General features: G+C 42.4%; 3 protein-coding genes across 5 annotated transcripts; 2 read left to right on the top strand and 1 right to left on the bottom strand.

Annotated features, from left to right (window-relative positions):
* Positions 1-8,006: 8,006 nt before the first annotated feature.
* Positions 8,007-24,428, top strand: KLHL22 (kelch like family member 22). 3 transcript variants are annotated; one of them, XM_072145300.1, is made up of 9 exons: positions 8,007-8,177; positions 12,040-12,150; positions 12,290-12,611; positions 14,303-14,468; positions 15,762-15,986; positions 18,248-18,741; positions 20,262-20,454; positions 21,896-22,129; positions 23,306-24,428. In XM_072145300.1, the coding sequence occupies exons 3-9, from the start codon at positions 12,391-12,393 to the stop codon at positions 23,690-23,692; spliced, it is 1,920 nt and encodes a 639-aa protein (XP_072001401.1). In that variant the 5' UTR covers positions 8,007-8,177; positions 12,040-12,150; positions 12,290-12,390; the 3' UTR covers positions 23,693-24,428. The 3 variants fall into 3 exon arrangements, with proteins under 3 accessions (XP_072001401.1, XP_072001393.1, XP_072001403.1); XM_072145292.1 differs by lacking the exon at positions 8,007-8,177 and adding an exon at positions 8,212-8,449; XM_072145302.1 differs by lacking the exon at positions 8,007-8,177 and adding an exon at positions 8,242-8,348.
* An 8,840-nt stretch (positions 24,429-33,268) lies between these two features.
* Positions 33,269-40,747, top strand: CRKL (CRK like proto-oncogene, adaptor protein). Its single transcript, XM_072145277.1, has 3 exons — positions 33,269-33,892; positions 35,382-35,847; positions 38,865-40,747. Exons 1-3 carry the CDS (start codon positions 33,582-33,584, stop codon positions 38,997-38,999), a joined length of 912 nt encoding a protein of 303 aa, XP_072001378.1. The 5' UTR covers positions 33,269-33,581; the 3' UTR covers positions 39,000-40,747.
* A 15,319-nt stretch (positions 40,748-56,066) lies between these two features.
* On the bottom strand, positions 56,067-71,278 carry LOC140076710 (T-box protein VegT-like). Its single transcript, XM_072123404.1, has 9 exons — positions 71,146-71,278; positions 60,290-60,437; positions 59,778-59,880; positions 59,445-59,609; positions 59,196-59,342; positions 59,030-59,100; positions 58,665-58,756; positions 58,392-58,569; positions 56,067-57,466 (listed from the first exon to the last, which is right to left on the bottom strand). Exons 2-9 carry the CDS (start codon positions 60,415-60,417, stop codon positions 57,085-57,087), a joined length of 1,266 nt encoding a protein of 421 aa, XP_071979505.1. The 5' UTR covers positions 60,418-60,437; positions 71,146-71,278; the 3' UTR covers positions 56,067-57,084.
* Between the last annotated feature and the right edge of the window lie 811 nt (positions 71,279-72,089).

The raw sequence follows: 72,089 nt of genomic DNA, 5'->3' as shown, positions 1-72,089 counted from the left end.
TGGAGAGGAGGAGGTGGGGAGCAGGGAGATGAGGAGGTGGGGAGCAGGGAGAGGAGGAGGTGGGGAGCAAGGAGAGGAGGAGGTGTAGGGCAGGGAGAGGAGAAGGTGGGGAGCAGGGAGAGGAGAAGATGGGGTGCAGGGAGAGGAGGAGGTGGGGAGCAGGGAGAGGAGAAGGTGGGGAGCAGGGAGAGGAGAAGGTGGGGAGCAGGGAGAGGAGAAGGTGGGGAGCAGGGAGAGGAGAAGATGGGGTGCAGGGAGAGGAGGAGGTGGGTTGTCACCCTGCACCCCACATTACATACATGTCACGCTGCTCCCCACCTTCTCCTCTCCCTGCCCTACACCTCCTCCTCTCCCTGCACCCCCACCTCCTCCTCTCCCTGCACCCCCACCTCCTCCTCTCCCTGCACCCCCACCTCCTCCTCCTCTCCCTGCAACCCACCTCCTCCTCCTCTCCCTGCAACCCACCTCCTCCTCCTCTCCCTGCACCCCACCTCCTCCTCCTCTCCCTGCACCCCACCTCCTCCTCTCCCTGCACCCCATCTTCTCCTCTCCCTGCTCCCCACCTTCTCCTCTCCCTGATCCCCACCTTCTCCTCTCCCTGCTCCCCACCTTCTCCTCTCCCTGCTCCCCACCTCCTCCTCTCCCTGCTCCCCACCTCCTCCTCTCCCTGCTCCCCATCTTCTCCTCTCCCTGCCCTACACCTCCTCCTCTCCTTGCTCCCCACCTCCTCCTCTCCCTGCTCCCCACCTCCTCCTCTCCATCTTCTCCTCTCCCTGCCCTACACCTCCTCCTCTCCTTGCTCCCCACCTTCTCCTCTCCCTGCTCCCCACCTCCTCCTCTCCCTGCACCCCCACCTCCTCCTCTCCCTGCACCCCCACCTCCTCCTCCTCCTCTCCCTGGAACCCACCTCCTCCTCCTCTCCCTGCAACCCACCTCCTCCTCCTCTCCCTGCAACCCATCTTCTCCTCTCCCTGCTCCCCACCTTCTCCTCTCCCTGCTCCCCACCTTCTCCTCTCCCTGCTCCCCACCTCCTCCTCTCCCTGCACCCCATCTTCTCCTCTCCCTGCTCCCCACCTTCTCCTCTCCCTGCTCCCCATCTTCTCCTCTCCCTGCTCCCCACCTCCTCCTCTCCATCTTCTCCTCTCCCTGCCCTACACCTCCTCCTCTCCTTGCTCCCCACCTTCTCCTCTCCCTGCTCCCCACCTCCTCCTCTCCCTGCACCCCCACCTCCTCCTCTCCCTGCACCCCCACCTCCTCCTCTCCCTGGAACCCACCTCCTCCTCCTCTCCCTGCAACCCACCTCCTCCTCTCCCTGCAACCCATCTTCTCCTCTCCCTGCTCCCCACCTTCTCCTCTCCCTGCTCCCCACCTTCTCCTCTCCCTGCTCCCCACCTTCTCCTCTCCCTGCTCCCCATCTTCTCCTCTCCCTGCCCTACACCTCCTCCTCTCCTTGCTCCCCACCTCCTCCTCTCCTTGCTCCCCACCTCCTCCTCTCCCTGCTCCCCACCTCCTCCTCTCCCTGCTCCCCACCTCCTCCTCTCCCTGCTCCCCACCTCCTCCTCTCCCTGCCCTACACCTCCTCCTCTCCTTGCTCCCCACCTCCTCCTCTCCCTGCTCCTCACCTCCTCCTCTCCCTGCTCCCCACCTCCTCCTCTCCCTGCTCCCCACCTCCTCCTCTCCCTGCTCCCCACCTCCTCCTCTCCCTCAATTACTCTCCTCTATCCCTCAGGGCTGCAGCTTCTATCAGGGATCTCCATGGTTTCTGTGTAACTCTAGAGTTGCTCCTCCCACACAAGTCACATGGCGATGACGTCATCAAAGGTCCTTTACACCAGAGGAAAGGACTCTACTGTAACTTCTCAGAGCAGACACTTTCCTGTCTATATACAGTACATTGTGCAGGAGATCATTACAGTCCCTGCCCTATCTATAGGCCACAACCAGGGCACACCAGGGAGACCTGACAACCTCCAGCCTAACAGCAGAGCTGGAGCTTCACTGCTGTCTCCAGGACCTGGGAATAAAGGAAGCATTTGATTGGTTGGCTAGTTTGTTTGACAGATATTTCTCACAGAATAGGAATTTTGTCGGACAGAATGGTATTGTATAGTACAGAAGTAAAATTCTGTCGCACAGAATGGTATTTTGTAGTACAGAAGTGGAATTCTGTCGCACAGAATGGTATTTTGTAGTACAGAAGTAGAATTCTATTGCACAGAATGGTATTTTGTAGTACAAAAGTAGAATTCTGTCGCACAGAATAGTATTTTGTAGTACCGAAGTAGAATTCCATCACACAGAATGGCATTTTGTCAAACAGAATGGTATTTTGTCTCACAGAAATAGATTTTGTTGTACAGAATAAGAGTTTTGTCTCACAGAATGGCATTTTGTAGTACAGAAATGTAATTTTGAAAAGACTCTAATACAAATGTCATATTGTTAAAAAAAATTATTCTGTGCCACAAAATAAAAAATCTGTCACAGCACAAGTTTTGTGTCTACAAAATTTAATTCTGTGTCACAAAAAATGATTCTGTAAACACAAGATTGTTTTTTTGTTCACATAATCTATTATGTAAGCACAAAATAAATTTGGTGTTCACTAAAAGTAGATGTGTAGTTTTGTGCAAGTGTAATGTATTTTGTCTTCAAGCTGAATATTTTGTGCTTACAAAATGGATTCCTTGTCACAAAATGTACTGTGAACAAACGGCACCCCATAGCACCCCCAGTGACAGGGGGATCACTACACCTCCTCTATACACAGCAGTGACAGGGGGAGCGCTGCACCTCCTCTATACACAGCAGTGACAGGGAGATCACTGCACCTCCTCTATACACAGCAGTGACAGGGGGAGCACTACACCTCCTCTATACACAGCAGTGACAAGGGGATCACTACACCTCCTCTATACACAGCAGTGACAGGGGGATCACTACACCTCCTCTATACACAGCAGTGACAGGGGGATCACTACACCTCCTCTATACACAGCAGTGACAGGGGGATCACTACACCTCCTCTATACACAGCAGTGACAGGGGGATCACTACACCTCCTCTATACACAGCAGTGACAGGGGGGTCACTACACCTCCTCTATACACAGCAGTGACAGGGGGATCACTACACCTCCTCTATACACAGCAGTGACAGGGGGAGCACTACACCTCCTCTATACACAGCAGTGACAGGGGGATCACTACACCTCCTCTATACACAGCAGTGACAGGGGGATCACTACACCTCCTCTATACACAGCATTGACAGGGGAAGCACTACACCTCCTCTATACACAGCAGTGACAGGGGGATCACTACACCTCCTCTATACACAGCAGTGACAGGGGATCACTACACCTCCTCTATACACAGCAGTGACAGGGGGATCACTACACCTCCTCTATACACAGCAGTGACAGGGGGATCACTACACCTCCTCTATACACAGCAGTGACAGGGGGATCACTACACCTCCTCTATACACAGCAGTGACAGGGGGAGCACTACACCTCCTCTATACACAGCAGTGACAGGGGGAGCACTACACCTCCTCTATACACAGCAGTGACAGGGGGAGCACTACACCTCCTCTATACACAGCAGTGACAGGGGGAGCACTACACCTTCTCTATACACAGCATTGTCGGGGGGAGCACTACACCTCCTCTATACACAACAGTGACAGGGGGAGCACTACACCTCCTCTATACACAGCAGTGACGGGGGATCACTACACCTCCTCTATACACGGCAGTGACGGGGGATCACTACACCTCCTCTATACACAGCAGTGACAGGGGGATCACTACACCTCCTCTATACACAGCAGTGACAGGGGGATCGCTACACCTCCTCTATACACAGCAGTGACAGGGGGAGCGCTACACCACCTCTATACACAGCAGTGACAGGGGGATCACTACACCTCCTCTATACACAGCAGTGACAGGGGGATCACTACACCTCCTCTATACACAGCAGTGACAGGGGGAGCACTGCATCTCCTCTATACACAGCAGTGACAGGGGGAGCACTACACCTCCTCTATACACAGCAGTGACAGGGGGAGCACTACACCTCCTCTATACACAGCAGTGACAGGGGGATCACTACACCTCCTCTATACACAGCAGTGACAGGGGGATCACTACACCTCCTCTATACACAGCAGTGACAGGGTGATCACTACACCTCCTCTATACACAGCAGTGACAGGGGGAGCGCTGCACCTCCTCTATACACAGCAGTGACAGGGGGGGTCACTACACCTCCTCTATACACAGCAGTGACAGGGGGAGCACTACACCTCCTCTATACACAGCAGTGACAGGGAGATCACTACACCTCCTCTATACACAGCAGTGACAGGGGGAGCACTACACCTCCTCTATACACAGCAGTGACAGGGGGAGCACTACACCTCCTCTATACACAGCAGTGACAGGGGATCACTACACCTGCTCTATACACAGCAGTGACAGGGGGAGCACTACACCTCCTCTATACACAGCAGTGACAGGGGGATCACTACACCTCCTCTATACACAGCAGTGACAGGGGGAGCACTACACCTCCTCTATACAAGGCAGTGACAGGGGGAGCACTACACCTCCTCTATACACAGCAGTGACAGGGAGATCACTACACCTCCTCTATACACAGCAGTGACAGGGGGAGCACTACACCTCCTCTATACACAGCAGTGACAGGGGGAGCACTACACCTCCTCTATACACAGCAGTGACAGTGGGAGCACTACACCTCCTCTATACACAGCAGTGACAGGGGGAGCACTACACCTCCTCTATACACAGCAGTGACGGGGGGATCACTACACTTCCTCTATACACAGCAGTGACGGGGGGATCACTACACCTCCTCTATACACAGCAGTGACAGGGGGAGCACTACACCTCCTCTATACACAGCAGTGACAGGGGGATCACTACACCTCCTCTATACACAGCAGTGACAGGGGGATCACTACACCTCCTCTATACACAGCAGTGACAGGGGGATCACTACACCTCCTCTATACACAGCAGTGACAGGGGGATCACTACACCTCCTCTATACACAGCAGTGACAGGGGGATCACTACACCTCCTCTATACACAGCAGTGACAGGGGGATCACTACACCTCCTCTATACACAGCAGTGACAGGGGGATCACTACACCTCCTCTATACACAGCAGTGACAGGGGGGTCACTACACCTCCTCTATACACAGCAGTGACAGGGGGATCACTACACCTCCTCTATACACAGCAGTGACAGGGGGATCACTACACCTCCTCTATACTCAGCAGTGACAGGGGGAGCACTACACCTCCTCTATACTCAGCAGTGACAGGGGGAGCACTACACCTCCTCTATACACAGCAGTGACAGGGGGATCACTACACCTCCTCTATACACAGCAGTGACAGGGGGAACACTACACCTCCTCTATACACAGCAGTGACAGGGGAAGCACTACACCTCCTCTATACACAGCAGTGACAGGGGGAGCACTACACCTCCTCTATACACAGCAGTGACAGGGGGATCACTACACCTCCTCTATACACAGCAGTGACAGGGGGATCACTACACCTCCTCTATACACAGCAGTGACAGGGGGATCACTACACCTCCTCTATACACAGCAGTGACAGGGGGATCACTACACCTCCTCTATACACAGCAGTGACAGGGGGATCACTACACCTCCTCTATACACAGCAGTGACAGGGGGATCACTACACCTCCTCTATACACAGCAGTGACAGGGGGATCACTACACCTCCTCTATACACAGCAGTGACAGGGGGATCACTACACCTCCTCTATACACAGCAGTGACAGGGGGGTCACTACACCTCCTCTATACACAGCAGTGACAGGGGGATCACTACACCTCCTCTATACACAGCAGTGACAGGGGGATCACTACACCTCCTCTATACTCAGCAGTGACAGGGGGAGCACTACACCTCCTCTATACTCAGCAGTGACAGGGGGAGCACTACACCTCCTCTATACACAGCAGTGACAGGGGGAGCACTACACCTCCTCTATACACAGCAGTGACAGGGGGATCACTACACCTCCTCTATACACAGCAGTGACAGGGGGGTCACTACACCTCCTCTATACACAGCAGTGACAGGGGGGTCACTACACCTCCTCTATACTCAGCAGTGACAGGGGGAGCACTACACCTCCTCTATACACAGCAGTGACAGGGGGAGCACTACACCTCCTCTATACAAGGCAGTGACAGGGGGAGCACTACACCTCCTCTATACACAGCAGTGACAGGGAGATCACTACACCTCCTCTATACACAGCAGTGACAGGGGGAGCACTACACCTCCTCTATACACAGCAGTGACAGGGGGAGCACTACACCTCCTCTATACACAGCAGTGACAGTGGGAGCACTACACCTCCTCTATACACAGCAGTGACAGGGGGAGCACTACACCTCCTCTATACACAGCAGTGACGGGGGGATCACTACACTTCCTCTATACACAGCAGTGACGGGGGGATCACTACACCTCCTCTATACACAGCAGTGACGGGGGGAGCACTACACCTCCTCTATACACAGCAGTGACAGGGGGATCACTACACCTCCTCTATACACAGCAGTGACAGGGGGATCACTACACCTCCTCTATACACAGCAGTGACAGGGGGATCACTACACCTCCTCTATACACAGCAGTGACAGGGGGATCACTACACCTCCTCTATACACAGCAGTGACAGGGGGATCACTACACCTCCTCTATACACAGCAGTGACAGGGGGATCACTACACCTCCTCTATACACAGCAGTGACAGGGGGATCACTACACCTCCTCTATACACAGCAGTGACAGGGGGGTCACTACACCTCCTCTATACACAGCAGTGACAGGGGGATCACTACACCTCCTCTATACACAGCAGTGACAGGGGGATCACTACACCTCCTCTATACTCAGCAGTGACAGGGGGAGCACTACACCTCCTCTATACTCAGCAGTGACAGGGGGAGCACTACACCTCCTCTATACACAGCAGTGACAGGGGGATCACTACACCTCCTCTATACACAGCAGTGACAGGGGGAACACTACACCTCCTCTATACACAGCAGTGACAGGGGAAGCACTACACCTCCTCTATACACAGCAGTGACAGGGGGAGCACTACACCTCCTCTATACACAGCAGTGACAGGGGGATCACTACACCTCCTCTATACACAGCAGTGACAGGGGGATCACTACACCTCCTCTATACACAGCAGTGACAGGGGGATCACTACACCTCCTCTATACACAGCAGTGACAGGGGGATCACTACACCTCCTCTATACACAGCAGTGACAGGGGGATCACTACACCTCCTCTATACACAGCAGTGACAGGGGGATCACTACACCTCCTCTATACACAGCAGTGACAGGGGGATCACTACACCTCCTCTATACACAGCAGTGACAGGGGGATCACTACACCTCCTCTATACACAGCAGTGACAGGGGGGTCACTACACCTCCTCTATACACAGCAGTGACAGGGGGATCACTACACCTCCTCTATACACAGCAGTGACAGGGGGATCACTACACCTCCTCTATACTCAGCAGTGACAGGGGGAGCACTACACCTCCTCTATACTCAGCAGTGACAGGGGGAGCACTACACCTCCTCTATACACAGCAGTGACAGGGGGATCACTACACCTCCTCTATACTCAGCAGTGACAGGGGGAGCACTACACCTCCTCTATACACAGCAGTGACAGGGGGATCACTACACCTCCTCTATACACAGCAGTGACAGGGGGATCACTACACCTCCTCTATACACAGCAGTGACAGGGGGAGCACTACACCTCCTCTATACACAGCAGTGACAGGGGGAGCACTACACCTCTTCTTTATATAGATAGCGTTAAAAACAGGAAGCCCCGCCTGTATAGTCTCGGTCACATGACATGTCGGACCATGTGACAGGTGATGTCATAGCTACTTCTGGTAAACTCCATTATAGCCTCTACTATACTACAATGTAGGGCACTGGAGATATCTTTTACTTGCAGTCAGTATCTCAGGTGACGTCATATTTTCCAAAGCGTCGCTAATGCTCGGGTATTGGCACTGGTGTGCCAGGTGAGAGCCGGAATACAGGTAATACGGTCACATGACAGGGCGTTAGGGAAGCACAGGTAGCCTGCGGCCAGTGGGGGGCGGGGCTGTATGGCTACACTTCGGGTATCCTCCCATAGCAGTGACGTAGTGATATGACGTCATGTTAGCGCTGCATAGTAGTCTTTCTTTGATCGGACTACAGGACGTTTAGTAAGTGGCAGAGCCCGCCCACATAATATCCAGTCTCCTTACTCTTATGTGTATAATGGATATCACTGGAAGTATCTGGCAGCAGGTCCCAGCAGTGACAGGTAGGTAGTGACTGTAGGTACTATGGTGGTGCACATCCTGCTGGATACTCTATTCTACATGCTGTGATACATTTGCTCTTGGGATATGGAAACCACTTGTTGTTACTTTAGTGTACTTTCACTTTTTCTACACAATACTTTCCTTTCCATCCTTAAGCACACAGCCATTTTGTAGGTTAGGGCTCAGCCCCATGTTTTTGTGAGCTGACATCTGCTGCTTTATACGGTTGCAACTTTTAACCCATTTGGCCCAGATTTTTGCCTCAGTAAGGTCAATGTGCGCCAGATTAATGAAGAGCGGCGCACAGTCATCATTAACTTTGCGCACCCTGCATGCGCAGTTTTTCCGGTGCACTCACTTATCAGGTGTGCGCCACAATTATGTTGTTGGACATAAATGTGGTGAAAATGTTACATAAATGCACGTGCAAGCGAACTGCAGCAGACAATTATAAATGTGGGCCTTTGACTTTTTTTTGTGACCTGTTGTATTTTACATTAGCGGTAAACTTTATTTAATATGTATTTATTTTTAGTGTATGTATGTATATTTATGGATATTTATGTGTAGTAATAAAATCAAGAAATTGCAGTATGCAGCATGTGTTTATATCCCATTAATGTTATTTTCAGAATGATAGAATTATGGAAAGATATACAGTATTATAAAACAAAAATATAAAACCAAACCTAATTCTATAATACTGTGTAACATTTTATTACATTTAGAACTATTGCGAAAATAACATTGGGATATAAACACATGCTGCATACTGCAATTTCTTGATTTTATTACTACATATTACTGCCCTAGTGTACCCAGGCTACATTTGTGAATACCCCTTCACCTGTAGATTATGCCCCATTTGGTATTGATTTATATTATCCATGATTGTTGGATAACCCCCCTTCAGTGTGGTTGCTGAAGGCGGGCCGCTGCCGGGACGTGTGGTTGCTGAAGGCGGGCCGCTGCTGGACAAAAGCCATAACCTGATGACACCAATAGGGGTTGTAAGTGCTTAGGGCGGCATGAAGTCTAAATACAGCTTGAACTGTAAAGTCTTAGACCACATCCCAGCATTGATCAACCCAACCTCTTGATGATTGGGGGAATCCCCCAGCAGGTATTTAAATTCCGCTGTTGTGTTGACTGCCGAACTTAAATAGTGGAGGCCAAGTTCACACGTGTTTTGGTTGCGTTTTCATTTTGTTTTGAAACGCATTAAAACAGCTGAGGAGAGTTGATTTGCCTAATTACATTACTGTTAACATTTGCGTTTACAAAACACATTGTTGATATGTGTTAACATTGCATTAACAATTGTAAACAGTAATGTAATAATGAAAAGACTTTAATGACCGAGCATTTTTAGTGTATTTGCGGACTTTGTGGTTTGAGGGCCATAACTTTATTTTTTGTGTGCTTTCTAATTTTGCAGTGTTTTTTTGTGAAACATAGGGCTAGTTAAAAGAAAAAAATGTTAATGGATAATTGTTTCTGTTTTAGTTTAATTTCAGGTTCTATTTACAAAAAAGGGGCAAAATGCCAACAAAAGGAAATGTTTTGAACAGTGTAGGTGGGGGATTTTTTAATATATTTATTGGGACATATTAAGATGTATCTATATGTTTATATTTATTGATACATATTGGGGCACATGTATCAAACTTTTGGCTTGTCATTTTCTTTAAGGGTGTGTTCACACGTTCCGCTATCGTCACGTTCATAACGCGACGCTAGCGCACATTGGGCGGGGCTCGGGCCGATCGCATATGCGTTTCCCGGGAAACACATGCGATTAATAACCCGATCGCATGCGTTTCTCTGGAAACGCATATGCGATTCTCCCAAACTCCGCCCCATGTGCGCTAGCGTCGGGGCCCGATCCCATTGCCGCTTCTATGGAAACACCAGCGATCGGGAACGAGCATTAAATTAACGCAAACCACCGGCGGCTCGTTCCCGATCGCAGGTGCAGGAAACGTACCACCACAGATCTACCTATTAAGGTAGATCGGGTGGTAGGTGCCTCTATTGAATGTGTGGTTAGCCCCCTGTATCCTCACGTCCCCTGTATCTTTTTCAAATTTTTATCATTTTAATATCTAATTATCTAAAGAGGCTACTGGGGCGTGGAGTAGCCGGAGCTGAGGCTACATGGCGCAGCTACTCCACGCTTCAGTAGCCTCTTTGATCCCCCTACCCAGACATCCTCAGCACGCTACAAGGAGCTGCAAGCAGTCGTCTGCGAAGTCGGAGTTCTGCGCATGCGCAGTAGCCCCGGCTTTGGACCCAAGATTGCACAGCCACTGGCCTGTGTTTTGCGCTGGCGAAAAACTCCGCCTTCATGGACGAGTGCACGCAGCTCCTTGTAACTACACGCTGAAGATGTCTGGGTAGGAGGATCAAAGAGGCTACTGGGGCGTGCAGTAGTCGCACGGTGCATAGCCTCAGCTCCAGCTACCCCACGCCCCAGTAGCCTTTTTAGAAAATTAGCATATTAACACAATAAAAGTTTGAAAAAGATACAGGGGACGTGAGGGTTAGCCCTTTAAGGCGCTATCCTCAAATACAGTAGAGGCACCTACCACCCGATCTACCTAATGTTTTGGGATAATTCACGGGGCTTATTGGACTTTTTTTTTGAGCCTAAAAAAAAAGTCTTCCTTCAAGAGTTATCATCTGAATCCAGATGTGAAAGTTGCGAAATGGCTGCCCCTGACCAGGTGTAGAAATTCGCTAAATCACTAAAGACCAAACGCCACATTTATCATTAAGGGAAAAACCACTAAGATACATCTGACCAGCAGAAAAGCCAAGAAAAGATCCCAAAAACAAGCCGCACTTATGATACATGTGCCGCACTGTGTATGTTTTATTTTTATGTCCCACGTAAGGTTGTAAAAGACTGGGGACACATCCAACTTTTTAATTTACATTTTTCACTGTAATTTCACATTTCTAAGGGCCCCAGTTACAGGAGAAAATGACTCCCTGTGGGGGCAGATGTATAGATCAGAGTTAGGACCTGCTTCACCAGTTGCCTAAGGCTACATTCAAACGATGTATGCCCACTTCTTATGACAATTTTTATACATTTGCGAGTTCAGCTGAAAGGTTACATAAAAGGGCACCCTAAGAGTGCGGTCAGACGTACTGCAATGTAAATGCCACCTGTGACCTCACTATTTATCATCTAAGGAGAAATCCTTTACTGAATCTGCAGACGGATTTACATGAAAGTCTTTGTTGAATGCAATGTGTTATTTTTTGGTGGATTACAATGTAGTTGGCCTTAAACTTTTAAAATTATGCTAATGAGCCTAGGTGTTACTGGAGCCTGTCCATATTGCAGTTTCAAATGCTGTTACACTTTGTAGATACACTGCCCCCTCCCATTGTGTAGAAAGAAAAATTCCTCTGCCACAGTGCGATTACATCAAGTAGAGGGAGGGGGGACGTGCTGAGGGAGCACGGGGGGAGGGTGAGACAGTGAAGCCAGGGTGAACACTACAGGAAGAAATTCCCTTTACATTTTTAATTGCCCGAAATATGTAATGTGCATAGGGATTTTTATTTTCCCCTATAGGAACTGAAAACTGAAATCCTGACAGGGACAGACATGCTGTATGATGGGCCCTGATGAACCCTGACGGACTTTTGTGCCAAAATGCATGTGGATCTGTGACCACTGACACAGGTATGAATCTAACTTGTCTTTCTATCAAATTATGCCTTTAGCATGTTTTGGATGGGGAAAAACCCACACAACCAGTTAATTACAAGATATATTATATGTATTCAGAGTGATCTACACATTTACGCATCTTCTTTTTCAGATATGGCTGGTGTTTGAGGTCAGAGAACTGGTTTAATCATTTTCATATGGAAGAGTTACTGAAACAAATTCCAGATTTAAGTTTACAATATTTCTGCAAAAATGGCAGAGGATCATGAAGTTGTAAAACCTAACCATATGCCCAAGAAGCAGCCGATTGCACAAAACACTATATATAGGAGTACACAACACTCGCAGACTCTTCTGGATGGTCTTGTTGGGCTCCGGAATGGAGGAATATTATTTGATGTGGTCCTCAAATTGGAAGGAAGATGTGTGAAAGCTCATCGAATCCTCTTGGCTGCATCGTGTGATTATTTCAGGTATCGTAAATTCATTCTTGCAAAGTAAAAAAAAAAGTGATTTGTACAGAAAGTTTATTTTATATTATTGACATATTTTTTTTGTGAAGAAAAATGTAGCAATGAGTGGATTGGGTATTCATATAACTGCACAGGTTCTGTGCCATGATATACTGTTTGGGAGAGATGTATCAGTTCTTCAATGCCAGTTTTCTGACGTAGAAGCACATTCTTGCTACTACAGAACCTCCACGCCATATGGGTATAAAGGGGCACAGGCGTCAGTGTAATGGGCCGACTCGGGGCATTCCCTTCTCGTGCCTGCGCACATTCACAGCTGATTGCTTGCAGGTTCTTAAGCAAAACTATGCAAGATTGGGCCTGGCCTAGTTATGCCCAGCAGTGCAGCCGCCCAACAGATGCATCAAGAGGTCTGAGCCGGATATAACTAATGACCCCCTGTCTGTAGAGGGGACATTCAACATGTTTAGAAAGTGTGTGGGTTTTTTTTGTTTTTTTTTTTGGAATTCATTGGCTTTAGTGAGGGTCCACTTTTTAGTGATTGAAGTGATATGTGTAAATACAGTGTAAGGGTGTGATCACACGTGGCAGTAACACATGCCTATTCAAACGCATCAGAGCAACTGAGCAGAGGAGATGTGCCTGATTACATAGTGTTTTTTTTTGTTTGTTTGTTTGTTTTTTTTTTACATGTAAACGTTGCCTTTGGAAAACACATTTTGACTTTGACTTGCATTTTTAGATTAAGGAATATAGAGCATTTAAATAGTTATATAGGTCTGCAACACCAGTGGGTGTAAAAAAAAATAAAGCTTTGTTTACAAATAAATACAAAAAAAACTGATGAGGACCTTCATCTATGGGTGGATGGGGTATTGGGTTACAGATACTGTAGAGAGAAGCTCATTAGCATTAAAGGACATCTACCACCAGGATGAAAGACTGTATGCAAATGAGCCTGTGGGGCTCCAGACTGTATTAATACTTGGAGCCCCTCAGGTTCATTTGCATACAGTCCTTCATTCTAGTTTTAGATGCCCTAGTCATTTACTATTTGGATTCCAGATGTGTAAGGCACTAATGTGTATATGTATGTGTGTGTGTAATATCCATACTATAGATCCTCAATATAAGAAAAAAACAAAATCCCACAGATAAAGAGTCAAATAGCTGCAGATCAGCCCTCATTTATTTTAATTTAGCAACTTGGTTTCAGCTTAATTCCGTTTCTGTCCGGGTCCGTTCTTCTATATGTAGACATGGAAACACAGCTACCTAATACTGTATGCAGCTTTGTATGGTCCAAACTGCTGCCCGATTCCCCTTTATGAAAATACAAAGTAAATTAACAAAAGAAACATACCGTAAATAGAAAATAGAATTGTATGCAATTAGTATGTGACCACCCTTTGCTCTCAGAACTGCACATGAGTAGATGTTCAACCTGCTTGATTCACACACAATACAGACCAGTGGAGTGTACTGTAGAGGCAAGCGATTGGGATTGAGCTGTTATATATGAACACTTATTTTTTTTATTTTTTTATTTTTTTTTAAAGCATGCTGCATTTTTTCTTTTCTACACCGCACCATACATTTTATAACAGAAGGCAACAAGATACAGTAGTTTAGGTAACAGATTTAATGGTTTCAAAGTTGATTCGGGTTAACAGGAATATCATTACTTTTAGGGGAATGTTTGCAGGAGGCCTGCGCGAGATGGATCAACGTGAGGTGCAGATCCATGGTATTACTTATAATGCCATGTGCAAGATTCTGGATTTCATATACACCTGTGAACTGGAACTTGGCACTCACAATGTGCAGGAGATACTTGCAGCAGCTTGCCAGCTTCAGGTGGGCACAACATTTTACATTGTTTGCAAATTGTTTTGCATTAAAGTGTTATATAAGCACATTAGCGGATGTAAAATGTAGTCATTTTGGTAACAACAATTGCATTAAAAAAGAAAATAAAGATGGGGTGGGATTTATGACATACTGGCACATGGTGTGCTAGCACTTGATGTCACGCCAGACATATCTAGAACCTCCTAATATATCTGGCCTAAAGCTGGGCAATTCGAACCCTGGTCCTTCCTGGTGTATAATCGCACTACAACCTGAGTCAGAAAATGCTAACGCTGGTAAGAAGGTGCAGGACAGGAATGCCCCACAATAATCCACTCTGTGGCTGGGGTACTACCCTTAACACCCCTTCCCACCCACTTGTTATACAAGCTTTGAATACGACACAACCCTTTACAGTCATTGCATTTACATGGTTTTCTCCCTACTTTCCAAAAGCCATAACTTACACCCCATGGAGTGAATGAAGCTTTAGTAAAGCATAGGAAAAAAAACCCTCCCTATTCAGATGAGGGAAGAGATCAGACAAAGATCTAATGCCTGGGATGTCATTAAGGGGAAAGCCCCTCTTGACCCCTCTTCCAGGGCCCACCACACACTTCCGGCAGGGAGCCAGGTAATGAAAAATAAACTATTATAAACTACTTAAATGATTAACTATGCTTTGCATTCTTAAATAACATTTTTTAGCATAACATAGGCTGTTGGAACCTGCCACCATCTAAAGATTACGATCCTGGTGACAGGTTTGCTTTAAGGGGTTAATTACACAAGCCTTTACAGTTTTTGCAATTAAATTTTTTACTCCCCACTTTCCAGAAGCCATAGTATTTTTATTTTTTAATTTATTTCCATTTAGAAAGCTTTATGCACTCCTGAAATACATGTATGTATATATCTATAATATAGAGATATATAGCTAGATATATGTGTATGTATAAGCCGAGAACCCTAATATTACCACAAAAAAACTTCAACCCTGATCACATGCTGAGGTCACACTGCGTTTTAGCAGATGCAGTGGTAACTCATTGTAACCATAGCATGTGATCAAGGCTGAAGGCTTTGCAATGCACCGAAAATGCATCAAATAATGCAACCCATCATGTGAATGCGTCCTGAGGCTGTTGGGGATGTATCTGAGAAAACGGTGACCTCCTGAGAGCAGGTGTGATATAAATACAAAGTATCTCTCCGTGAACTCTAGATCTATTCTGTATGGTACCTGTTTCTGATGCATGTAAATTATGTTGTGATTTTTTTTATTTATTTTTTTCTCAGATCTCTGAAGTCATCAGCTTCTGCTGTGACTTTCTTATTTCATGGGTGGATGAGGAAAATGTTGTGGAGATGTACAAACTTGCGGAACTGTTCCACCTGCACCAGCTTAGTGAACAATTGGATACCTTCGTTCTTAAAAATTTTATTACATTTTCACGCACTCAGAATTACAGGCAGCTTCCTCTGGAAAAAGTGTATTCTCTGCTTAGCAGTAATCTGCTTGAGGTAAGATTTTTGCATGACTTTAGCATTAATCTTCATGCAGCAATTGTATCTATCCAGCAATCTGAGAGAGGCTACAAAGCTACAGTATTTGCAGCTTTAAGTTAAAGGGGTGTTCCCATTTCAACAAATAGATGTTATTGTTTGAATAATGAAAAGTTATACAATTTTCAAATAAACTTTCTGTATTAATTCCTCATGGTTTTCTAGATCTCTGCTTGTTGTCCTTCAATAGAAAGCTTCTGTGTTTACTTCCTGTGGACAGAAATCTGACCATGGTCGCACAGGTGCACGAGTCGTTATATCACACAGCTCTGATTACTGTCTGTGATAATAACAAGCTGTTAGTACACCTGTGTGACCATGGTCAGATTTCTGTCCACAGGAAGTAAACATAGAAGCTTTCTATAGAATGACAGCAAGCAGAGATAAGGAAAACTGAGGAATTGTTACAGAAATTAGAAAAATGTATAACTTTCATCATGCAAACAATAACAGTAATTTGCCAAATACCCCTTGAATCATTCTATACTTCCCAGGAGTGAAGTTCTTTTGAAGGTTAGACCCTATCATTTTCTGGACATGTAATTCGTTAAGCAGGTTGGCCACTTATGTGTGTGTGGTAATTCATCTATATACATATATTAATATTTCTGCACCACTTTCTTGATGTGTAAAGTGAAGCCTCCTGTCTTTTACCTCATCAGCCAGACATTCCTGTCCATAAAATGGCAGCACATGAAGGATCATGTGATCTCTATATGTCCATGAACATTCGCCAGTTATGTCTGGTTGCTGAGATAAAAGACAGGAGGCTTCACTTTACATATCAAGAAGGTCCTTGCCCTGTATCTCTAGTCTGCAGCCATCTCATAACTGGTGGGTGGAAACCTTCTATGCAGTCCTTGTTCAGCAATTCAGCAGATATTTCAAAATTAATTAAAATGAGAGCCATATTCCATGATAAGATATACTACTGTAAATTATCTATGCAGAGTTTGTTGCAAATGGAAGTGACCACTAAGGCCCCATGCCAGGGCCAGATTAAGATTGGTGGGGACCCCTGTGCACAAAATCTAGTGTCGGGCCCCCATTGAATGTAGTCCAGACAGGAAACAACAGATGCTATATACTGCTCCCCAGCAATCACTATATACAGCTCCCCCAGTAATCACTTTATAATAATTTTTTATTTGTATAGCCCCTACAGAGTCTGCAGTGCTGCACAAAACTTGTCACATCAGTCCATGTCCCCACGGGGCTCACAATCTAAACACTATATACAGCTCCTTCAGCAATCACTATATACACCCCCCCCCCACCAATAACTATATACAGCCCCCCCCCCCAGTATAAGATATACTACTGTAAATCATGCAAATGGAAGTGACCACTAAGGCCCCATGCCAGGGCCGGATTAAGGTTGGTGGGGGCCCCCATTGGTTGTAGTCCAGACAGGGAACAGCAATTTCTATATACTGCTCCCCAGCAATCACATATAGCTCCTCAGTAAGCACTATATACAGCTCCCCAGTAATCACTATATATACAGACCCCCCAGTAATCGCTATATATTCCGGTGCCCCCCCCCCAGTAATCGCTATATATACAGGGCCCCCCACCCAGTAATCGCTATATATACAGAGCCCCCCAGTAATCGCTATATATACAGAGCCCCCCAGTAATTGCTATATATACAGAGCCCCCCCAGTAATAACTATATACAGTCCTAGGTAAAATAATAAAATTGTAGTCCCCTTCCAACGTTCCCCCAGTGCGCGCCGACCTCCTTCCCTTTCCTCGCTAGTGGATATCGGAGGTGTACCAATATGGCGACGATAGAACCTCACACGCTGCGCATCTTCAAACAATAAATAAAGTAAATTATTCCCAGGGGTGTAAAACCTTTTCTTGCAAAATTCATGTAGTTCACCAGGTCTGATAACAAGGTTCCAAACTTTTGTGTTCTCTACACTATCCATCACACTTTTTGCACTGTAAGAAGTAGCGAACTTGAAGTTAAAAGACCATAGATCACATTTTTTTTGGGGTTTTTTTATGTTGATTTTAGAAGATAGGAGGCCATGAATAACAAACCACAGTCAGTTCGCCTGGATCTATGAGTATCCTGGTTTATGCTTCATTTTGATGGTAGATCTTCTTTAAGGTGGTAGAGAAGGAGAGTTGGAGATCTATAACATGATGTATGTTTGTTTTATCAAAGTAATGACTTATGTGAAATATGTGGAGAATTTGTTTTTCAGGTAGGCTCTGAGAATGAGGTTTATGAAGGGGCTTTGCTCTATCATTACACTGCAGAGCAAGTGGAAACAGACCAGGTGAGCCTGTCTGAGTCTCCAAAGTTATTGGAAACTGTTCGTTTTCCCTTAATGGAGTTACCTGTGCTGCAAAGGCTACATGACAAACTGGGACCATGTCCGCTAAAAGTGACCGTATCCAATGCCTTAGAATATCACAAGAATGAAATCATGCAGCCTGTTTTACAGGGACACCACACACAACTGCGTTCTGAGTTCAACTGTGTGGTGGGCTTTGGAGGCATGTATTCTACTCCTTATACTGTTCTCAGTGATCAAGCCAAATATCTGAATCCTTTGATAGGGGACTGGCGACCGCTAACTGCGCCTCAGGCACCTCGCATGTCTAACCAGGGCATTGCTGTATTCAATAACTTTGTCTACTTGATTGGGGGAGACAACAACGTCAGAGGCTACCGGGCAGAAGCGCGATGCTGGAGGTGAGGGCCTGTTCCTTTTTAGCTCTGTCATGTATTTGATCAAAATTTCTTTTTATGCTGTGGATGATTTATGAAAACTGTCTAGAAGACGGTAAACAATCACAGCACAGCTTTCGCAACTACTGTAAGAAAATTGTGATTTGTTACTATGGTCAATGTGTTTCATAATTTTCACCATTGAATGTAATTATTTTATGTGTCACCTCTATCATAATGAACAGTCATCGGAACATGTTTCCATTCAACTTGCAGTATAAGCTGACCTGAGTATAACTGAAGCCCCTAATTTTACTACAAATAACTGGGAAATTTATTGACTCGAGTACTAGCCTAGAGTGAAAAATGCAGCCCCCCAAAATTAAATACCCTGCAGCACCGGGGTGTAAAAAAAAAAAAAAAAAAAAAAAAAAAGGCAAACTTGCATGTTCACCTTCTGATGCTCCCTGCGGCTCCTCTTCCTCCTTCTTTTCACTCGTAGCAGAAATGGCAGAGATGCGCCAATGCTGAGATCATAGTGTGAGCGTATGGAATCGTCTCTGCCTGTTCTGCTACCAGTTGGGGTTTTTCAGCACATTTTTTATTACAAATATACAGTTCTCATTCTATGCACTTTACTATTCTTTTAGAAGTTAGGCCCTTGGATACTGATACATACAGCGCATTGTAAAAATCGGCATCCATTGTGTCCCCTTATCATGACGTGACCATAAAATTACATCCGCATGTGACATATAAGATGCACCAAAATAACAGTTTACATTAAACAATACTATATAGATAATATGATAAAAACCTAAAGGGACTAGTATTTTAAACTTAAAATTGCCAAAAATGTACTGAAATCTTGGTAAAAGTACCTGATGTTAATAATATCTGAACTATATTCGCCTATTTTAAGGAATAAATGATTTCTTAAAATTTGTATTATTGTAGAAAAAAATCTATTTTACACAGGGCTCCCCTAATGAAAGGAATGATATATCACCCCGATAATGGATGATGGGTAATGCCCCATACTGATTTACAGTATATAGTGCTGTAATTAACGTAGAGTAACCTCCCACAAGGATACATATTCTCCCCATCTTAAATTGATGGATTATAATATAATAGAGTACATGGCACACTTTTCTTGGCACTGTGACTGGCCATATGATGACATAATATCTCCAGTATTGCTGTCATGACTGGGACCCAATAAAGAATATTAGGGGACAAGCATGTGCACTACCACTCCATTCAAAGTCTAGAAGACAGCAGAATATTGCAGAATACAGCGATCAATTACTTGCAGATATCCCCGCATTTGAACAGAAGCAGAGTATGTATGTATGATTGCACGATAGACATTCTCTTTATATGGTGTTTTTCCTGGTGTTTAGACCCAGTCATCATGATAAGGTTTGATTATGCTGAAAACCCATTTAATTAGATTTGGTCTGATAGACCCCACGTCCTGTCCTGTTATTCACTTTAATTTAACTATATTGCTGTTTGTTGTCTTTTCCTCCACCCTAAAGATATGACCCGAGACACAACCGCTGGTTCCAGATACAGTCCATGCTGCAGCCTCGGGCTGATCTATCTGTCTGCATTTTAGGGAAATTTATATATGCAGTTGCAGGGAGAGATTACCATGAAGAGCTTAAGGAAGTGGAAAGGTATGATCCATACACCAACACATGGGAATACGTGGCATCACTTCAGAAACAGGCAAGAAAATTTTGTTTTTCCTTTTTTAGCTTAAGTGTTGAAAATATTTACTACCTATAAGTAGGGATAAAGATCTACATCATTACATTAAGTGTTCCAGTTTACTGGATAGCCTGCAATAGCTCTGACAACTTTAATGTAGGGAGTAGTCTATCTTACATATTCAACCACTCACACAATGCTCCTTTTTTGTAAAATTTGTTCACATATTAGTAGCCTAGCAGGATTTCTACCTTTAGATTCCATGATAGATCCAACCCTTGGACTAGATGGCTTAGGTCAGCAAACATGACTTTTTATGGCAGAAATTGTCTTAATAATATTAGTAATAATTGTCAGCATAGTAAATAAAAGATCAAATTTTTTACAAATCCTGTTTAAAATTTAGATAACAAAGTTACACCAGACAGTCTAAACATATTACAAACTTAAATCGCTCAAAAAAGAAAAAAGACAGCAACCAATGTATTTACCAAAAGCTGTTTGTTTGATGCTCACAGCCCAGGGTCCTAGTGTGCAAGATCCATAGTCCAAGACAAAAAAAGAGAGCAGGCCACAGCATCCAATATGTTGAAAAAACTGCACAGGCATAGAAAAAACTGCAACGTTTCGATTCACCATGAATCTTTGTCAAGCATGCTTGACAAAGATTCATGGTGAATCGAAACGTTGCAGTTTTTTCTATGCCTGTGTGAATAAAGGTATAACCTTTTTTCAACATATTGGATGCTGTGGCCTGCTCTCTTATTTAAACTTAAATTGCTGGCTTTCACTTTATACCGTAATTAATTTTGCTCATTCTGCTCCCCATGTTGGGGACCATTGCAAATTTATTTTAGGAGTATGCCCAATGTGTTAAAATAACCTGGAACTAATACTAAATTATAAACTATATACTATATATTGTATCAAAGAGGCAACATGTACATTACTTCCAATACTTTATTATCAATGGAATTGCTTTTATGGAAAGTAATATATCGTAAAGCTAAACTTAAAAATAAAGCTTAACATGACTAGAATTTCCCAAACAGAAGTGCAATGGAACAGTGCCCTGAATTTAGTAAAAGAGCAGTGGAGATATTAAAAAAAAAGGGAGAGGGGTGGTAGAACAAATAACTTAAGGGCCCCCTTAGTCAAACCTTCTAAAACCAATGAGGGAAGGATTTTTTTTTTTTGTATTCTGAAGAAGTCTGGAATTTCAAACAGTAAGTATCCTCATGTCCCAGGTAACTAGTTGTCAGGTCCTCCATGAGGTGAATACCCTCAAGCATTTTAAATCCACATTTTCAAGGCATGGTCCAACTTCTTTTAGCAAGTTCCTTATTATCACTCATTTCAGTGTATTTCAGTACCAGTAGGTTTACTTTTTTATTTATAAATTATAACTCAAATTTTAGTTAAATTATATTGTAAAAAAATCTACTCTTTCTGTCTACAGGTCCATGCACATGCCGGCTCTGCATTGGACGGTAAGGTGTACATTGCCTGTGGCAGGAGGCAAAACGTATATTTGAAAGAAACGTGTTGTTATGACCCAGAGAAAAACCAGTGGATACAAGTTGCTCAGGGGCCAGTAAGAAGGGCTTGGCATTGTATGGTGGCACTTTTGGATAAATTGTATGTTATTGGAGGAAGTAATGATGATGAGGGTTTTCGGCAAGATATCTTGGAGGTAAATTTTATAGACTTCTGTTCTTCTAAAATTGAAAAATAAAATTAAAAAATACCCCAAAACTTAAAGGGGTATTGCAGGAATCAGCATAATTCATATACAAATGGGTACTCAAAATATAAGCTAATGTGTAATTAGAATTAAAATGCTACTGGCCCTTTAATCAGTCCGTTAATTTCCTCCGCGCGGTCCGTTGTGGAGCAGACACAGGAGAGAAGATGGCCGCTGGTCACATGTCCACATCACATGTCCTGCACCTGCCTGGGCAGGTCATGTGATCACCACTAAGTTTGGCTGTAGTCAGTTGGTTGCAGTGCATCCAGTATGACCAGTGTTTTGGTGATGGCAGTTACATAGCTTTTCTTGCTCTGTTACCATAGTAATGACGTTATATCACCACTGGGAGCAGAGCATAAGAGGGAGGAGGAGTGACTGAGAACTAAAGGATCATGGAACTTGTAGTTTCCAGTGGCAGCCATCTTAGTGATAACTCCACCTACTTTAGAGAGGCCATAATTTGTGTAAATCATAAAATCAAACTATTTAGGTTCCGATTTGCGACTAATGACATTGATTATTGTTGTATTCATTTATTTATATCATCATGGGTTTTTGTGATAGATGTTCATATTCCCGGAATACCCCTTTAATATTGGAATGCCTATATACACTGTGGATCAGCATAAAGTGTTTACATATAAAACTTGGCATCTGCTGAACAGTTAAAGGATACCTTACATTTAAGTAATTTGGTTTATTCATAAATTCGTTTTTAATTAATTCTATTAGGGGCTTTTTATTTTTATTATCCTTAGCAAGGCCATAACTGGGCATTACTAGGGAAGATCTGTATTGAGTCTGCATAGTGTTTGAAATGAAGACTGAATATGCTTATTTTAAATGTAAAGGCAAGCCTCTCCCCTTTGAAATGCGTATGTGTATTAATTCCACTATCCCTGTCTATCCAACGATGTTAGAATTAATCCCTGCCCTGCTTGACTCTCTTCTGGCTCTTGCCAAGATACTTATAAAGCTGTAATTGTCTACATATCTAGACTGTATCTGATAGCAATACACAGAATATAGTTTGTCTGTATATTTGCCAGTACTGTATATAATTATCTGTAACATGACACCATCCATACTGTCTCATTGTTTTGTTCATTTCTTTTTTAGGTGGCTTGCTATTGCCCAAAGACTGATCACTGGTCGTTGGTGACCCCTGTTCCAGCAGGTCATGGAGAGCCTGGGATTGCTGTTCTTAACAACACAATTTATGTCCTAGGAGGGAGGTCACATAACCAAGGAGATCGCATGGATTATGTACATGTATATGATGCAGAAAAAGACTTATGGGAGGAAGGACCTCAACTAGAGGATGATGTTTCCGGCATGGCAGCCTGTGTTCTGACTCTTCCCAGATCCATTCTCACTGATGCGGATGTCTGGACACAGGAGATGTACATGCATTGCATGGAGAGAGTACAGCACCCGGCTGACAATGTATCTGAAAGAATCAGCGTTTCAGACTGGGAGGACTTGGATAATTCTGGAGAAGACTAACACCTGCTTTGTTAGCGTTGTAGGAAAACCGTTTAGACATGCTATCTGCTGACGCTGCGGAGGATACCCCAGTGGTATCCTGCAGTCATTCCACAAGCATCAGAAACCATTGCAAAAGTGGTTTTTTGTACCATTATCAGCATCATAAATCCCCAACTGTGTATGAATCCCATACACTACACTGCTACTGTAGTACTCCGTGCAGCAAATAAGCAGGTAATAAGGTATGTGTGTGTGGACACTAAGAGTTTTATTTACACTTTTGTGCCTCTCCCATATAGTAAGGTGATGCTTTTCCTTGGCTATGATTGTTTTTTTTATATTAACATGATATGCAGATATGAAAATCTGCAACATGTTTAGTGCCATTTTCTCAGACAAGTCTACGGATTGTCCCCTGCATGGAGTGGCGCCGCACACTTGTTCGTTTCCTTACTGATATGTTTATAATTTCCTCACCATGAATTTAGAAACACTACGTTTTTGCACAATATACAAAACGATGCCAAAAAGTGCAGACCTCGCCTCTCCTGACTTTTCTGTTTTAATAAATGCTTGTATTTATTAAAACATGTAACATCTATTTCCCTGAACCCTCATAAACTATAGGCTATGAGTGAAACCATTAAAAATGGTTCAGACAAACCATGCTCTACTTTTTAACTGCATTGACTCAAGGTCTGTAAAAAAAAAAAAAAAAAGGCTATGTGAATTTTCAGTAAAAAGTATTGTATTTTGTGTAGCCTTGTGCCGTCTGTTCAAAAAAACTATGTATTGCACCTTTTTCTCTGTTAGACCAGAAACATGCGACTTTACACTGTAATCAGTTTGTGAAATCTGAGGTGGCACAGTCTGTGATTCACGGACCAACCACAGTACAGAGAACAGGACTCCTTTCATCATGTATTACTGATGCATGGAGTCCCTGTTTCCCCACAGAACTACAATCATGGAGGCCTGTCCTCAACATATTGTCCAGTGCATGACCGCGATTTATGGATTGCCCACAGTCATGTGCCGATCGCTTTACTCCTGCCAACAGTCCTTTAATACATATGGTGTGTCTTTACATTATGTGAGTGTCCAATCATTTAAAGGGATATTCTCATCTGGGCATACACATTCAATTTAATTAATCTGCCATGCATATACATTTCTTCAATTAGATGTCATTAAAAAAAATGTACCTGTGTGAATAATAATTTCTCATAAATGTAGTCATATGGTCCCTTAGAAACAAGACTGTGTCCTTGGATACCACCACCTCTGCTGGAGGGATTGCACAAAGAAACAAAAAGTTGTTGTCTTTCTGGGAGTTACTTCATGTCAGACAGCCATCCTGTGGTAATGAACGCTGAACCCAGATGGTCAGGCAGGACTCAATATTGCATGTCTGGCCATTGCTGCTAGAGTGTGACGTGGTCGTATCTGAGGAAGCTATCTCATTTGTAAGGGACAACATGGTAACATTTATGAGAAATTATCTTCACACAGGGATGTTTTTCTCTTTAATAACACCCAATTGAAAAAATGTTTACCTATGGCAGATGAATTAAATTAAATGTGAATGCCCCTTTAAGGCTGAGCGAGGACACATCCCTTACATAATGACAATGAAAACACCCTGGTATTGTTTAAGTTACACATTTGTAGGAGAAATAGCGGAAATGAAACAGAACAAAATTGTTACACCATGGAGAACAAGTATATGCTGAACAGACATATCAGGAAGGCTGATGGGGCGCTCAGAATGTTCAATGGAACCTGTCAATGTGAAAATGCAATCAATCTACAGGCTACACGTTCTAGGAATCTGAGCAGATGGCTATATAGGGGGAGAGTTTTCATGCGCCAGTGCTCCCGTGCCAGATAGAACAAGAGGCTTAGATGCCACCCGGCGGGCAAAACTACTCCGGGTCCAACCTCTAGGACCCCTCCACGTCCACATGGCATGGAGGAGGCATAGTCGCTGTTTAAATCACAAATTCTTGAACTCCATGTGTCACTATTCATACAGAGGTAACTGGTTGCCCCAGTGACTTTTTCACGGCAGAGCAAAACTATAGATATAAGGGAATAAATTATGAGTTATGCTGAATCTTTACCCACAATACAGGACATCAAACTCCTCCTGCACTATTACATACTGCTTGCAGATAACAACAGTTTTTTTGTAAGAACCTCCCACATGCAGGTAATTTTGTAAAGGAAGTATCAGCTGCTGGTATTAAATACTCTGCTAGCTCCTGCACATTTATGCCTTTTACATGACCACAAAATTGGTCACAGGAATGAAGTAAATGACATTGTAACCGCAGGACCAGAATGAGCCACCGTGATGGTGACATTGGTTTTCATTGTCAAGTAGAGGTCATTTCTTACCATGTGATACAATAACATATCAGCACTTGAATTGCACATTGTATTGCACAGTCGCATGATGCAGATAATCCTTTGCATCAAGACAGTTGTTTAATATATGAATGTTTGGATTTTTATTTTTTACCATCCTTTGCCCTTTTTTTGTAATTTGTTAGCACACAGACTTACCCTCTCAACAAATTGCAGGCTCTTAGTACATTGATTTGTTTTGAGCTACCCTGTTGCATCCTTGCATAGCCTTGTGTGGCAAACTTGATACAATACTGGTGCCCAAAGCCTTTAATAATAAATGTTCTTTGGCTACCAGACAGACTGTGCGATTCATTGGATGCTTTCTGCTGTGACTATTCTGAAATGTCCTGAAAATGTATTCCATAAAAGTAATAAATCTGTTATTACATATTTAATACTATATGTATTGCTTACAGATACACAAGCTGAGCGTTCTCCATAGCCAGTAAGTGTTTGCTGCATATTGCTGTCTTGTTTTGATCTATTCACTAAAATGTGCGATTCACACATTGTAATGAATGAGGAGGAAAATCCCCATATACTGCCATACTGTAGTGTGGCAGTAAATGGTAGGATCAATCAGACAACCTAGGGTGAAAGTACTCTAGGGGGTCTGAAAAATGGTAAATAAAAAGTTTTTTAAAAAAAAGTCAAACAGTAAGAATCATAAACATGTTAGGAATCCCTGCATCCCAAAATGCCAAATCTATCAAAATATAATAACATTTTTTTCATTGTGTTTAACCCTGTAATGGAAAATAGAACCCTAAGTCAAAAATGGCACATTTTTGACATTTTGAAAAATATAAAAAATTCTATAAAAAGTAATCAAAAGGTCGTGCGGTCCTACAAATAGAAGCATTCAAAATGTCATCAAAACTCGCAAAAAAAATTACACTACCCAAAGCTCCGTACACCAAAGTATGAAAAAGTTAGAAAAAAATTACGTCACAATTACATACAGCGGTGAGGCAACCAGGGACACAGAAAAACACAAAAATATATGAAAAAGTTAATAGCGCCAGAAGGTGGCAATTTTTTTTTTTCCGTTAAGGAGGATTTACCGTATATACTTGAGTATAAGCCGACCCGAGAATAAGTCGAGACCCCTAATTTTACCACCAAAAACTGGGAAATACTATTGACTCGAGTATAAGCCGAGGGTGGGATATGCATTGGTCACAGGACTCCTCCCCCCCCCCCCCAGTATATAGCTAGCAAGCCCCCAGTAGTATATACTCAGCCAGCTCCCAGTAGTATACAGCCTGCCAGCTCCCTGTAGTATACAGCCAGCCTGCCCCCATGTAGTATACAGCCAGCCTGCCCCCATGTAGTATACAGCCTGCCTGCCCCCATGTAGTATACAGCCTGCCAGCCCCCATGTAGTATACAGCCTGCCAGCTCCCATGTAGTATACAGATGGCCCCCACAGCACTTTAAAAAAATTAAACTTGTATACTCACAAGGCGGGAAGCGCTGACATCGGGGAGCCGCGCTGACCCTGACGGAGGGTGAGTATATAAGTTTTTTTTTTTTTTTTTAAGTGGGTACATTTTATTTGTATACACGAGTATATACAGTAATTTTTGTAAATGTATGAAAACATTATAAAAGCTATACAATTGTGGTATCCCCACTATCGCACCGACCCAACCAAATAAAGTAAACATGTCACTTGGGGCGCACAGTGAAAGCCATAAAATCCAAGGTCACAAGAAAACTGCGCAAATGTGGTTTTTCACCATTTTCACTGTATTTTGGATTTTCTTCCCGCTGCCAAGTACACAGCATGGATTACTAAATACCATCACTATGAAGTGCAATTTGTTATGCAGAAAACAAGCCCCCATAAAGCTCTTTAGATGGAAAAATAACAAGTTATAGATTTTTGAAGGTGGGGAGTGAAAAATGGAAAAAAAATGGGCCTCAGCAGGAAGGGGTTAATGATTTGTTTACAAAAGACATGGAAATCCAGTGTTAAAATCTACCTCTCAACCACAGGAAATCATTTATGAGTTTGAAAATATTTTCAATGGTAGAATCTGGCAAAGATCTGTGGCAAAATCTGAAGGGATGAAGGCCGTTGTTGCTTCAATAAAGAAACCATAAAGATTAGCAAGTACTTCAGTAGATGGGTTGGCGGCAGGATTGAGATTCCAAGCAGCCAATAAAAGAAATGCAAGTTGAATAGGGTTACTTAGTGTAACATTCAAAAGCAATCTGTCTGATCTATTAAGTATTCGGTAATTGTTTTGGGAAAATATGAAGAAGTGATATGCACACTTATATTGGTGTCCATAACTTGCCTCTTAATATGAGGTAATTTGCAAGGAACATGTCAGTAATTTTTAACCATACAAAGATGCAGACACTGTTGGGTTACAACCCTGAATTTCAGTGAAACAAAATGTTTGGTTGTGTGTGTGCGCAAATAGCGGCAGGACTGTGAAAAATGCATTGTCTTTTCTTAGATTGTAGCTGGACTTTGTGCACTGGGGTGGGAGATCTCTTCACTGAACGCAGCTTAGCCTCTGCCCCAAGTTACCATAGCTCCGAATCATAGCTCCGGGACAGTCATGGTTTTTCATTGCTCTTGCAGGCAGCTGGGAGACTGGCCTGAATTTCCCTGCTTTTGCTGGTCCCCTACACTACAGCATCTGAGCAACCAAGGCATCTGGACCAGCTTCCTGCTATCTCCGTATGTGTCTGCTTCTCTTAAGCCAACATGTATGGAGGTAGCTACTCCCTTAGGATGGCCCCGTCCCCTCCTCCAAGTCAGCTCCAAGCGGAAGAAAAAGAGGAAGCAGGACTGTTGCTAGGGAATGAGGGAAAGGGGTCACAACATGAGTGCCATGGAAGACCACAATGAAAGAGATTGAGGATGGGGGCCATAATAAGGGGGGATGGAGGAAAGGAGGCCACAATATGAGGGGGCTGGAGGACAGGAGTGCAAAAAGCTATGGCAATGTATGAGTGTGTGGCCACAAAAAGGGGGGGGGGATTATGAGGGGGTATTATATGGGTCCATAGGGGGGTTAACCCCAAGAAGGGGGCATTACACTATGTGGGAAGCCATTAACGTTAATAGTATACTATGATTGGGGTGGTAGCCATAGCAAACGCTATGGGGCCCACAGCGTCAGGGGGCCTCAACTTCTGGATTTTTGGTACTGTAAATGTTTTATATTTGTGTGAAACTGTATGTTTGTCTGTATATGGCATTGTATCTATGTGTGTATTTTGTGTGTGTGCCTGAATATGATGTGTATATGCTGCATGGTTTTGTGTATGTATGTGTGTGTGTGTGTGTGTGTGTGTGTGTGTGTGTGTGTTTATGTTGCATGTCTATGTATAAAAGTAAATAAATGTGTGTGATTTGTAACTCACATGTGTGAGTATACAAATACATTCAGAAGTCTGCTATGAGACCCGGCCTCTCCTAGTTACACCCCTAGCAATGGACATGGCCTATGACACAAATGTTTTTTGAGTTGCTCTCTGTGTGTCCTGGAAACTTCTTTCTCATTGGAAATCAATGCTTTGCTGTACAAGATAACATTCACATTCACATCCACCAACGGCCATTATTCTGGTCACCACGTTGGTCCTCAGCAAGGCAGGGAGCAACCAAAGGATGACAGCAAGGCAACACTGGATCTGGAACAGGTAAAATGATCGTTATTAAAATACACAAATTTCCTCAATTGATTAATACTTACGCCAGCCGATGTGTCATCTGCAAGGTATGCACTGGCTAATGCTAATTGATACTATGCCTGGACTGTATGTGACTATTAATTCCTTGCACCGAGGTTCAGAGTAATGTATTGTGTAATAACAGAGAATCACACAGAGCAATATACAGTAGCTGTGGAATTTACCTAGTGCTAGTTCTGCAGCCATTCTGCAAGCATTAGAAACCAGCTGAAATCAGCTTCATTTTGATGTGTTTAATACTTCTGTGGACAGAGCACAACCTTTGCAAGGTGTGTATGGGATTAGGATAAATCTCAAACTACACTGCTATTGTGCTACTCAGTGTATTTTCCACATTTACTGTGCAGTATTTGTGTTATGTGCACACATGGCAGATTGTCTAGCAGAAAATCTGCATCCGCATGGTTTTTATGTGGCACCAAGTACAGTGCCCGGACTCCTTGCATCATATTTTACTGTGATGCAAGGAGTCCTGGCACTGTGCTCCGTAAATGGAATCCAGTGTACAGTCTGATTCATGCTTGTTGGTAGAACAGCACTGTAATAATGCTGCTGATTTTATGGAAGTTTGACTGGCCACTGTAATTTAATTATGCAGAATCTAATTAACTGGGGGGTATTGGTAAATATAATTATATACTGTGCCCCATAATGAGTGTATAAATAAATCTGAATAATACATTGCAGAATGCTTGAAAATAGCTCCAGCGAGGGGCTGAAATTTTGCACCTGCATTTTGGGTGAATAAAGACCAACTTTTCCAGTAGCGCTACTTCTATATTATTATTTTTTATTAATGTTCTTCCTATCTGAGAGTAGAGTTTGCTTTCATTCTAAACTGTGGGAATTAGCCCTTTAGATTACTGTGCTGCTCCATTGCCTTTTCTCTGTAAATAAATGTTTTTTTAATTTTTAAAGTGATGTACTAAAGGGGTTATCCGGGTTTTAAAAACTAGTGAGGGCCAGGCTGGGGAGGGCTATTTAAAAATAATAAACATCTACTTACCTCCTCCGGCGCTGTCCCGCGCCACGGTCCCAGGGAGCCGCGCACAGGGAGCTTCCGCAATGTGGCCGGGTCCTCCCATCCGTCCCTATCTCCCAGCGTTGTAAGCGCTGGGAGATGGTGTCGGATGGGTGCTTCCGGCCGTCCGGAAGCTCCCTGTGCGCCCTTGTAATGAAACCGGCGCACAGAGAAGACCGGCCGCGGCGCGGGACGAGGTGAGTACATGTTTATAATGTGTAAATTGCCCGCCCCAGTACTGCCCTCAGTAATTTTTAAAACCTGGATAACCCATTTAAGTTTAATTAATCTGCCATATGTAAACATTTATTCAACTAGATGTTATTAAAAAAATGTTCCTGTGTGAAGATAATTTCTCATGCATGTAGTCTTATGGTCCCTTAGAAACGAGATAGCTTCCTCGGATACGGCCACCTCTGATAGAGAGATTGCACAAAGAAACAAAAGGTTATTGTATATAAAATGTCCGGGAGTTACTGTATGTCCCCCAGCGGTCCTGTGGTAATGATTGCTGAATCCTGGTGGTCTGGCAGGACTCAATTGCACATGTCTGGACGCCGCTTCCAGAGTGTGAGGTGATCGTATCTGAGGAAGTTATCTCGTTTCTAAGGGAAAACATGGCGACATTTATGAGAACTTATCTTCACCACACAGGAACATTTTTTTTTAATAACAGCCAATTCAAAAAATGTTTACATATGGCAAATGAATTTAATTAAATGTGATTGCCCAGTTGGGAATACCCCTTTAATATGTAAATAAATATGTAGTTTTTATGTTTAAAGGGGTTGTCCAGTGATAAGGGGTTTACATTGTTGGGGGGGGGAGGGGAAGAATGACTGCTCTATTCATCTCTGTGGCGCTGACAGACATAGACAAGTACTATGCTTGTCAGCCTCCATTAGCCGGTAGAGATTAATAGAGCAGAAATAAATTCTTTATTTATTCAGAGCACACAGCTTGCCAAATCGGTCCCTGTCCCCATTGGGATCACAATCTAATCAATCTAACAGTATGTTTTGGAGTGTTGGAGGAAACCGGAGGGCCCGGAGGAAACCCACGCAAACACAGAGAGAACATAAAAACTCTTTGCAGATGTTGACCTGGATGGGACATGAACTCGGGACCCCTGCACTGCAAGGCAGAAATGCTACCCACTCAGGTGGAAGCTGGACTGGCTGCTCTGTTCATCTGCGGTACAGCAGGGTTAAAATAGACCTCACTTCACGGAGAGAGCCCCACTGATCAGCAAGTTAGCCCCTAAACTGTAGGGGCTAACTCAATGTCACTGGACTTCATTAAGGGGTCCCATTCATCTGCTATGGAGCACATCTACTACCTTAGTTACGCCCCAGACCCAGAATCTGTCTCCCATTTATTTCAATGGGCAGTTAAAGATTTTTTTTTCCGGTTTCCTCATAGACTTTAATAGACTCTGTTACTCATCCATAATTAACAGCGGACAAAAGATATGGACTGCTGCGCTATTTTTTCTGCTATTTATAATAGAAAGTAACAGACACTGCCAAACGTAGATGTGAACTCAGCAGCTATTTGTGGAGACGTGTATAACCTACTGCATTGAAGTGACTGAATATAAGTTTATAAATAACTTTTTTTTTTAGAACAACTTTTGCAAGAATTCCCAGAATAGTAATGAACACAGCAGCTAAGGGGGAAGGATGGGACACAAGGTGGGAGCAGCTTCAGCCTTCCTGACCAGCCTCGGGGTGTTATAAGAGTATATGGACTATTATATGTGCCCACTGTTAATAACTTAAAGGAATTGTCTGAATAATTATCTGACAAGAGGACGGTAGGTTAGTTTTGTGGATCCCATGACATCAAAGATCTCTGGAAGTTATTTTTCGGGAAATCCATTGCTCAGGATCCCATCTCTGGTTCCTATATGTAAGAGGGGAGCGGATGATTCTCTGTGGATTGTAAAGATATTCATGTTTTTCTTAATATTTGTACATTTCCCCTCTTTCACTGCTGATTCTGTGGTGCGTTCACACCTTCAGTTTTTGATGTCCAAACAAGGAGTGGAGTGAAAAAAAAGAAGAGAGATGGCTTCTCTCAGTAATGTTCTGCCTCATTATGATCCAAACCTGAATTAGCTTTGGAAACCGCATTGTAAAACTGAACGTGTGAACGCACTGTTAGTGAGCAGAGCCTGCTGTTCATGTTGGAGTACTTCCTTCCTACACTTACTTATCAGACGCCCTAAATTTAAAGACTGATGTAATCTACGAATGACGCTGACGTCACACGCTCAGAACACCCTGCAGGGGCTGGCAACCAATAGAAAGAGTGATCATTTAACGTTAGCTGACGTCAAAGTTGTGCGGCTTCCGATTGGCTACTTGACCAGGTACCTGATTGTACCGCCATATGAAAACGCGCGTTCACGTCTACCCACTGTGAAATGACGGCGTCGCCATCCAATAGCGTCGAAGCAGGCGCCTCCTGATTGGCTACTACTCGGCGCTGACGCGTATCCGCTTGGCTGTATGTGAAAGCCTGCAGTCCCTCCGCCATCTTTACTGTCTCCCCAGTAGTCTCGCAGCTCAGAGCAGGGAGGGGACCCGAGGAGGGATACATAGAGACCGCGCGGGCCTGACAGGACCTGCAGCTTCCGCCAAGACCATGAAACCCAGAGCAGCCGAGGCCGCAGCGTGCCAGTAGCCTGCCCCTGCACACCCTCCCCCTGCCCACAACCGTTATCTCCAATTGTCCCAGGCGACTGCACCCATCATGTCGTCCGCCCGCTTTGACTCTTCGGACCGCTCGAGCTGGTACTTCGGGCCGGTGTCCCGGCAGGAGGCGCAGACGCGACTGCAGGGACAGCGGCACGGCGTCTTCCTGGTCCGGGATTCGTCCACCTGCCCCGGGGATCACGTGCTGTCCGTGTCGGAGAACTCGCGGGTCTCCCACTACATCATCAACTCCCTGCCCGGGCGGCGCTACAAGATCGGGGACCAGGAGTTCGACAACTTACCGGCTCTTCTAGACTTCTACAAGATCCATTACCTGGACACCACCACGCTGATAGAGCCGGCGCCCAGGTGAGTCCTGCTATAGATGGTGGCAGCTGTCAGTGCCTGCACTGTGACCCCATCATTCTTGAGAAGTGCCTAAGCTTAGCTTCTATCTCTTAAAGGGGGTTCCCACTAATACTTATCCACTAGGCAGAGGAATGAGGGTTTCCATAAAGGTTCCTAGAAGAGAATCAAGTAGTAGCAGTACATGTGTCTTCCTGCACTGTGACATATGACACACAGTGATAGTTGTTCTGGTGATCACTTGTGTTTAGACCTACAGTAGTCATACCTACCACCAGTCCGCAGGATAGGGGAAAAGGATTAAATGGAAACCCTTGATCCTGTCCTGTGGTTGGACTTTCAGTGGTCTAACGCTGTGGCCAGAGTACATGTATTACTAGAACTCTCCCTTTGTTTGGCTTAATCGTGAGGTTTCTACTATGGCATAAGTGTCAACTCTTATGTTCCTGGAAAGATTATTTACATAGCACACAGTTTGGTGAACTTTCTCCTTTTAACCTTAGGTTTTTAATTCCATTCCTCAACCTCTTTTCAGTCATCCTGTTCTCCTGTAGCATTGTTGAGTTTGTAATTCCTGTAAAGTCTATCTTGAGTGTTAAACAGTATAAATTTTCAAGCCATTGTTTTGCCCCCGAATTTTCTTTAAGTAAATAGTTGGGGGCAGCTTGGTGCGCTGTGTAAATTCTTGGCCTCCGTTGTGTACACAGGCAGTGCTAGGTTTATAGTTGTCAGCACTGTTTTCCATTCTTGGGCATTCCCGGTTTTCTGTGTTTCCTCTGAGGTAAATAGTCAGTGGCATGTATGCGGCTGGCACCCTTATCCCTGTTTGTCCCTACTTTGCTCATTGATACAAAACAAGTTGCTGATGCAGAGATTGCTGCTGTAAACTGCTGATCTGCTGCTGTCTGCCAAGTTGATGTTGGAGCTGATGCTTACAATTAAACAGATCAATAGTCTGGGATATTGGATGTGTTGGGACAACAGCGTTAGTAAAGGGCACAAGTTCTATTTTCCGTCTTGTTGGGATTGATTTGCTGCTGTGAAGTTGTCAATTCCCCTAGACCTCAGTCATCACGGAATACTTTCCAGACTGCAGCAAACTTTGCTCTCTTGGCCGCTGCATTGCATCACTTTTGGCAGCTGGGCAAGTTATCAAGGTGTCGGGAGTTTGTAGAGACATATGGAATCAAGCAAGCAGCTGGCATAATCTGAGACTGATGCGTTTAGCTCTTCCTAATCTGCTAATCTAATTACTTGGCTCTTAGTCATTGTATTCATTTGCTAAACTCATCCATGCAATGCGATTACTGGATTTTAGCTCCTTATTATCTGAGCTCTAAGTCTTCCTTGACACGCAGGTTGTTGAACGATCACCCATGATTCTAGTAAAGACACATTGGAAGTAGTGTCACATTTAGTTCTGCTTGTCCTTGACCTGAGTCAAATATATTTGGCTGAGTTTTCATTTTTATTTCTTCAATGCTCTTAACAGGTATCCAAGTCCCCCTGTTGGAACCGGTCCTGCCTCTAGTATACATGCAGCGGAGGAGAACTTGGAGTGTGTACGGACTCTTTATGATTTCCCGGGTAATGATGCGGAGGACCTTCCTTTTAAAAAAGGGGAAATTTTAATAATTGTTGAAAAGCCTGAGGAACAATGGTGGAGTGCTCGAAACAAGGACGGTCGTGTTGGCATGATTCCGGTGCCCTATGTAGAGAAGTTACCTCGTGTATTTCTTCAAGGAATGATGGGAAACAGGAATTCAAATAGCTATGGCATACCTGAGCCCGCACATGCTTATGCTCAGCCGCAGACTCCCAGCCCTCTTCCAGCATCTTCTACCCCTCCAGGCGCCGTCATCACCCCATTACCATCCACACAGAATGGACCTGTCTATGCTAAAGCCATTCAGAAGCGAGTACCTTGTGCTTATGACAAGACAGCCCTGGCGCTAGAGGTAAGAGTCCTGTACATGATTGCAGACCTGTCACTTACATACAGATTCTCTACTTTCATTGCAAAAAGTTAATGGCTTATTGATTTCCAGGTCATTGCACTTCTTCTCTAAAGAGTAGAAGGCAATAGTTGGAGATAGCTGAGCATCAGAGATTAATACAGAATGGAGCTAAAATAATCCACTTACTCTCCTGTTCCTGTGCACTGCTAACAATGGGACCCAGAGGTGCCCAAGCTAAGACAGACCCTCCTGATATTGACTGACTTTGGAAGAGCTGGACTTCTGTACTTTGCCTTTGGTCAAAGTTGAAAGCTGTTTTAAAGCTGTGACCCTTTCAGATTAACCCTTTATTGTATAGCTACAGATTTAGCTGTCAGTTTTATGACATGCTGCAAATGGGGAATAAGAGATTCCTCTCATAATTGATGTTTCTAAGTTTATCTGTATTGAATTGTTCCTTTAACTCTGGAAAAATTACTTCATGAAGATTTAATCCGCCTCCTTGTAAGTAGGTCTGTTCTGTCCTATTATATCAAGTGTGCCAATTAGTAACATAATGACTTTAGTCTCATGGGGTTACTATTGTAATTGGGTTGCTAGCTGAGAAAAATTAAGTACTTTGGAAAATTATCAAGTAGGTTTTCTGTTCTGAGCTACAAGCGAGTAGCTTGAATGTCCCTCTATATATAATATATTATATATAGAGGAAGTGTGTGTATAAGGCTTCTTTTTGCTGCTTACACTATGACTTGTCCATCCCTAAGCTCTGAGGAGGACAGTATAGCATCTATAGGCCTCCTGTAGTCCTCCTACTCTTAGTAACTGGAGTGAATAATATCCTGTGTGAGATATTTGGCTTTAGTTATTGACACATGTAAAAGTTAAATGTAGCTTTTATGTTCCGCTTGCTTTCCCACCCTAAGGTCATGAATATGCTCTTTCAGAAGTCTATCAGAGACTTGGGTTATTGGGCAGAGCAGTTTGTCAGTGAGTCAGTCACTAGAACGTGCTGGAGTTATCAGTAAATACATAGTAAGGAGGAAGTGACACATGGCCCGGTAGTACCTTATTGACTCACATGAATACTATGTGTACGTGCTCTCAGGTGGGACCCGGAGGTTTGTGTGGCATTTTCTGAGTCACTTTTCTCTCCCTCGGGGCTATGATTTCAGTGCTAACCAATGGGCAGCAGATCACAGCAAGCTACCTCCAGGCGTCTGAAGGTGTGGCTCCATACATGTGTCTTATAATAGCAAGGACATATAGTAAAGGAGGGAAGCAAGTTGGGGCCTGTATTTGTAGCATTTTCCCAAGGACATCTTCATTCTCCGGATTGTAATAAGAAACCACCTCATATTGGTAGAAGCCAATTGTGGTTGTGGGTTGTAAATGGCAGCCATGCGCCAAGCTTCTGCAGAAGTTGTACTGAAATAAGTGCTCTTAAACGTCTTTTATTTGTCATCCTCCAAGTACAGTATGAATGGCGTCTATTGCATACAGGTCGACACAGATTGCAGAAATGTTGGGGGGGGCAGGGCAGAACACTGTTTTTCAATTATCGGTTTTCCAAAGTTATCCTTTTACTACAAGATTATTGCGGGGCTCAATATAGAACCATCTGTATGAGTGATGCATCAAAAATGGCTTTATTTATTCATTGTATTTACCCAAAATTAGTTTTCTGAGAAATCGGTTAAAAAGGACTGGCACGTTTAGAACCCGTTAGATCATATCTAGTAGTGTGATTATTTTTCATCAAACTGTATATGTTATTTGTTGCTGTAGAGCCCTTACGATTCCAGTCAGTATAGGTCATTGTCAGGTGCCATATGATGGAGTAGGGATTCAGAATGTGCCTATAACATGCTGTAACCACCTGCAAATATTCTTTTTCTAACCATGTATTGAAGGGGTTTTCAGCTACTCTAAAAACCTTTTCCTTTTTGGCACCACCAGCATATATTTCATTCTTGTTGACCTGCATTTCTCCACAGTGGTAAAAAATAACTTTTATTCCATTATGACCATAAGCATCATAAAGTCACGGAGGCTGGATCTGTCCCATCGAAAGGACAACACTGACGGTGAAACTGCAGTGTGTGATTAACCCTTGATAATACCTCACATGTGTCAGAATTTTGGAAACGTGTACGTCTTCAGGAAAGCCAGGGAGCTGTGTGTCTGCGGGTAGGGACGTCAGGCAAAGTTTTGGGACTGATTGACTTTCTCTCAGCCTCCATGACTTTATGATGCTTATTGCCATATAGATTTCAAGCCCTATTTATTTCCCTACTCTGGATCCATACTGGCCAATAAGAATGACATGATGGTGAAAATGTAAAAAAAAAAAAACGCATCTCTCCCCTCGGTAGGGCCTCCCATGGGAGATTTATCATACACCGGCGACCTATTCATGTATATAATAAGACTAACTGTTTATCATTAAAACTTCATGGTTTTCATGCAAAACTACACCAGTTCTGACCGGGAGTAGGTTTGCATAAAAACCATCATGTACTAATGAGCTGCTAGTCTTGTACCCTTATACAGGCGATTCTATACTTAAGAACACCCGACTTACAGATGACCCCTAGTTACAAACTGACCTCTGGATATTGGTAATTTACTGTACTTTAGCCCCAGGCTACAATAATCAGCTATATAGGTTATTTAAGGTGTCTGCAAATAAGCTTTATTTTTAATCCTGGTTCTTATGACAACCCAACATTTTTAATATACAATTGTCAGAGACCAAAACAATTTTGGCTTGGGTTACAATGATAAAATATACATTTTTGACTTGCCTACAAATTCAACATAACAAACCTATATCTAGTAAGTAACAGCCTGTATATTTTTGACAGTTAAAAAAGCTGTCTACTATTGGAGATTATTGCCTTTACTCTGTGTGGGTTTTTTTGTTTTGTGCACGCATTATATTTCTGATTTAATTGTGTACTTAATCCTTTTTTTTTTTTTTTTTTTTTTTTCTTTCCCTCTTCCTCTTGTCTTTTCAGGTGGGTGACCTAGTGAAAGTTACTCGCATGAATATTAACGGCCAGTGGGAAGGAGAAGTTAATGGCCGAAAAGGGCTTTTTCCCTTCACACATGTGAAAATAATTGACCCTCAGAACCCGGATGATGCTGAGTGACTGGTGTAACCTCCCCATAGCTTGTTTTATTCACTTTCCTCCTTCCAGGTCTTCTGAAGCTTCCCTGGCTTATTCTACGACTTTCAGCTGCCTGGTTATTTGACACTTCTGAAATAACACACACACTGCAGAGTTCACCTACTGACGCATGTATCATAGCTGTGTTTGTCCATAAAGCAAAGCTGCTGCTTACCACAGTTTTAAAGGTCTGAACAAGCTTAAGTTCAGTGCTGCCAGCCACTCATCCTGTTGGAGAACAATATCTGGTGCCATTCTGAGCTTAGGGGAATATTTTTTTTCTATTCCCCCTTGAACAATTTGAAATCATGCCTAAAGAATTTTTTTTTTTTTTTTTTTTATGGACACGTTGCTACCAAATATTATCATTTCTGATAATGAAGAGATTATTTGTGATTGCTATAGTCCCTGTTGCTTGTGGGGCGATCTGAGTGTGCGATAGTTAAACTGAGGCCTTTATTTATACTGCAAACCATGGCGATTGTTGTTCTGTGCAGGAATTTTAGATGACTACTTCCCCTTTCAAATGCAGAGTGCATCCCGGCAGCAGCAGAAGTCTCCTACTTGTCCTTCCGGCGATCATTGATATTCCATTTTTCTATTGCGCTCTTGCAGTGTGATTCTTCTCTCGACTTGGTGCCATTATCCGTATGTACTGTGAGGTGTCTAGCAGGTAGATATTAGGGTATCTCTGTTTAGTGAATGTGATTTTTCTAGACTCTTTGGTTTCCATCGTCAAAATTGTTAATGGCTTAATCCCTCCATTGCAGAATGTCAATAATTTCTTAAAATTCTCATATTCAGTTTATGCATGTATTCTGGTTGTCTGGATATACCAGATCCATTCATTTTTACTCCTTTGTTGACCTTTTTCTGCAGGGGGCACTAGTGCTCTGCTGCAGCGTAATAGCACAAAAGGAGGAAACAGATTCTCACACAATGAGCCAACTCCTTAAATTTGTCTGAATCTTGTTTTGCCCACTTTTCCTGAAACGCTGCAAAAAGACTATGCAAAGGGAAATTGCCTTGACTCCTGAGTTGGGTGTCTTAAATCGAATAGGCAACGAGAGGAATGAGAACATGGCCTGCTCAGTGTCACAACTGTAATCTTCTGCCAAGGTGACCCAGATCAGGTTGTGATGGGAGCATTGCTTCTCCTTGCTGCTTAATGATGGCTTGTGTTGGTTCTGGGACAGTCCCAGCTGATGGCCACGAGTCCCTGCTTCAGCCTTCGCTCTGCATTTGATTTACATTAATCTTCTGGTTGTTTACGAATCCAACAAATGTCGAAAGGGAATCTGTCACTTGGGGCACTTTGCTAATGGAGGGCAATGTCTCATTTTATTTTTGTAAAGGGAGGTTAAACTATGTCTGTGCCATTTTTGTTTTGCTTGTAAATTGTAATTTTATATTGTATCTACCTTTTACAGGAGGGATTTTAAGTTTTCGGTTTCAGTGTAATTAACATTTTTAACTGTTTTCAAGCCGTTGACGTCAAGTTCATGAGCAGCAGGTTTTCTTCCTGCGCAATGTTTTCTCTGTAACTGTTCAGAGGGGCGGCCTGTGATGGTCATGTGTCTCAGTAGGTTACATAGAATACATGGTATTGTAGGTGTTTGCTTTTTAACTTGATTTTGTTGTTCTTGAAGGGGGAAGAGATCATAGCTTTTTGAGTTTTATTTTTTGTGCTGTAAAATTAACAGTATTAAATGACTTATATTCTTAGAAAATGCCGTGTCGTCTTTCTGTCTGATCCTACCAAAATTATCCAGGTTCCAACGGAATGGATGGGATGCATCTGTCAAATTTTCCTTTGAAACACATGCGATCAGTAACGGTCACCAGTGGTTTGCCAGGAGAAGCTTTACTGCTTTGACTGTTTAGTATATGTACCGTATATACCGGCGTAATGTTTCTTCTTACCTTTTCCACGATCCACCGAAGCTACGCTCCGACCGCCGGTGACAGCTCTGTGGGTGCCGGCGTCGCAGAGAATATGACGTCAGCACGCGGCTGACTTCATATTCTGTGAGCCGCCAGCGCTCAATGAGCTGTCACCGCCGTCCGGAGTGTAGCAGCGGAGCTTCGGTGGATCGCGGGAAAGGTGAGAAGCTGTTGTATTATTAATGTGCCAAGCAGGCTGGCTATATAGAGGGGGAGGAGGCAGGATGCAAACTGGGGGCCGGCATTCTGCACAATTGGGGGGCCGCCAGGCTGTATAATAGCTGGCTGTATACTGGGGGTACAGGCTGGCAGTATACTAGGGGGGGGGGCAGTTTGGCTATATACAGGGGGGCTGGCTGTACACTGGGGGTACAGGCTGGCAATATACAGGGGGAGCTGGCTGTTGGAAAAGGGGTAGTCTTATACGGCGAATATATCTTAAACTCTATATTTTTAACAGGAAAGTAGGGGAGTTGTCTTATACGCCGGAATATACGGTATGTGTACAGGCGGTCCCCTACTTAAGAACACTTGACTTACATACGACCCCTAGTTACAAACGGACCACTGGATATTGGTAACTTATTGTACTTTTATCCCTAGGCTACAATAATCAGATGTAACAGTTATCACTGGTGTCTGTAATGAAGCTTTTATTGTTAATCCTGTTTCTTATGACAACCCAACATTTTTAAAATCCAATTGTCACAGAGACCAAACAAGTTCTGGCTGGGATTACAATGATAAAATATACGGTTCCGAGTTACATACAAATTCAACTTAAGAACAAACCTACAGACCCTATCTTGTATGTAACCCGGGGACTGCCTGTATTGTAAAGGTTGTCCTGGTAATGTTAATATAAAATGTAAATTAAGTGATCAGTAGGTGTTTTTTATGTCTGTATGCTTTACTTTTTTTGCGGGTGGCAAACTGACACACTGTTTCCTATTGGTCTGCTTCCATGTCCAACTATATATTTTTTTTTATTTTTTTTATTTTTTTATTTTTTTTCACTGATGTATAGACATTGAGAAGAATGCATTATTTTGTCTCCTATGGAGTTACGTGGTCAACATGTAAGTCAATGAATCCGCAAAAAAAAATGGACGGCACATGCTCGACATCCATATGCAGACAGTTTTGGGTTTTTTTTCTCAAATGTTGCTAGGAAACTAACTCGGCAGGGCAAAAAGTAGATTAGATTTTTATTTTAATTTTTTTTGCATATGTGAAAAAAAACGAAATACGGACGTGAAAAAAACTCATACAATATGGACTGATCACAGGCTATATGGCCACATTTTTGCAGGTGAGCACCAGACATGCCCATCTGAGGGTTTTTTTTATACATTTTAACTTATATCCTAAATAGTAACAATAATGTGATATAAAGAGAGATCTCTGAGAATATCCATCTCTATATACCAGTGCATTAACCCTGTGTCACAGTGAAGGTAGGTAGGTATGGCAGGTAGAGTGGAGGTCGTGTGTTCAAATCCCGGGCTGGGCAAAAAATTATTTAATTTGAATTAAATGGTGTCTGGGTAAGCCCTGGGAGATGTAGAGATCATGTATGGACAGATAGTGATATTGCCCTGATGACGTAGTCCCTGCTCTGCTGCTGACCCGACACCTCTACACAAGGAGTCTTAAACAGTTAAGTCTTTTTCAGTACCGCAAGTAACACAAACCCGGGATTGAACCATTCTGGCTTTGAAAGTATTGCAAAAGTACAGAGATTTCGATACTTCTTGCAACCCTAGTTTAAGCTCTAGTATTTTTTTAGAAATTTCTCTATGCATAGACTTGGGAACAATTAAACATCCCGGTGGTGAAAGGTATTCTAATGCTCTAATATAGGGACGATGGTTAATATTAAGGCTTTATAATGCTTAGTGCGCACAAGAGTTTTACACGTGTGTGTGTGTGTGTGTTTTTTGTGTTTTTTTTTTTTTTTGTTGTTTTTTTGTTTTTCTGGGGTTTTTTCCCCCAAAGTTGCATCTTATGACCTATTCACAGGATAGATGAGTATCTGAGGGGTAGTTTTTCCACCACTGGAACCCCAAAGCCTATGAGAATGAAGGTTCCATTATGTGTATAAATAAAATGTATTAAAGGGGTCTTCCAGTTTCAGAAAATGTTATTGTTTGAATAATGAAAAGTTATACAATATTCCAATATACTTTCTGTATCTATTCCTCACTGCTTTCTAGATCTCTGCTTGCTATCCTTCTATAGGAAGATTCATTGTTTCCAATTAACAAAAATCTGACCTTGGTCACAGGTGAAAGGCTCGTTATGACTGACGGCTCTCGTTACTGTGATACTAACGAATAGTGCACCTGTGAAACCTGTGCACCTGTGAAACCATGGTCAGATTTCTGTCCACTGGAAGTAAACATAGAAGCTTTCTTTGAATGACAGCAAGCTGAGATCCTGAGAACCGCAAGGAATTGATACAGAAAGTATATTGGAAAAATGTTTCATTTTTCATCATACAAACAATAACATTAATTTGCCGAAATGGGAATAACCCTTTAATTTTTTGTGTATTAGGAGTCCTCTGGATCGCTGGTCTGTAAGTAAACACACTGGGGCAGATTTTATAAAAAAAGGGTCCAAAGTTAGACAGTCCTAATCTGCACCACCTTTATAAAAGTGTCTAATGCTGGATGATTAATCGGTCCTAGTATAAGACTGTCTAGGCCTAAATTGTCTTACTTTACTCCAGAAAGTTAGGACACAATTCTGTCAGGTTAGCCAGACCTCTTTGGCACAAGGCCGTGTCCCCTTTTTGGGTCCTTACCCCTTTTGTCGAGCCAGAAAACTGTCTAAAACCCTTTATAAATGTGGTGTAGACAGTTGTCGTGGACAGATTAATAAATCTCCCTCACTGAGTTGATGTCACATCAGTAATGCAATCCAATGCAGGCTTGCACCACTGAAGGCAGTGATGGGCTTCAGCAGTCATGTGTAGAGTCTTCAGTATAGGCACATTTGTTACTCTACATGTCAGACGTACTACTAATGCTGTGTTTACAATCGCAACACTAGCCCAATGGGGCATGCCTTGGCCCAAAAGTATTTGCGTTTGCAGTGAAACGTGATTGGTAAGTAATCAAATGCGTTTCAATTGGCATGCTAATGACATCATGCATGGGGCAGTACCTATGCCTATGTGTACATGTTTGATTACTTAAATGGAGTAGCCAAGCATCATCTTCTTGCAGCAAAGACTTACAGGCTATGGGGAGGACTCAGCCCATGAGCTCTTCCCATGTACCCGAATCCGACGTGTGACGTACTATTACGGCGTGTGTCGGGAAGGGGTTAAATTATCTTTGGATAAGCTTTACATATAACAATTTTTCTTTTTTATGACACTTGAGACAAAATAGAATTGTTTTATTAATGACTTTTTTTCTTTCTAAAATTTGTCAACTTTTTTTTTTCAGTTTAGTTTTCTTTAAGTAGTAACTATTAGCAAAATGTTATATGTACAGTAGGAATCACCCCTTTGTGCCCCAGGGTGTACTATAATGTCCTGTTGCTGCAGGGGTGTATGTTGAGAGCTGAGAGCTCTCCATACACAGCGGTTGTTAGCTGTATAATACAACTGACTCCCGCCTGTTACTGCCATGGTTGGTGCTGGCACCAATTGCAGCAGTTAACCAGTTAAGTGCCACAGTTGAACCCAACCATGACACCTAACATTGCTTCCTATGGGCACCAAAGTACCCTAGAGGTTCTGAAATAGAAAAATGAAATGTAACAATTATAATAAACTAAAAGGAAAATTTTAATTTCTTTCCCCACTTTCCCTAGAACACCCACAAAAAAAACAACTTAAAAATCGTAATCCTGTTGGGTATCTCCATGTCCCAAAATGCCCTTTCTAGCCAAATATAAAAAAGATTATTCCGCGGCCACGAAGCCGTAACTGAAAATGGTACCAAAATTGTCGAATTGACACTTTTTGCCATTTTTCCCATCCATGAATATTTGAATAAAAAGTCATATAGGTCTGTACACCAAAGTGTGAAATGGATATTGGCCTCCTAATTTGGCAAAATGGCAGATAACATTTTTTTTGTACAAATAAAATGTTTTTTTTTAAAAAAAAAAAAAAGCTACCACAACCTATATAAATTTTGGTATCCCTGTGATCGTATCAACCCAAAGAATAAAGAGGGGGTGTTATTTGGAACACAGAACTAATTCGTAAAATCAGAGCCCACAAGAATATACTGTGAATGTGTTTTTTGTCAATTGTACCAACTTGGAATGTTTTTTTTTTTTTCCAGTACAGCGCATTGGATATTAAATGGTGCCAATAAAAAGTACAATTTAACAGAAAAAAAAGCCCTCACATCTCTGTAAACATAAAAATAAAATTATTGCTTTTAATGCAAAAAGGGCTGAGTCCTGTAACAGTTAATATGATATAAGGGTTTATAAGGAAATAGAAAGCTACACATAAAAATTAAAATTCTTAGTACAATTTTAATGGTCATCCATGCAAAATCCATATATCATGGCATATATTAAGGGGATTTTACTGTTTAATATGGCACTAGAATTTTTTGGGTTTTTTTTTTTAAATCAGATTTTTTTTTTTTTAATTGAAGTTTTCTGATTTTACAACACAATAAAATAAACATTACAATTACAGACACAGTACATAACATACATGTATCCCGCCACAGACAATAGGTATATCAGTATTCATAGTTACAGGAACTGTTTATGAATATCAGGGTGGTGACAAAAAAAAAAACAATGAGTCACTCCTGTAGTATATCATACCACTTTATATGGCTTCAGGTATACAATTCACTCACTGCACAACTGTCAGCATCTGATAAGAAAAAACACCCCTCAGCTTCACAAGTGCCCTACTAGGCAAATTTGGTACCTCCAGCCACTGGCTCCACAGCTTCTCAAATTTCTTAGGGCATTTCCTTTTTAGATAAACTCCCCATTCCAATCTTATAATGTTATTTACTTTATAAATGAACTCCTGTATGGTGACCACTATGCCTATATACTTAAATTTCCTCACAACTCGTAGTCTTGTTTCGTGTACAGGCGAATCAGTCGGCAATGTTCTTGGGGGCAGAATGACGGACTTGTCCAAGTTAATTCTGAGACCAGACCTGTCCCCAAATTCCCTAATTCCATGACTAGGGCTATAGAGTTGTTAACATCGCCTAGATACGATAGGGCGTCATCGGCATATAAAGATATACGCTCCTCCGTTGAGCCCAGGGGAAATCCACAGATCTCCCCAGAGGACCGCACTAAACACGCCAGTTGGCTCCATAGCGATCACGAAGAGGGGAGAAAGGGGATATCCCTGCCGTGTGCCCCTCCCCATCGTGAACACCTCTGTCAGTCCCCATTCACCCTAGCACAGGGCTGTGAATAAAGAAGCCTCGTCCAAGTCATAAAAGTGGGTGCAAACCCCAACCTATTCATGACCGGCCAAAGATTTGCCCACTTGACACTGTCAAAAGCCTTGGCAGCATCGAGTGAGATGATGGCAGGGGAAGGAGTCCCAGAGAAGTCCCCCTGCATACTCACATAAAGTCGTCGGATGTTTACAGTTTCGACCTATCCAGCATAAAGCCGGACTGATCCTCATGTATTAACTTATGATCCTTATGTATTAAGAGGGAAACTGGCTGATACGACCCCGAGTCAGACTTGTGTTTCTAGGTGCCAGGGTGCAGGAGATATAGCTGATTGAAGTTTATAAACCTCCTTTCTGCATGGGGCATGTGCAAATCGGGCGTATATAGCCGTATGGCAGTCATGAAGGAGTTAATTGACTGAATAAACACTTTAACACCACCACCTGACAGACATGGTTTGAGACAGAACGGTGGCCATCATGGGAAATTACATAAAGTAATATGGAAATTTGCTGATTTAAGTCCCCTCGTCTGTTTTCATTTCTGCATGATCACTTAATTTTGTTGCTGCAAAAAAAAAAACCACTTGCTCACATTTTTCCACCTATCTAATGCAAGTTGTGAACGTATCAGAGGCCATGATTTACAAACTGAGCTTAATCCCGAAGAATGTGGAAAGCCCAGGTCCTCTTCCATGGTAACTTCCTTTAAAGAGGACCTCTCACCCACAAAAATGGCACTAGGAGCTGCTTGCTAAAGTAACTAAAACAAAGACAGCAGTGTTACATTGCTAGAGTTATCAGAAACCTCCGATAACGCTAACAAACACCGTTGCGCTGTACGCTACAAATGCCGGACCGCTCTCAAAGCAGCGGTCCAGTGCATTCATGAGGTGGCAGGATTATGGGCGGTGACTGCTGCAGGACGCGCGTCCGTCACTGCTGGCCTATGGAGTGAGCGTGGCGGACCAGTGCAGTGTAACACGGCTAAGACTGTTGTAGCACTAGGAGCTGCTTACTTTAGTAAGGGTGACAGGTCCTCTTTAAGGTTTGAGATCATAAACCTGTAAGTAGAGATGTGATATGAGAGCAATGATTCTCGTATAGAGGATGAGGTAATGTGTGCATGCAGGTAGTACCAGCGGCTGGTAGAGACTCAGTTACCATGACAACTAAAGGATGTCTTCCTTCTGGAAATCTACTGTCTGGCAACTTTTTTTTCTTTAGTTCCAGAGGTAGATTTCCGATGTGTGGGTCATCCCTGCAAATCTTTTATAATATAATAAAAAGAATGCTGCCTAACAGGTGGTAATCTTTATAATATAGGTATGCAAATTAGATTCTGAGGCTACTTGGGCATAGAGTGTGCTCCGAGGCGAAGGCTACTCCATACGGCGAGTAGCCTCTGGAGTGGAGTGTCCATGCCACCTGTACACGCGGCTGCTGGAGTGAGGGGCTTCTGCTCACGTGCACAGGCTCCTGGTCCTCTGCCTGCTTCACAGTGGCTCCCGGGGGGGCTCTGCCAACTCATTCACAGGTAGCAGGGGGTGGAATTGCTGAAGCTTTTCAGGGCGTGGAGAAGTCTTAGCTTAGATTTAATACCCTGAGTAGCTGCTGCAGCTAATTTGCATATCTATATAATAAAGTTTATAACCTGATAGGAGCATTCTAATAAATTATAAAATATGTGCAGGGCTGATCCACATATTGGAAATTCACCTAAAATGTTAACACACCTGCTTACACTAACACTAACCAAACGCATGGTGACATATAAAAATGCAGGCACTTCTGAAATGCGGTAAAAAACACATTGCAAACTTTGCATGTGATCGCACCCTTAGTTTCAACTCCTACCCAAGGTTTTCAGGAATGGCTTGGCACCACCAGGACATTTAAATGTTTATTTTGGAGACCCTTTTTAGGGCTTGTTGGCTGTATATATAATAGCAGACACTCGCCTCTAAGACCCACGATCATAGATTCCTCTGATCATGGGTGTTAACCGCCTTACTGCGGTATGAAAGGGAACATCACAAATTAACTAGTTTTTGGGCCGTTTTTAAGCATCCGTTAAAAAAGCATCTGTTTTTGACCAGTTTTAATTAACATAATTGGTAAAACCGGTCAAAAACGGATGCGTTTTCATAAAATAGGGCCTTACTATGCTTTGTGGGAAAACCCCTTTAATGTGTGGGTCTTTAGACCAGTGTAGAGTAGAACTAGACAAGTCTCTGATGCACCAGATTTATCCCTGTGTCTGATGCTGGATGATTCATCTGGTGCAGTATGAGGGATCTTTTTTATTGGCCTTGTTTTTCATGTCGGTGGTGCAATGATTTTTTGTAGATGCCTTACTGATCCATTGTTATCTATGCATATTTTTAGATTGTCTTTTTTTTTATCACTGATCCTTTGTACAAAAATGTTGAAACCTGTACTATTTTTTCACTGAAGCACACCACAAAAGGCAATGGAAGTCTAAGGATCCACAAAAATTATGAGATGATGATTTTTTCCCTAATGAGGCTGGAGAACCAGATGTTGTGTTTAATAACTATGTTATATCTACAGGGTTTTTATGGCTGCGGAGACACAATGGAGGCAAAATGGAGACAAGATACAACGGATGCACAACAACACCCCAATGTGGATCTGCCTTAAGACTGGCGGGTCATACTCTTAGTTGCTCTAGTTTGCTGCACCACAATACTGAATTTTCTGGCACGGCTATGCCCTCTTTTACTGAGGACTTACCCCTTTTTCGGAGGATTTGGTAAACAGTGTAAAAATGGTCTAAAGCCTAAATGTGCCGCAGGGCATTTCAGATGCAAATTACTCCAGTTTTCTGGCGTAGACAGATTGATTCATCTCCCCCATTATGTTATGTGTTAATGCAGTGTTAACATTGTGTTTTGTTAACATGATGTTAACATAACAAGTTAGCATGTAAAAAGTTATGTTAATGCCACATGTAATCACACCCAGAAAGCGAGATTGCAAGAACGTAGCAATACCTGTCACACAGACTTTTTGAGGGTATCCTGATCCTCACGTGACGATTTTGAAAAGGGATGGGGTACAGGGCAGAGCATTTACTATAGCCTGTGCCAGAATTCCCACCCATTGTGGGACTTTCCTGTAAATATACAGTATCTTTCCTGTAAATATACAGTATCTTTCCTGTAAATATACAGTATCTATTTAAACCATTTTTTATATAAATATACATGGTGTAAACTTTTTATACATCATTTTGTTATATGGATAAACTGTATTTTTCATGCCCTTTAATCCAGGAAACTAACATACAATTGTTATGGAGATTGCACTGGTTTTGGACGACATCTTGATTACTGTCCACCATTTTAAGTATTAGCCAGGGGTCACGCTGGGGGTCAAAGCATTGTCCAGTTAATGTCATGATTCAAACTTCATTTTATGTAACCTGTTTGCTCGTCTGCCAACTAATTCCCTTTGACATTTAATGAGAAGCCAGTCTGTCCTTCATGCTGAATTATTTTATGATTCTGGAGACAGTTTATCTCTTTCTTTTCAGGAAATTAGTATAAACAATACCGTTTATCTGTGTACAAAGTCCCTGAAAACCCGAGCACAATTAATTAACTTTTTGTAGAATGTATTAGAGGGCGGTTGTAGTACATTTAAAGGACACCTGTCATCAGGTCTGTCACTATTTCTGTCACCTCTACCTGTTGGAGCAGCTCACAAGGATCCCATCCCAGCCTTTATCTAGTCAATTCATACATTAATCATTATAAAATCATGTATTCTTTATTATGTAAATGAGCTGGTCACATGGTCAAATGCAGTGATGTCACTCCTGTTCCCCCTCCCCTCTCCTCCCCCTGCTCATGTTTGTGTGTAATGGATAGTAAAGCATGGCTAGTGTGTGTGCTGCATCTGCTGACATGCTGCATCCTCCTAATATACAGGTGAGAGACACAGACATCAGCTACACATGAATCTGACATGTTCTGCTGTAACATGGCTGCATGGAGCTGTTGTATTTCTTCTATACACACACATGCACACACAGGCTGCAGGGGGCGTAGTCAGCACCAGGAAGCACATCATTATACAGCTTCACATCATTATACAGGCTGTCAGTCATGCACTGGGGGTGTGGCTGTGCTTCCCACTCATGAATAAACTGGACAGCTTGAATATGCTAATTCTTCATTGGACATTTCACAGGTCATTGCACAGCAGCCGAACCGGCATCGTTAGCCGCTGACATCCCCGGCTAACACCCGTGGTCGGAGTGGGCTCCGATCGCGGGTGTTTAACCCGTTAAATGCCGCGGTCAACGCGACCGCGGCATTTAACATGCCTTCTGGGGGTCTTTACCCCACGATCGCCCCCCCCGCACCGTTTTCGGGGGGGGGGCGGCATCGCTGTTTTGGCACCTCTGGGGTCCGATCGGGACCCCAGAGAAGCCTGGAGGGTTTACCTTTAAGATGGCGTCTGTGACGTCATCTTAAAGGCAAAGTGTCAGCCTATGCATCTGCATAGGCTGGCACTGATAATACCCTGCAATACATTAGTATTGCAGAGTATTATCAAGAGCAAGCAATCAGATGATTGCTTGTTCATATCCCATGGTGGATCATGTAAAATAATGTAAAAAAAAAAGTTTTTCAATAAAAAATTACTTTATAAATCACTAAAAATGCCCATAAGCCCCAAAACATATAAAGAGACATATAACGCTCAAAAAAGTCTAAATCATAACACAAACCCCACATATATAGTATCATCGCGTCCGTAACAATCCATAGAATAAAACTAAATAACTATTGAACCCATATGATGAACGCCGTAAAAAAAAAACGTTAAAAACACGCCAAAAATTATGATTTTTACCTATTATATCCCACTAAAAATGCAATAAAAAGTGATCAATAAAACATATGTACTCCAGAATGATACTGTTGCAAAGAACAACATGTCCCGCAAAAAAAAACCCATCAACCAGCTCTGTAGCCAAAAACGTAACAATGTTATGCCACTTGGAAAACGGCGATGCAAAAATGATAGATTTTTCCCCACATTAGGGTTTTATTTGGCAAATTTAGTAAAACATAAGAAAAAGTATTCATGTCTGGTATCCCCGTAATCGTATCGACCCATAGAATAAAGATAACATGATTATTAGGCTATACGGTGAACACGGAAAAAAAAAAAGTAAAAAATCCAGTACAGAATTGATGCTTTTCTACTCATGACCTCAAAAAAAGTTCCTAAATTTTCAACAATAGGTGATACCAACCCCAAAATGGTAACACTGGAAAAAGCATCTCATCCCGCAAAAAGAATGCCGTCACATGACCCAAATAACGGAAAAGCAAAAATTTTATAGCCTTCAAAAGGGGGCAACGAGAAAACTAAAATCCTGGCAGCTGCAGGGTGCTCCTTCCCTTCTGCGCCTCGCTGTGCCCCCATAACACAAGTAATGTCCACATGTGGGGGGTCGCTGCACTCAGGAGAAATTGTAGAACACATTTTATGGTGAGTTTTCTCTTTTTATCTTTTGGAAATGTGTAAATTTTAGGGCTAAATGAACGTATAACCGACAAAATTTGATCATTCTAAATTTCACCGCCATTTTGATTCAATTACTATGAAGATCTCAACGGGTTAACAATCTTTGTAAATGCTGTTTCTGATAGTTTGAGGGGTGCAGATTTGAAAATGGGTTGGTTATATAGGGCGTTTTTGTTGCTAAATATCTAAAATTTGATTTCAAACAGTATTTATCCCCAAAATAGTCAATTCTGAAAATACGGAAAATCGCTATTCGATTTGTAGGCCGCGTGATGTCAAAATAAATTATCCAAACATTTCAAAAATTATGAAAATGTAAAGTAGACAAATGGGAAATGTTATTCTGCAAGTTATTTAGGTGGTAAATCGATCTGCCTGAAAACGCGGTGATTTTGAATTTCGAAAATGGCAAATTTTTCTAAAAATTCATAATTTTTTTCTTTTTTTTTGTAAATAAATGCAAAACTTATCAGCCAAAATTTACCACTAAAATGAAGTACAACATGTGGGGAAAAAACAATCTCAGAATCGCTTTGATAAGTAACAGTGTTCAAAAGTTATAACCATATAAAGAGACACAGGTCAGAATCTAAAAAATGGGACTGAGCCTTAAGCTGTAAAATGGCTGCGTCCTTAAGGGGTTAAAGGGAAGAAGATCTTTACATACACTAAGAGACTGACGTGCCTTGGTTTTATGTTCAAGTTCCTGGTACCAGGACAACCATGAAATATTTACCGTAATATGAAAGTCACCTGTACAACTGATAAGGGTGGTTAATCCCTAGATAAAAATTTCTAACATAAGGATTTGTCATGACATGGTGGAAGGAATTTGTATAAGGGTGATGCCACACTAGGGGTCCCACGGTCGATCGCATATGCGTTTGTATCCAAAAACATGGGATCGGCAATCAGCACCTGGTGTCTTGTATTGTGTGAATGCGAGACACCCTGGGCACTGATTGCAGATGGCATGGGTTTGCATTCCATTACAAAACGGAATCAAAACGCTCACGTGTGGCTTCATTCTAAGGCTGCATTCACACATTCCATTTTGGATTGCATTTCAAAACGTGTTCCATGTGCATTTTGACGGAAACGTATACCACTGCTAAGGAACGCATGGTATTTTGCCTTGTTTACATGCAAAACAAACGGTGCTTGTTGCCAATTGCGTGTGTCTGAGTGAAAATGTGTATATGACGGAGACAAGTCCTTCCATGTGGAGATTAATTTGCGTTTCAGACCACGACCTCAGGTATTAAAGGAAACCTACCACTTGAAGTGACAGGTTTCAGATGGAAATACCGAGCACCAGCTTTTTTAAAACTTTATAGCCGGCGCAGGGAGGTACGCACTCGGCGCTTACCATGCGCGCGGCTCTCCTTCACTTCCTATGTAGCCGCGTGCACGGTCGTGCGTATGGTAAGCGCCGAGCGCGTACCTCCCTGCGCCGGCTATAAAGATACAGCGGTTTAAAACACTAACAAAAATAAGCTCCGGCACCAGCTCACCCTGAGCTGGTGCCCGGTATTTTCTTCTGAAACCTGCCACTTCAAGTGGTAGGTTTCCTTTAATGCTGTATCCATAATATTTTATTGTTCAAATAGCTGATTTTTCAGATTATGGTTTTATGGTTTCTATTTATTTGAGTCCTATAAAAAATATCTAAGGTTACATTCACATGATCCAAATACATTGTAGAAAGGTAGAGTAATGCGATTACAATTTTTAGGGCATATATACATTTGTTACTGCATTTTGTATTAGTGCAAAATACATGAAATGTGCGGACAAAGTGCAATGTTTCTGAATGTAGCACATTTACTGGACTGCGGAGGTAAAAAAAAACAATAAATTTGTTGATCCTGAATTCTCCCGCCATGACTGGCGTCTTGTACAGGGCCGATCAGTTTTGTGTATCACACTCGTCACATCGTCTGGAGAAGAGGTGAGAGGAAGAATAGACGAATTGGAGGGGAAACGGAATGAAAAGCAGCGAGGGGAAGAGAAGCCAGACACAGAGGAAAGAGCAGAGACACAAGAGGCTGCGCACCACAAAAGGACGTTTACACATCAAAGTAAAAGTAGCTGCCGAATTCACATCCAGCACTACAGACCCGGGCGGCTCTTATCATGTGGAGACTGAGGGGGATAATGATAAGAGGACACCACCTCACAGGACATTACTACTGAATGGACGGAAGACACCTCATGTCAGGGACACAGCTCCCGCCATGTTACTCCCACTGACAAACCTGTAACACAATCAAATACATCACTCAAATTACCATAGAACTTCACCATTATCACTTCTACATGTACAAACTCATGACTGTGCAAAATGGCGTCCTGCACACCTTTCCTTGTATGGTCTCTTCTTTCCTAACGGGTGGAAAAACATGCACAGGGTTTATGGTACTTTTACCTGATAACACTGCATTTGTTTTCCATAAATGTGACTGAGTTTTTTTTTTTTTTTTTTTTAATATATGGGTTTTCTGTGATCTCCTGGAGGTTAATGGTGTGATTGCACATAACGCTACTGATGCGTTAATACAAATACAGCGCTAGCATATGGGGATGGGCCTCAGCCTAATCGCATATGCGTCACAAATGGAAACACAAGTTATTAGTAACCAGAACCAAATGTCTTGCTTGTTTTTAATGCAAGACACTGGGTTCCGGTCACCCATTAGGGTGAAGCCACATGTGGCATTTTGGTCACGTTTTTGGCCCGTTTTTAAGTAGTCTGTCAAAAAACGCATGCATTTTTTTGAAAATGCATCCGTTTTTGACAGGTTTTACCAATTAGGTTAATTAAAACTGTTAAAAAACGCTTCCGTTTTTTAACGCATGCGTTTTTGGACGGACTGCTTAAAAACCGACCAAAAATGGGTTCAAAACGCCATGTGTGGCATCACCATAACTTGCGTTTCAATATAAACACATATGCGCCTGCCCCTGTACACTAGCACTGCGTCTGTAAATGCAGGACTAGTGGTACATGTGACCGCACCCTCAGTGCTATATCCCCGAGTAGAGTGAAGTTATTTTGTTCAAGGGTTTTTTTTTTCCTTTGGGTCATATTAAAAAAATATTACAATTTTTTTGTGCACCACTGCTTTTTAAGATCCATAACAAAGTTTGCAAATATCAGAAAGGAAGTCCCTAATCACCAAACGCTTGTGATGGGCAACACGTACCACCTGTTCTGCATGCTTTTTACATGCAAAACACGTGGCACTTATTCCCAATCACAAACATTTCCGTGTCTTGTCAGGAGTTATGTGTAATAAAATTATACTCTACATTTGTATGCATTACCAGACCACACAGCGCCGATGCAGTCCATTGCGACCCAATACGATGAACAGAGCCTTCTGTTTCTGGCTCCATCCAGTGTGAAGGTCATGAAGTGGAACCTTAAAGAATCTAATAACTTACTACCAGATACCACAAGGTTCCTTTGAAGATCGTATGGAATCCAAGCTACAACAGGTCAGCACTGTGTTGCCATCATGGGTAGACCCACATAAGCAGGCTTTTCATTGTTATGACAGGTATGTGTGTTCTGTATTCACACGCTCTGGAAATTAGCAGTAATGAACTGTATGAAGATAAGACTTTTACTGTGGGAAACTAATCCATTTTACTATGCTAACCAGACTTCCTGACTGACACCAAGTTGATACACAAAGCTACAACAAAGAAAGATTGTTATATAAATAGATTTAGGACACATTTTAAGTCTACTGTTTTATTCTGCTAATGGCAGTTTTTTTTTTTTAGGGCCAACAAATAAAGTGATGCATGTCAAAACTAGCACATATCATGTAATTAATGAGGGCTAAAGATTATTACTATTAGGTAAATGTGAGCCGAGGATTGATCACTTCTTTAGGCTGGATTCACACTACCGTCATGTCCTATTTTTTAACGGTACGGTGCTGCACGCCCATTGCTGTCTATGGGGGACGTATATCGGCCGTATATACGTCCCCCTTGCGTTAGTGTGAATGCAGCCTTACTCTGTTTTAGGACACACTGGCTATTAGCTGGTCTAGTTAGTACCAAAAGGCCAATAGACCCATAAGCAGTTCATGGACAAACATACCAAATTTCTTTGTTACGGACATTTATTGAAGGTGCAATGTGACACTGACCCACAAAATGTACATCTCAGAATTTTTACTTTCCAGTTAAATCCATTAAATTAAAAATACATAAAAACAGCCTTCAACTAGAGGTCATGTTCCAATGAGATAAAATTCCCAGTTTCTTTAAATAAAACTATTTACAGATATTAAGGTCTATACATAGGACACAATATTCTATATCTGACATCCACATATGGGTGGCTCAGTCTGAAGAGTAAAGCCATCTAAAGCTCTGGTTACTAATAGCCAAACTCCACTGTAGTCTAGAAGACAATAGACCTATTAGAGGAAAAATGCCTCCAAGTTACACATTAATTAGAGCCCCCAAAAGTCCCTAGAAATCCCCAGATGGAATTTGCATGCTTTGTATACGCAAAACTGAGTGACACATGCAACAAATTTAAATCTATGTGCATTTCTTGTATAATCTTGTATAATGTGCTCATTACATCCAACACAGGAAAATGTGCAAACAGCAAAAAAAAAAAAAAAAAAAAAAAGCAAAATGTTACAGCTTAAACATAATATTCATAACACTGAAAAACAGACACCACCACGGTGCAAAGCAATATCAAACAAAAGGGATTTTCTAGAAGCACGACTCAAAAACGAAGGGTCTTTAGGGGACATGCTTTGTGCCATCCATTCAGAGTCGCAGAGCGTCTTATATTTGTATTGAGTCCATTAGCAAACTGGAAAATGAAACTTCACCACTTTTAACAGTGGCAGTCTTGTGGATTTAATCCCAGCAGCAGTCCTTTGTCCAATTTATGAACCTTCTTAGCAAAGAGGCATCCCTGGATTGTAATAAATGACAAAATTAGGAAATTCTCCAATTTTTTTTGTTTTTTAATCCAGAAATATGTACTGGATTCCCTTTCATCCATCCTTGGAAAAAAAAAAATAATTAAAAAAAAAAATTGACAATGAGCCATCATGTAACGCTTTTGTTCAGTCCATTATCTGTATTTTCTCATATTCACCAACAAGTATATGGGAACAGCGAATACTGGCTCCAGTCAGACATGCTATTGTGTGGATGGGCGACTGCCCCCTGTGTGCTGAATTCTGTTGGGTAGGAGTAGCTCATGGGGCGATACTGCCCTTGTGTGGGTACCATCCACTGTTCTGCCCCATATGGGCTATACATGGGACCTCGCAGACTTTGTCTTGTTGGCGTTTCAATGGGAATGTTCATTACACTTGAGCGATCCTGTGCAGGATGCAGTGAATGAAACGTGGGGACCTGAAAAGCATCAGGCTCAGGAACCGTTGCAACATCTGGTGTAAGACGTCTGCCTTGAGCTTCACATGGATCCAAAGAACCTGAAAGTGGCTGAAGATATCTCTTGTTTGGACTTCTGTGGGGAAAAAATTTCTGTTAATGAGATATAATTATCTTTAAATTTGAGGTCATTTCTAGTCAGTTCAAAGAGTAATTGTCTTTTCAGATGATTCTTGATATTGTGGGGAGGGGGCAGTTGTGAACATTTCTCTAATATACTTCATTAACAAATTATCCTTAGTTTGTGAAGTAATGGGCTGTAAAGTGCCCCTTCCTTAAAATGTTACTTCTACATTGCAAGAGCAAATCTGTCTACAGGATTGAAGACCGATCTCTCTTTTCTCCTGTTTTCTACATAGCTGTGAGTGTTAACCCTCTCTGCTCTCTCCCTGGCTGCAGTGTGCTTTGAGCATAATTTCAAACATCAAGCTGAAAGTGAAGGGGTTAATCCTCACTACCAGAGCTGTTTAACCAAACACGGAGATTAGATGTGAGCTCACGCAGCCTCTATAGACACACACTGTACAGGCTGAAATACGCATCTCTATGGGAGGGAGAAGCTTGATTTATTTATTTTTATTACAAAGCAAAATTTGTTAATACATTTGTTAATAGAAAAATGTTCACTACATCCTCACATACACAATATAAAAAAATTATTTCAAATGACGGTTACTCTAAGTTTATTATAGATCCAGGCATGCACAGAGTTTGTGAAAGCATGTATAATGTTTATTGCAGCAAGAAACTAACATGATGTTTCGGCTTAAGTCAGCCTTGTCACGTTATTTGTTTTGCCCCAATAATCGTTATACTTTCACAAGCTCTATGTGCGTGTCTGGATCTATATTAAACATATATATATATATATATACGGGGTAGGAACCCTTCAAGAGCATCCCACCCTTTCAGGAGTTGCGGAACAAGGACTATATCATGTGACTTCAGATTTACAATAATACAACATACTGTAGACAAGTGTACAATCCCACAATACCTACCTGTATAAAAAACTTGAGGAAGATGAAGGAACCTGCTGTTCTTGGCTTGGAGATCCTGTCAAATCCGGGGAGTTGGGGCCCAGGTTCTGGCTTCCTTCATGATCTGGAACCCACTGCCCATAAACTCCTGTTGATACATCACTAGGCTCTTCCTTCACACGTGCAACTTTACAACGATCTGAGAAAAAGCACAAGACATATTTTCAATGTGCCACCATGCATATGACGTTGTCCTCTCATGTGACTAATAAGCTAACCACTAAGAAACAATACCTTCTATATCATCTTCTTCAGTAATTATCTCCCATTTCTTTCTTTTCTGCCTTTTGCTTGGACTTTGTGTCACATGTTTCAAGAGGTCATCCCTAAAAAAAAAAAAATGGCAATCAAAAAAATGTCCTATACCTTAAGACTTCTAACCATGAGGGCATGATGTCATGGGCCACTGTAATAAGGATTGTGTATAGGGAAATCTCTATTTTTTAAAAACAGTTGTGAATCATAAAAGGGCAAATACAAAGGACATGACTTTTCCCTTACCTTGTTTTGACTTAAAAATCCTTTAATAAAAATTCTGATGCTTTTTTTTTTAATGCGAAAATTAAACCTAATGACAGATTAGGTAGAAAGAGACTTACCTTTTTTGGCCTCTTTCCTGTTCCCGAAATCCTTTGGCAAATGGGTTGTGATCAATTTTTAACTTTGTGATCTAAGGAAGCAAAACATTCTTGTTAAAAAAAAAAAAAAAAAAGTATATATTTATGGTACAGTATTCTCGGTAAGCAAGTAGATTCTCATGTGTACCTTCTCATTCTGGTACGCTGTGACTGCGGTAAACTCTGTCTCTGGGAAGCTGAACACCTGCAGTAGCCCCCAGCGAGTGTTGTATACATCATCAGACTGGATGACATGGAACCGGGGTTTGTATCTGTGCATGGAATGCAGGATTATCTGGAGGTACAAAATAAAAGAGAACACAATAGTATGAGACAAAAATACACAAGCTATTTAAATGTGTGGCCAAGATCAAAACACATTTCTCCTCTCACTTACATGTCCATGTTGATCCAGAGTGTTATTGGTGAGTTTTAGTTTTTGAAAGCAGATAACATCTTTCATCCAGTGGGCACCAGGGGCTGGGGAGTCTGGGTGGATGTAGGTCCTGCACGGTGGATGTGGTTCTGCTTTACCTGCAGCCTCCCATTGATTTTTGTTCCACTATGGAGAAAAACTTTAGTCATTAAGATTTACCAGGAGAGTGCCACCCATCTAGCTTAATGTGGAACCAATTTTGCAAAACAACATTCCAGGCAAAATTGCATTATTTGCAGCCACTGCATGCAGATTCCTATGAGATCAAATATGCTTTAATTGACTTATATTCACCTTGTATCTGCAGTTGTCCAAGGGGACAAAGTCTACCAGCACCACATATTTAGTGTAAGGATGCAGCCCAAATAGTCGGATCTTGCATTGTGGGAACATCCGCCTGTTGAGAGTGAGAATAGAAAGTATTTGAGGATAAAGGCAAGTTGATATATAGCGATTGATACAAACAGAATATTTATACACATGTCATAGTATATTTATCAATACTATCATATTCAAAATCTATAGATACCTATAGATTTTTGGGGAGAAGTTGCATCATATTTCATAGAAATAAAACGTTGTACTAATGATAGAATAGAGGAAATGTGAACATACAAAGTTTAAAGGGCAAATCTATTTGACCCAATTGCTGCATTTTTATTGTTCAGTTACTCCGTTTTAACTATTTTCTAATAAAGTAATAAGTAACAATAAGTACAAAAACTATTGGGCAAAAAGGAACTTCTGTATCAAAACAATAAGATAATGACACAAAACTATATAGAAGAGGTGGACATTTCACTTACCGTCCAGATTTGGTGATGATCATCTCTGTTCCTTCCTGGTGAAACTGGCTCCATAGCTCCATGTCCTCCAGAGATGCAGTCACAGAGTTGGGCAGGTACAGAGAGTCTTGGTTGGTGACACAATCCATGTCTGTTGAGGATTTCACATCTAAGACCAGAGATGCACAAGATATGTCAGCTGTACTTTATATTCTATCCTGCTCACTATGAGATCGTGTATTGTATACAAAGCTTACACTCCCTACAGTGACCTCCTTCTAATATACAAAATGTGTATATGATTGGGATTACAAGCTAGTGAGATGGGCAACGTCCCCCTACTACTTACCAGGTACAGAGAGCATGATCCTTCGATTACTCCACTAACACCTCAGTCTACACTGAGCCCCTGATGAGTCAATATTTAAAGGTAAGGGGAGGAGCCAAGACACCTTGCCCCTCCCCAACCTGATCTCCCATGCCTGGCCTTTGATGTCTGGGGACACAAAGAAAGGAAGGATCCTGTTTAATGACAGGGGCAGGAGCAGGCTGACCAGTGATTAGCATCAGGCTGATACACAGGAAACCCTGCAGGGGAAATGCGACTTCATTTAGTGCTAACTCACTGCAAAACAAACAAGAACATGGAAGCCTCCGCTGGCATTCAGGAGGTGGGTGATCAGGTGCATAGCGCCACCAGCACCATGCTGCAGGGGACCAAACTTGGCCATGAAGTCCAAATTCTAAAATTTTGATGCATTAAACGTCCAGCTAGGCAAGTGGCATATGGCTGACCACGATACACCCACATTGAACAGGCATCACAAAACGGGGACAATTGCTATATCAGAATGTTGAACTATATAAACAGACATCACACAATATTTTAGTGTAATTGTATATATTACACACATACATTATATATTTATGTTGCACACTATTAGGCATACACTATAAAACCCACCACGAATTAATCCATTGACCCAAATAGAAATTGGTGGGTCTGTCAGCCATCAAAGGTACCAATCATGTGTCTGAGCCACCATTAGCTTGAATGCAACAATGTATTTATGTCAAATCATTTGCAAATAAATACATGTATGTATAATATACATATATTTATAATCCATGTAATAAATAAATGTACACAATATAGGAATTTTATTTAATGTACTTAGGATGTGGTTTCCTTTTGTGAACATTCCCTTACAGTTGCCTCTACAAGTCTCATTTTGTGTATTGTAGGGTCTAGACACACAGGACAAGTTTTGTGAATTGGAAGAGCTATCCATGTTCACTGTCCCAAAAGCAGGAACTAAAGCATCCTTTAGCTGCTTTTTACATTGACACGAACACAAGGGAGTCTCTTTAGGAGCCCCAGGCAATGAACACGGAGAGTCAAATGTAGACTGACTCCTAATGTTCCTAAATGAGGAAGGTAGACATGTATTGTCTAAACAAAGGGCTGGACAGTCCATAGATACACAAGAGCATCAAGCAGACAAGATAGGAACTTTGGGACCAAAGATGGGACATCATTCTTCTCTGGCATTAAAGTCACACTGACATAGTATGTGCAAGGTCCATATTAATTACGTTCGTTCACCAGCTAAATCTACACGGAAAAGGATTCTTTTGGCAAAGAGAAGGGGGATTTATTTCAAATGAAAAAGTAATAAGAAAGATTGGCAGACTAATAATTAAACCTGTGTGTTAATCTATAGAAAGAAATGCTAGTTGCTTTCTACAGAGTGTAGCTTTCATTATTTGAACTATGTAGTAAAACTAGGTTTCTGACTGCCACTGACTACATGGCCACTTTCTCTAAGATGGTTTTGAGAAATAGAATACAGATATATCTTTTATATCCATTCTGAGATATACAAGTAGTTCTTAAAGTTGTAGTGAATGGCTACAATAAAGCCATGGAGAGAATTGCTTTTGGTAGCTTTTTTTTAATCAGCTGATAGAACAGGATATCTACTATGTGTGACATCCTGTATGCTAAAACATCATTTTCAATAGGACAGAATTGTTTCTTTTTATCTGAAGCTTGAACCTGTAAATCAACATCTTCAAATTCAACTGACTTTTTAAAATGGAAACTTTTTTTTAATATAACCAGGGTTTTTTTCCCATAAATCACTACAAGCAATTGCTTAAACATTCCCCTAGTAACCTCCCAGAAACCCACAGATGTGCAATACAATTCACCCATACCTAAGTGGAATGCTTACCAGCATGTTCCTCCACATAACACCATTGCAGTTAAGCATAACTGGGACCCCCACAAAACTCTTGTTTGTAGCACAAGAAATGGCAAATATACCCCCAGCTATAACATAAATAGGTGTTAACTAACTGTTTTATTACAGTACTAGACAAGTGCCATTGTGAAACCCGACTGATACCACACTTAAGGACCTGGGAACCAGAAATCCCCTTTAACTGGTAATAATAAGGTAAAGGATATACTAGCAGAATGACATAAGAGCAAGTTAAATATTGCCAACCAAGCTAATCAGCTGTGTTGAACAGTAGCAGCATACTGCATAAAATTTCTGTAAATCTCATCCACATGTTGAGTGCTAAATGACCTATGTGAGAGGCAATAAGAGGGTTATGCCAGTAGCTCATCACATCTAATAAGCATTAGATGGAGCGTCAGCTGTAACATGCTGCTGCTGTTCATATAGTGTTTATGGTCATCTAAAGACTTTGCAGAAGAATTGATGATCTACATATTTAGTTTATTTGTATTAGTGGGAATAATATTTTAATGAACAAGACAGGTCTTTAGGCAGTAATGGAACTTGTTGTTAATAATATTTATTTATATAGCACCATCATATTCCGTAGCGCTTTAAAAATCATAGGGGACAAATACAAATATAATAAAACATGACAGCACAAACATTCATATGGAACAAAAGGAGTGAGGTCCCTGCTCGCAAGAGCTTACAGTTTATGAGGAGGAGTGGGGTGACACAAGAGGTAAAAGAATATGTAATGGTCCAGCAATTAAGGGAATAGAACAAAATATAATAAATGAAATTGCTGTCTGTCGCTTGAACCAGTCATCAGCCGTCATCTTCTATAAAAGGTCCAGGGTGAATGGGACTGCAGAGAAGTCTTTTGCCTGCTGGTTGCTGGATAACATTATTTATGTGTGACTTTTTAGGAGGTCCAAAACATATGGTCAGTGAAGGTGCATCAAAGATGACACCATTTGTGCACGGAGTTAAACGACGCTAATTAATTTTGACACTAGCAAATCAAATAGTAAATAGCACCCAGTCCTACTTTGATATTTGCCTGCATACAGTTCTGTGCAAGTAGAACAAACCTGTAAATCTCCAAAGCTTTTTTTTTTTCCTTGTGCACACAGGTCTTTCTCCTGAAAGGATAGTGCATTAGTCATTCTCCTGGGCGTCCTAAGAAAGCTGTTTGAACAATGCTGCTGCTTTTTGCTTTTAACACTTTCAAATGGTAAATCTAGGATGATCAGCAAATTGATGACTTGTCAAATGCCTCTTTATGACTGTGCACAAAGTACTGGGGCATCAATATATGTACACCATCTAGATTTGTTTGGGCAAAAGGGATTTATAAGATGTATAAATTTAAATACTAAAGTAGCAATTTCTATTTGCATTATCAATCTGGTTGAAAGCAACTCAGAAAGGAAATTAGAAAGGTGAAAAACAACCAGCAAACTGCTGCACCAAATAAAATATTTTTTAATAGATCAATTCAAGTCCATCCCATGCCTGTCTGGCATAGAACTGTGCTCTCGCCAGTGCACAGGCCTGGCGATGAACCAAAGCACATGCCAGCCCAATCCCCCATGTCCACTTGGCGTGAAAATGGTACAAGGGGAAAAAAAAAATTGTATCCAATGAATTGTGAATATTTCATGTTTTGTACGCAGCAAAACCGCTGTATGGACTTGGATAAATCTCCCACAAGGTGCAAGTAAGAAAAAAAAAAAAAAACGGCACAGAGATGGCATTCAAGGTTGAGAAGCTCATTTTGTGGAGCCCAATGCTAGCATAACATCTATCAAGAAAGGTTTTCAAATTACATTTTGCTGACCACCTAGATCAGTAATGGCGAACCTTTTATACAGTGTCCAGACTACAACCAAAAACCACTTATTTATTGCAAAGTGCCAAATTGGAAATTTAAGGAGCAACTTGTTGCTCCCTACTCTGTCCTAGAACACCAATCCAGTGAAAGTGGAGAAATTCAGTGCATAATTGTAGCTTACCTCCAGGGTCCCCTTAACAGGTAGAACGGTGGTGCCTTGAGTAGGAGCTCCAATCAAAATCCAGCTCTATCCACTGCTTCGTTCTCAGGGGCATAACTAGGAGAGGCAGGGCCCAAAAGCAGACTTCTGTATAGGGCACACCATATGTACATACATATAGCATATTCACATCACATATACATACAATACCACAAACAGACATTCAGCGTATATACAAATACAGTTTGTACACACAACACAGCATATTCACACCCAATACCGTAGATGTGCTCCCCCCCCCCCCCCCCCCCGACACCGTGGGCCCCATTGGAAGTTACCTCTGTGGTTACACCCAGTTTGTGCTGCAAAATAGTGCTCACTGTGGTATGCCCCAGGCCAGTGGCGGTGTACCTATGGCACGGGTTCCACAGGTGGCACTCACTGCCCTCTCTGTGGGCACCCAGGCCATCACCAAAGAGGACATAAGGTATCCACTTGCATTACCAGGCAGTCCAGGCTTGTCAAGCTCAATGCTATTTTAAAGCAACTGCTCTGCTCCTGGGACTACAGTAGGAGTGGGAATGTGTGGACAGATCTAAATAATCATAGTAGCTCCTTTTCCAGGCACAAAAATTCTTCCTGTTCAGGGGACATTGAATTTGTCCTCCTCCTAGCTTCTTAATATTATCCCTCATTTATTGTGACGTGCCAACCAAAAATTAAAGCAGTAACTTATTGCTCCCTGTTCTTCAACAACGTTCAATCATACTAGCCTCCTAAGGCCGGCGCCACACAGGGCGCTTTGTCTGCGCTTGCGAACGCAAATGCAGACAAAGTCGCGCCCACCGGGGCGGGCCTCGGCCTGATCGCATCGGCGTTTCTATGGAAACGCCTGCGATCGGGAACGAGCCGCCGGTGTTTTGCGTTAATTTAACGCGAAACACCGGCGGCTCGTTCCCGATCGCAGGCGTTTCCATAGAAACGCCGATGCGATCGAGCCGAGACCCGCCCAGGTGGGCGCGACTTTGTCTGCGTTTGCGTTCGCAAGCGCAGACAAAGCGCCCTGTGTGGCGCCAGCCTCAGGACACCAACAGTAGAAAGGGGGAAAAAATTTGCATCGTTTTAGCTTCTTTCAAGTGTCCCTCTGTACACAGAGAATCATGCTGAATCCAATGAAAGAATTTTGCCAGATTACAGGCAGTCCCCTACTTAAGGACACTCGACTTACAGACAACCCATAGTTACAGACAGACCCCTCTGACCTCTGGTGAAGCTCTCTGGATGCTTTACTATAGTCCCAACCTGCAATGATCAGCAGTAAGGTGTCTGTAATGAAGCTTTATTGATAATCCTTGGTCCCATTACAGCAAGAAATGTTTAAACTCCAATTGTCACTGGGGCCAAAATTTTTTTTGTCTGGATCTACAATAATAAAGTATACAGTTTTGACTTGCATACAAATTTATTGACAAAATGTGCTAATTTAAAGCTACTGGCTGCACCCTAGAAAAGCTTTTGTTGGTTGCTCCAGACAACTCCTCTTTGCTTATTTATTCCGCTGATTTTGATAAATCTCACCCACAGTGTCATCACATAAGGAGACAAGAGCACATGTGACAGCTGCCTGGGCAGCAGAAGAGAACAGTTTCATTTAGTAAGCAGCAAAATGTTCCTTCCCTGGAGGTCGGCCCCCAACTAGGAAGCGTGTAAGTGCCATTTAGAAACACATTACAATGTGTGAAATAGATTCATTTGCATGTAATACCCCTCCAGAGCCCCCTTTAATGTCTTGGTGGTGGAGTTAGGGGCATGTCACAACATGAACTGCAAAACCTTATATGAGAGACTTCCATTGTAACTTTCAATAAAAATATATTGTCAGATCTGCATCTGAAGGTCTTCTATTGTTTGTTCTATGTTGAATCCTATAGCCTTCCGTCATGGGTTATCAGTGACATATGCCTTGCTCATGCTTAGCTTTCAAACCAAGTGATACAAATAGGTGTTATAGTGGATGCGGAAACCATATAAATATGGGAGGCCCACAATCTGCATACACCACGGTAGCTCCACTATTAGTTTATAGAAGCAAAATAGTGACACTAGAAAATACAAATATCACATTCACAGCCAGTATAGTATCACTTATGTTAGGATCAAAAGTATACTACGTATAGAGATATTAATACCAGAAAATTCTCTAATAAGCCTCTTGTAATAGATATGAAAGAGCCTGAAGTAAACCAGCAAACAGAAGTGACATGGAGAATGTACCAAGTCCATTAGCACCAGTGTCACCGAGCATGTAGGATCCTTCTATAGTGCAGGTAAATCCGTGATCATGACACTGATTAATTCACTTATCCATGGTAAATTTATCACACACATGTCAATTGTGCCAAACACAGAGACTGACCAGGTGTAATGAATAGAATGTCCAATAATTAGCAATGGTGTCACCATGTCAAAGAGAAAAATATAAAGTAAACAGTCTATTTTAGTACAATTTTACACTTTATCACTCATGAACACGTCAGAATCGTGTACAGGAATCTTTCACTAGAAGTGGTGCAATACTGCTTAATAAATAAGCAGAGTTCCTTTTTGAATTTTTTTATTTTGTATTTATTGAAACATGGAGGTCAAGGTACAGAAGAGTACAGCGCTTTAAATATTACGTAACCGCTATTTATCGAAACAAGATTGCCTCCTGCATAGTTACACACTGCTTACTAGATAGTAGGCCTCCCCTTGAATTTTTTTTTTTTATAGAATATTTAAAAAAGTCAGTACAAATAGCATAATACATAGTAAAAACACAACTCAACCCATAGGAAATTGAAGGCAGAGAGATTTAGAGGACCCTTGCTTCTTTTCTTAGAAGGGTGCAGTTTTGTTTAATTGCAAGACACTGGTGTCTGGTTACCGATCGCATGCGTCTCTCACATATGCGATGGGGCCAAGGCTTGCCCCATGCGCTAGCAATGCAATATGAATGCAATGCTAGCTAAACGTGTGTCCGCAGCCATAAATGCATTGAAAATACATGCGTGTTTGTTTGTTTACCATGCGTTTGGCTGGTTTTAATCAATTTTAAAAAATGCTGCACTGTGTGACCGCACTTAAAAAAAAAACAAAAAAAAAAACATTTAGATCATATTAACTGAAGGTTTTATGGAAATATAAGAAAATGGTAAATTTACATATTAAGGTTTTGAAACAACCCCCCCCCCCCCCAAGGCTGCATTCACACGTTGCGCTTACATTACATTTTAAAAAGCAATTAAAGAGAAGGGAAGGACTGCCAACACAAGTTTTGCTTTTGCTTTGTAAATGTGACATTACTCGGCTTTTCAAATAGCTCTAGGTTTCATAAACTAGTAAAATGAAAGAACGTCCAGCTGTCAGATACAGCCTGTGTGCAGTGCCATCATAAAACCACCGCCTATACATTTCCTCTTCTTACCAGACTCCACTCCCATTTGATGAAAGAAATGTTTAGGTTAATCTGGTTAATAATTCATCTGGAAGCATTGCTCCATGCCATCAGGAAATATAAGGGGTTAACAGCAACTTTGGCAGCCCAGCACTTAGTGTCTGTACAGTGAGTCTATTTGATGTGGGTTTATGTGTTAATGAAGCTTCTGTCTGATATTTAAGAGTTCTCAATCCACAAGCAGCTGATGAGAGCTATGGGAGTCATCAAGTGTTGGGGAAAGATGCCAAGCCCCATACACAACAACTTTAACACCTCTCTCAGTGCTCCCAGCGGGAAACAATGGCTATTGATTAGGGTAGATTAAAGCTGCCAAGAAATGGGTTTCCTGAGGCTGGAAAGAAAAGTGAAAATGTGGAAGCTCTATTGTAATGTGACAAAGCATCAGACTGCATTGTGCTGGGCACAGTGTACCTGTGCGATTTGGAGGCAGGACGTTTATTTATGTCTGGTACCCTCTACAACGGGTAGCAATACCTTCTTCCATGCGAACAAGAACCAAAGTGTCAATCTTTAGCAGCTAAACCGTGGATTCACATTGGCTTGTTTTTTGCACGTACATTGCGCTTCCATTGGGAGTCATCTGAGGGCATTTAAAAACGCAGCGCTAGGGTATAGGGACGGGCCGTGGCCTGTTCGCTGTGTGTTTCTATGGAGAGCAAGCGATCGGTAACCAGATCCCGGTATCTTGCGTTGCAAAGTCCATGCGATGCATTTGGAAACGCAACACAAATGCCACGTGTGAACACTGTCCCGCTGTTAATGGACATCTCTAATAGGCTTCCGTTTTTTTAGTTTTAAAGTGTGTATTGATTTCAAAAGATGCTTAGGCCGATGACACACGTGACGTTTTTGCTGCGTTTCTGTTGCGATTTTAAACACATTGAAATGGATACATTTTTCAAATGTTTGCTTTAGTTTGCATTTTTAAAAACGCAATGCTTGATGTGCGGTAATTGCATGCAGCATGAGTCTCTTGGAATAAGAAAAAACACAGTGATCTTCTCCCTGCTGTTTGTGCATGTAATCACGCAAAACGCAGACCAAAAACGCATGCCAAGACACTAACCCAAATCCCATTGAAAAAGCCAATATGCAAAAACACCATGAAAAAAACGCAACAAAAGCGCAACAAAAACGCCAAGTATCACCGGCCTTAAAGGGGTTGTCCGGAACTTGTTGGTGGGGGGGGGGGCTGCTTAAAAAGCACGGCATGGCCAGCCCGGTGTCCAGCATAGCTATCTCGCCGGGCCTGTTTGTTTACAGGGGCTCGGAAACCTCGCTCAGTCCTGCTTCTGGTTGGGTGCGGCCTGACACCTCGGCGTGGCCAGAAGTAGGGCCCAGAGAGACAGTGGCACTGGACATCGGGAGGGACCCAAGAGGTGAGTGCAAGTTTATTTTTAAGAAGCCCTCCACTGGCCACAGAAATTTTTTAATGGTCTCGGACAACCCCTTTAGCAGAAATGTTGCAACCAGACACCAGGACCTCTTTCACACAAATGTACCCCCTTCCCTCTCCATAGGGAGGAAAGACTCCAGACTGCTCCATCTTTTTCCCGTGGATGGTCCGATATCGGTCCCTTACACATTCGTCTGAAAGGGACCTTACAGAAGCCATTTAAAGTCCATTGAAATCAATTAATAAATCTGATTATTATTATGGTTTGAGTGACAAAGTGAATAGCAGATATCCGTCAAAAAAAAAAGCGTAGCCGTTTTTTTAAGTTTTCAATGTGTTTAGCTGCTTTGAACACATAGCAGCCAAACGCATAGTAAACGGTAAAAAAAGGATGACTGAACACATGCTTAAAAACGGACCAAAAAACGCCATGCGTGGCATCACCCCAAGGCCGGCGCCACACGTGGCGCTTTGTCTGCGCTTGCAAACGCAAATGCAGACAGTCGCGCCCACCGGGGCGGGCCTCGGCGCGATCGCATCGGCGTTAATTTTACGCGAAACACCGGCGGCTCGTTCCCGATCGCAGGCGTTTCCATAGAAACGCCGATGCGATCGGGCCGTGGCCCGCCCCGGTGGGCGCAACTTTGTCTGCGTTTGCAAGCGCAGACAAAGCGCTACATGTGGCGCCGGCGCCACACAGGGCGCTTTGTCTGCGCTTGCAAACGCAAACGCAGACAAAGTCGCGCCCACCGGGGCGGGCCTCGGCCCGATCGCATCGGCGTTTCTATGGAAACGCCTGCGATCGGGAACGAGCCGCCGGTGTTTTGCGTTAATTTAACGCGAAACACCGGCGGCTCGTTCCCGATCGCATCGGTGGGCGCGACTTTGTCTGCGTTTGCGTGCGCAGACAAAGCGCCCTGTGTGGCGCCGGCCTAAGGGTGCATCCACACGGTTTTGAAGCTAAAAGCAGGAGTGGATCATAATGGGTTGAGATAAATAATTGAAAGGTGCTACTCTTCCTACTTTTACTCCACTCCTGGTTTGGACATCAAAAACTGCATATGAAAAACGGAACATGTGAACACACCCCAAGAAATATGTACCTAGTGCACCAAAAATATGTTGTAATGAGAAATGAGTTTTATGCTTCTCTCATTTCTAAAATCAGACCAGGTTTTAAATAATAAATTATGGGCCACATTTGAAAGAATTAGACACTTTTGTGCACAAAAAGGAGATAAACTTAAAAAAAGCCATTTTTAAAATCAATTTTTGATGAAGCTTTATACTTTTGATTACCCGCATTAACTGATTCCATTTATCAGTAGCAGACCAAGTAACACCCAGGCTTTTAGACAATACATTTGGATTCATGATCCTTTTGGTGTTAATCCTACCTCCTGAATGCACAGACCATTAGCAAAACCAGACAATTGCAATCCACAATTTAACATGTGGAGTCAAGTGAGCAGCGCGGTTGTATTTTGTGATGAATAAGGGCCACTACAGCATTCAGTGTGATGTGTATTATGGCTTCTCCTTAGTAGACATGTCTGAAGAGAAATAGGAGCCCTTACTACCTATAGAGGTGTCAAAACTGCATAAAGAATCAACTGCATTAAAAAAGTGACCCGTTTTATCACATTATAACTTTTCATTGGGTCTACTAAACTATCTATGCTCAAACAATAACCAGAAATAAGATAGTAAATGGACAATGAGCCATCACTAACCTGAAGAGCTTGCAGCTTAAACACTGACATTAGTTAGTGAACATTAATGAGGTGAGATCCAGCCCGCAGCGCCTGTATACCAGCATAGACTCCAAATCCACCTCTACTTCACACTGTCCCAGGGGGCTTTGCATGCAGAGGCCTCATTATAAAATCTCTGCTGCAGGTGTATTGGGAGCACCAACCCTCTTTACAAATCACAGTCTGATCTGCCTGCACACAAGAAAATGAGGATTCCCTACACATATATGTTTCCCATGAAATCCCCAGCCCCATTTGCGTTTTGGATGCGTTGAAAAATGCCACATAGGAATCTGCCCTGAGGGCGCATTCACACGATGCCTTGCATCACTTTTTTAATGTGTTTTTGATGCATTCCAAAGGCTTCAGCCTTGATCACATGTTGAAGTAACATTGCGTTGGAAGCGCACTGTAACGTCAGCATGTGATCAAGGCTGAAGCCTTTGAAATGCATCAAAAACTCACAAAAAACATAACGCATCGTGTGAATGTGCCCTCAGGGTGCGTTTACACGTTCCGTTAGCGTCGCGTTGTGAATGTTATAAGCGCACGTGGGACGGGTAATGGGCCGATCGCATATGCGTTTCCAGGTTATCGGGAAACGCACATGAAATCGGCCCGAGCCCCGCCCCGCCCCCTGTGCGCTAGCAGCGCGTTTTTGACACGATGCTAGCGCCCCAAAGGGCGCGTTCACACATTGCGTTTTGACCTGAGTTTTCAATGCATTTGAAACGCATATACAACAGCTGAGGAGGGGTGATTTGCCTAATTACATCACTGTTAACATTTCCGTTTACAAACCGCATCGTAAACGCGGTGTTAACGCATGTGTTAACAACACGTTAACACATGCATTTTGTTAACACATGCATTAACATTGCGTTTACAAACGTAAACGGTAATGTAATTAGGCAAATCACCTC

Source organism: Engystomops pustulosus, chromosome 1, assembly GCF_040894005.1.
Source record: "Engystomops pustulosus chromosome 1, aEngPut4.maternal, whole genome shotgun sequence".
NCBI classification, from domain to species: domain Eukaryota; kingdom Metazoa; phylum Chordata; class Amphibia; order Anura; family Leptodactylidae; genus Engystomops; species Engystomops pustulosus.
This window is presented reverse-complemented; position numbering and strand designations above follow the sequence as displayed.

Bases quoted from the DNA above. Each gene is read 5' to 3' on its own strand.
- KLHL22 (XM_072145300.1), top strand. From the start codon at position 12,391: ATGGCAGAGGATCATGAAGTTGTAAAACCTAACCATATGCCCAAGAAG. The intron at 14,469-15,761 runs GTGGGCACAACA...TTTTTTTCTCAG, and splicing joins CAGCAGCTTGCCAGCTTCAG to ATCTCTGAAGTCATCAGCTT. The intron at 20,455-21,895 runs GCAAGAAAATTT...TTCTGTCTACAG, and splicing joins TGGCATCACTTCAGAAACAG to GTCCATGCACATGCCGGCTC.
- CRKL (XM_072145277.1), top strand. From the start codon at position 33,582: ATGTCGTCCGCCCGCTTTGACTCTTCGGACCGCTCGAGCTGGTACTTC. The intron at 33,893-35,381 runs GTGAGTCCTGCT...TGCTCTTAACAG, and splicing joins CTGATAGAGCCGGCGCCCAG to GTATCCAAGTCCCCCTGTTG. The intron at 35,848-38,864 runs GTAAGAGTCCTG...TTGTCTTTTCAG, and splicing joins AGACAGCCCTGGCGCTAGAG to GTGGGTGACCTAGTGAAAGT.
- LOC140076710 (XM_072123404.1), bottom strand. From the start codon at position 60,417: ATGGATTGTGTCACCAACCAAGACTCTCTGTACCTGCCCAACTCTGTG. The intron at 59,610-59,777 runs GTGAATATAAGT...TTTTCTCCATAG, and splicing joins TGGACAACTGCAGATACAAG to TGGAACAAAAATCAATGGGA. The intron at 59,101-59,195 runs GTACACATGAGA...TTGCTTCCTTAG, and splicing joins CAGCGTACCAGAATGAGAAG to ATCACAAAGTTAAAAATTGA.